The following is a 72,089-nucleotide window of genomic DNA, read 5'->3' on the forward strand; positions in this document are numbered from 1 at the left end:
CAAACTATTTCAATAATTACACGATTACTATGCTTCGTTTGCAATTAATTATAATTTTACCCTTAATTTTACAAATAAAAATTGTTCATAAATTGTTATTCATAACTCTCCAAAAATTGCAAAAATTGTGAACCACGTGCTACTATCTTCCTCCAAAAATCCTAAAATTATTCGACAAACCGTTTCAATAATTACACGATTACTATGCTTCGTTTGCAATTAATTATAATATTACCCTCAATTTAAGGGATGATTATTCCACCCCGTTTTTAAACCGCTTATAACGAATTACGAATCCCTGGAACCTCGTCTGGTCCCAAACAAGGCACAATAATATTCAAGGAGCTTTGCTCGAGGAATTCTTCGCGGTACATAGACAGCATCTTCAAGATGGCGGAAATGCTCGCAGGAAAAGTGAATTAATCAGGCGGATAGCGCACGGCGAGGGCCAGGACTCGATCATCCGAGTAAGAAATTTCACGTGCGCCGAAGCGCGAGAACCGCGTTTCCAGCGGGAATAATTGATGGAGGCGGGCTAAGGAGAACGACGAAGGCTGGATACGTGTTTTTCTTCCGGGAAAGTTAAACGATGGCGCGCACTCGTTACTCGGGCCAAAGAACGAGAGGAAGGAATACGTTGGTGGGATAAGAACGATTCGTTGTTCCCTCTTCCGCTAGTGCCTCGCGAGTAATTTCTTTGCCCGTTTCTTCCTCTCGTTTCCTCTCCGCTCGTCGTCGAATCCTATGCAGATCGCGGTGGGATCGCGGTCGGCCAAAAATTTCTGCACCCCAAACCGAGCAAATAGAAGCTCGAACGAAAGTCTGTGTTTGACCAAAAACGAGAACACGCTTGTCTGGATCGTCGATACGATTCGCTCGGGTTCAACTCGGCCTAGTCTCGAATGCGATTATCCAGGGTAACTTGGGGGTTTTGTTAAACCTGTTCGTTGTTTGGTCCGATTTTATTTTCATTTTTGCCTTGTTTTCATTTTTGGGTGTAGTTGATGGAGATACGTGATCGTTTGTTGGAAAGAGTACTAGCATTTTTCTTTTGGGTAGGATTTACAGTTTGTCAATAAATGTATCACGGTTTGGACCACCATTTTTAAAGTTCGATTTGAAGCTCTGGGTTTAGTATAATATTATCTATTTGGGTTTTTGATAATGTAATTTTTTAAATTATTTGTCAATTTCATTGATAATTATTCCATATTATTTTAAATATTTTCGTTAAAATTTACGTCACAGGGTAGAAGGTCCTCAACAGCTACTTATTTTAAAGAATTTTATTAGATAGCTTTTAAATATTGTTGTAATTTATATTTTGAATTTAAATAATTTACGTAGTGATTCATTTTCTGTTTTCTTGTTCAGTGAATAAAGGATCAAAAATCGTTGAGTGGAACCTGATAAAGTAGTGCAGAGGGTTGATATTAATTTCATATACAGGGTTAATATTATAGACCCTTTGCACTCGAGGGGCGAGTCTCAGACGCCATTTAATCGGATTCTGAAGATTGATGTTAATTAATATATGAAATTTAAAATCACCCAACCATGCGTGGAATATTGAAGTAAAATAATTGTGCGTCTTAATTTGCATACGATTTCTTATTAAAAATATCGTCAACTGTATGTGGCAGAAAATTTTAGAAATTTTTTCGTTACAGAAAAATAATAATTCGGAGTGTAAAGGATTAATATATGTGTAATAAATTTTTAATATTCTTTTCGTAGCAAGTGGTATATTTAGTAGTAATTTAATTTTAATTAATTCGAGACTCGATAGGATGTTTATGATAAAATTAGGTTTAGCGAATTGTTATTTTTCTAATTCTAATTAGAAATTTAATTGTTCTTTCTTTTATATTTTAATAGGATCGTGAGAACAGCAGAGAATTGTGTTAATTATATACATCGGTGTATATTCCTTAAAATCAGAATTGGCTGTGTGTTTGAATTTTTAAATTCTCTCGATCGAGTTATGCTTTCATACGTGAAAACGAGTGTCACTATATTTCCGATTCTAATTATAGATTTAATTACTCTTTCTCATAGGTTCGTTGGAACTAATTGCACTCGTCGTTTAGTCCAGTCTCATTCAAACGCAACGTCAAACGCAGTGTGTTTCGATTTTCAGTTATGAGGTTAATTTTCCACAAAAGAGTTTCATTATTCTTTCGATATTAATACTAACCGATACGTTAGTACATTTAATCAATTCTTTGATTAGAATGTTGGTAAGAAAATTCAATCAATTTTATTCCATGTTTGATATAATTCAATTTATACCTACACCGCTTCCACGTTTATTCTAATTTTTAGGTTATGACACTCGAGCCGTGCAATTATTTTCGCGAAATTATCTGTTCAATTGCAATTATAAACGAAATCCCACTTTTAAATAGAACGATCACAGGAAACACGATAAGTTCTATTAATTTTATTCGCAATTTCATCCAGTTTCATTTAAATTTAATCGAATATTTATTCTAACCTCTATATCACCACGATCAAATTGTACAGGTACTTTCGTCCACGCAAAACTGTTATCGAGAGGCCAATTTATTCCATTAATTTCATCTCGTAATTCATCAAAAGCGTTAGTTCAATTCCCTCAAAAAATCACGAAACCTGTTTACAACCCCACTCATCTGGTCCTCTCACACCTTTTCAACCGTTTACACCTCGAGTTTTTTACCCCATAGATGAACAGAAATCTAGAGCATTTCTATTTCAAGGTCGATGACACTTTTATCACATAAAATTGCTGACAGAAGATTACAAGTGTTTCGTTTCGATATTCACCAGTGACAATACAGTCATATCAATCACTTACACCTCCATTTAACACTAAACCTATCAAGGCTTGCCAAATTAAAATATAGTTAGAATCTTGGAAGAAAAGGAAACACTAAAAATAGGAAGAATCTTGGAAGAAGAGGAAACACTAAAAATAGGAAAATCTTGGAAGAAAAGGAAACACTAAAAATAGGAAAATCTTGGAAGAAAAGGAAACACTAAAAATAGGAAAATCTTGGAATATAAGAAAAGAAAATTTCTTGGTATAAAAGAAAATATTGAAAAATTGATTACACGTATAGATATCACGTGTAAAACTCAAACACTCCTATTCCAAGCACACCAGTGTCAATACAATCATATCAGTGTCACACACCTCCATTTAACACTAAACCTATCAAGGCTTGTCAAATTAAAATACAGTTAAAATCTTGGAAAATAAGAAAAGAAATTTTCTTGGTATAAAAGAAAATATTGAAAAATTGATAACATCACATGTATAGATAACACGTATAAAACGCAAACACTCCTATTCGAAGAACAGAAGACACATATGTACCAATTCATCCGTTTTTGGAATTAAAAATTTAATTGCCTGTTAACAAATTCGAGTCCCTTTCGATCACGATTCAATGTTGCGTGAAAAGCGGAATCCGCGGCAATCGTACGGGCAAGTATCACATTCGTCGGTCATATTCGTCCCGGGTCCCGCACCGTTTGTCAACGGAGAACCAATTTCTGCAGGGTCCGCGTTCCCGGGTGCATTGGCGGTAACGCAATCGGCGTGTCTTAACCCGCGAAGAGGTCTCCTCTCGTCTCGGCTTTGCACGTGCTCCGAGGCAATCTCGCGACGCGTGTAGCCCGGGGATGGCGACGCGAGGGATGCCGGTCGCAGACGCGAGATTCGTAAATTTCAGCGGCCGTGACGTCGTTGATATAACGAGGAGCGGTGCATTCCGGGCAGCGAGAGCTTGTTCGTGCGGAGGTGGACCGTCCATTTCTCCACTCTATTCCGCCGGAATATCCATTAGTTACAGCAGCTCTGTTGACGAAGCATGTTATTTCCCTTGTGTACAACGTCTGGCCGCTCCTTCTCCGACCCTGCTCCTCTCGTCCTCGTTCGATCTCGCTGGGTTTTCGCGTCCGCCATCCTGGCTCGTGCTCGGGCTGAGAATCGTTGCTGATCTCCTGGTCTGGAGCGATGGATGCCGATATTTTTCGATAAACGACGCAGTTTATGATGTAGCACGAGTGTCGTAGGGAGTTTTCAACCGAATTCATCTGCGACGGCGATGTGAAAAGGGTGTAAGTGTGCGAGAACGAGGTAGGAAGAGCAAGTCTATGCCTTAGACACGCGGGATGTCAATGGCAGGTCTGGAAATCCTATTTGTAGGAAGTAGAGGGCTCAATGAGGACTTTCGAGGGTCCTCGGATTCTTTCGAATCCCTCTGGTGAGCTTAGAGTGGTCGCCATAGATCGATAGATTGGCCTAACCACGTGCAGACGTGAGCACGAGTGCATATGAATTCCCCTGATTGGGTAAAGAGGTAGACGTTCTAACCGACTTCCTTTGAGCACCCTTTAGGGTTGAATTTGCTTCGAGAGACATGTCTAACTGACCAGAACGAAGGAAATTGCCTGATTTAACACACAGTTTCGATTGTAGTGATACTATTAATCAAAGTGGCCACACCACTGAGCACCCTTTAGGGTTGCATTTGCTTCGAGAGACATGTCTAACTGACCAGAACGAAAGAAATTGCCTGATTTAACACACAGTTTCGATTGTAGTGATACTATTAATCAAAGTGGCCACACCAATTGACTCGTGTGACCAAGACAGTCTGTAAAGTAGATAGGTGACACGATTGACAGACTCTTTTTGACACTATGCTGCGAGACGCTTCTTATGAGACATGGATGATATGATAAAGAAGATTCAGAAGAAGGTAATCGATTGAAGGCTAGTCTAATCACATGCAGACACGAATACGCGTACATAGGAATTTTCCTGATTGGGTAAAGAGGTAGACGTTCTAACTGACTTCTTCTGAGCACCCTTTAGGGTTGCGTTTGCTTCGAGAGACATGTCTAATTGACCAGAACGAAAGAAATTGCCTGATGTAACATACAGTTTCGATTGTAGAATACTATTAATCGAAATAATCATACCAATTGACTTATATGATGTCGATTGTCCGTAAGGTAGATGGGTGACACGATTGACTGACTCTTTTTGACACTGTACGGCGAGGTTGTGACACATGGACTGATATAGAAGGTTTAGAAGAAGGTAATCGATTGAAGGCTAGTCTAATCACATGCAGACTCGAAGTCGGATTCATAGGAATTCCCTTGATTGGATAAAGAGGTAGACGTCCTAACTGACTTCTTGTCAGCACCTCTTAGGGTTGCGTTTGCTTCAGGAGACATGTCTAACTGACCAGAACGAAAGAAATTACCTGATTTAACACACAGTTTCGATTGTAGTGATACTATTAATCAAAGTGGCCACACCAATTGACTCGTGTGACCAAGACAGTCTATAAAGTAGATAGGTGACACAATTGACAGACTCTTTGTGACACTCTGCTGCGAGACGCTTCTTGTGAGACATGGATGACATGGCATAGAAGGTTCGGAAGAAGGTAATCGATTGAAGGCTAGTCTAACGAGTACACAGGAATTTTCCTGATTGCGTAAAGAGATAGACGTTCTAACTGACATCTTCTGAGCTCCCCCTAGGCTTGCCTATGCTTCGAAAGACACGTCTAATTGACCAGAACGAAAGAAATCAGCCAAGTTAACGCACAGTTTCGATTGTAGAATACTATTAATCAAAGTAGTCATTCCAATTGACTTGTGTGATCAAGACTGTCTGTGAGGTAGATAGGTAACACGATTGATTGACACGAGACATGGACAGCGGTTCTGAGAGATCAGAAGAAAGCAGTTGACTGAAGGTTTGCCTGATCACCTGCAGGCATACAGGCGAATTTTCCTAATTGCGTCGAGCTCATGCTAGATACTTTTCCGATCTTCTTATCATTCTTATCGTTAGTTTATATACCAATATTATACTATTCGTAGAAATTCGCAACAAATTGCTACCAAAAGTTCCAGCAGATACCTATCGTAGTACTAACCTATTACAGCGATCCTTCAACCGAAGGTATATTCCCGTGTAATCCCCAGTTCCCAATTTTGTCAAAATCGAGGTTGCCTCGTGGACTGCGAAACGAAGATTGCTCATCAGCCTATTATAGTCTCCGATAATTCCCACGAGATACGGGGTACGAGAGATGCACGATTTCCGCGAAGCCCTTGTCGTATTTCAAAATTCCATTACAACAGACTCACATCCACAATCGCAATCCCTCTCTCTAAGAAAGCCAATTTGCTGGCAAGCGGTATCTGTAAAAATCAGCTAATCATCGGGTTTCTTCTGAAGGAAGTAATTCTTCTCTCTCGAGAAGCGTACGAAGGATCGTGTGTTGGCCAACACAGCTCGAAAGAACTGCAGGCACGCGTGTCGAGTTGCTACATAACGAGCAACACGCGACGAGGCACACAGCGAAATCATTAAGCGGAGCCGGTCCATTCGGTTGACTCATCGAATTCGCCTGGAAGGTGGTATAAATGCCAGGAAAGCACTGGAGGCAACGCGATACCGCGTCTTCTAGCGGTCGCCGCGGTATTTATGATTAATGCACGCGCAGCTAGAGCAACGACACTCGTGCCTGGGAGGCAACATAGCTATGGACATTTGTCTGCCACGTTCGCGCGAAATTAGATAAGATTCAACGCGGCACCGGATCTCATGGACCAACTTGGTCCACGCTGGCTTCCATGGCCGATTAAAATTCGCCGTTTGTAAAGTGTCTATCTCGCGGAGACTGGAATTAATAGTCGGGGCGAGTCGATAAACCCGCCGGTAAGAACACGATCAATCATCAACGGAACACGAATAGTTCGCAAACTCTTCGCTTAATATTTCATAACAACCACCGGGTTCCTCTCGCAAATCTGCGGAACTCGTTAATGGATTCTTTGCCAATTCTCTTGCGTCAGGAAAGAGAACGGAACGCGGTATCCTTGGGTCACTCTGGCAATTAAATAAAACTGTTCTCAGATAGCTCGGACAGAGTTATGCGACGATCGAAACGCTCGACGAGGGTCGTCGAGGAGTAGGAAGAGATCTCGCGAACCGTTTCCTGGTGGCGTCTTTGTTCGCGCTCGACCAGCGTGTAAACGGGAAAATGCGGAAACGAGGGAAAAGGGTTCCCGTTGTTTCCCCAGCTGCCGAATTCGCCGACCCTCTTCGGCGTGCTCTGCGCCAGGCCGACACGTGCGCGGCTCTGGCCCACGCAGCGTAATCGTTGCTCTCCATCTTTCACGATCCGTCGCTTGCCATCCGGTGCGCTTCGGCTTAGCCCGGAAGTTAAATAAATGATGGAAGTCGACGGGGACACGGAGCTGGGGGAAGGAAGCTAAATAAAAGACCTACACGATCATTCGAATGTCGGAAATTTGTTTCGCCATCCGATAGGGTGGCCCGGCTATGCTTTGACAGAGGTTTGCCCTCAAGAAGGATGTGCGGTGCTTTCCACGGCTATTTTGTTCGATCGATAGGATCCTGTGAAGGATATAGTTCAAGGATACTCGTTCGAAATTTGTTTTGCACAATTTTGAGAATATTTGTTAGTTGGGAAAGATGACAGAGAAAGTGTACTATGACGTGGATTTGATTACAGTATCGTAATTGACAGTATTATAGGTGAAGGAAGAATAGAATCCTAGATGGAGACACTGTAATGACTTCAAAAGGTCCAAAGAGTTCTATGACCAGTTACAAATGGCCGCGGGATACGTGTTGTGGATTTAGGAAGACCAGAACCATCGACGCGTGCCCCCTGTCAAGACAAAAGACTATCAGACGCTCAGATATAAGTGAGTTCTCGATCATTAGGGCAGTCAATCCTCCTAAAACACTTATCAATGATCGGTCCAAGTATCCCAGATCACTCTGGATTAGAATTACAACGATATCGAAACTGCTTGACCATTTGAGTCTGAAATCTCGTAATGGGCTTCTACTATTTAGATTTTCGGATGCAATGAAAATTGGATCTTAGGATTTCATTGACGAGTGCAACTGGAACAATTGACTGATAAGGAGAATATACAATACAATGTACTTTTAATAATTATATAGAAAGAATGTCCCATGCATAGCAAAATGCTGACACGAAATCCAGTTTTCAGTTCCGTTGACATAATGTTGCGACGTTTCTGATAAACCTGACACTTTGGAACGAACCTAGGCAGAATGAAATCATAATGCTGTCTATTCACAGAACCATCGACAGGTTACGATGTTTGTTGCTCCGATCCTGAACCCCTGATCATCGCGAAGAATATTGACAGGAAACAGGGGGACAACGGCGTTCTGTTGAAACGAAACCCGTTGAAGCCGTGCTCCTCTTGGCCACCGTCGTACAACACCGTCGTCAAAATCAACGGCACATTCTCATGGTAATACCGGCGCCCAAAATAATTTCCAGCTTACTGGGCGCGGCTGTTTCCGTTTTCAGAAGCGGCGGGGTTCGCGTACGCGTATAATGCACGTGCGCAACGTGGCATGGAGAGGAATCACTGACGGAAGAAATAAATTCGTCCAGCAATGGCGGACAAGTACGGCGCGGGGGGACACGGAGTGCACGAGAGAGAGAGAGAGAGAGAGAGAGAGAGAGAGAGGCAGAGAGACAGGGAGAGAGCGGCGTCGCGAATGGATCGGGGGCGACGTATCGGACGAAAATCCCGACAGTGTTAATTTTCCAGTGGACGGTTTCCCCTGGCGGAAGCTCCTGGATGCAGGCCCGCAGGGAGCAGGGAGAAAACGTAACGCGGACCTCGATCGTACACCACCCCTCGCCCCCTCGAAATCCCTCGTCGGGACCCTCCGCGTGCGTAGAATTATTGTTGATTAAAGGCATTGTCGAACGCCTCGTTGAAAGGCCTCGCTGTGCTCCAACGATGCACCCGATGAAATTGCATTTAGTGGTTTTCCCGCGCTCCACCACGCCACTCGATAGCACCCCGCTGCTTTTTCGCTATCCGCCTCCACTCTTCGATCCTTCCTCGATGCCATTCCAACTACTCCCGTCGCTCTTTCTGTTATCTTACAGCTAAAATGTGTCATATGTAGATAATCCTGAATACCAGTTGTTGCACGTGAAATATTTTTCGGAACGATTCGTGTTTGGCATACCAGTACCTCGAGAAGTGGTAGATAGTAAAGAAAATGGTGTCTCACGACTCGTGTCTCATAGGTATTTATATCTTTAGGTCTCGTGCCTCGCACGTTGCTTTGACAGCGGCGTTTGACAGTGTTTAGGTGCGCTAACGCGAGGAATTGCAATTTCCCAAAATGACAGACGAGTTTGACATCTTGGATGTAGTCAGAGAGGAGTAAGGAATATTAGTTGTACTTGGGAAACATTCGAAGAATTCTTCCAAATGCCTAACTCGTGTCAAATCCGCTCGAGGGTCACGGAACCGGCAGTGGCAATTTGGCTAATAAACATTCGTCATCGACACGCGATCGGCTGATTAGGGCTGCGATTCCGGCGGCATTCATGGCGGCCGGATGTTCTCCCCGGCGAACGGGCCGAAAATCATCCGCAATGGCGGCGCGCATTCCCGCGGCCAGACTTTTGCCGTTGTCGGTTGACCCGTGACGTTCCCCTGTGGCTATGACAGAGTCAGCCGCACGCATATAGAGGAGGGCGAGCGCCGGCCGGATAGATATTTTATTTCGGAGTCTGGCCGGCCATAAATCGCGTTAATGGGGCGATTCTTTAGGGTCGGTTCACAGCGTAGAACGGGACGTAGGGCAGCTCCGGATCGGGCTGCCGGAGGAAGAGGAGCGAGAGCGTTAGGTATGCGGGGGCTCGACTTATAAAGCCGCAACCCCCCGACGTAGCCCCGCACGTCGCTGTGCTATAATCGGGGGACCAGGCATTGGTGGGGGCAAGGTGAGCATGGCCGGGGCCAAGACGTCTGTATATCTCGGGAACGACGTCGTTACGACGCTGTTCGTTACCGCCGGGGCGCAAAAGAGTATCCTCATCGGCGCCGACCTCGACCTCGGCCATCGTCTATCCGTGACGCCTTCAAAAGAGAAAGTTTCCGGAGGAATGCGAACAACTCACAGTGCACACCGGCTTCGGGGATGAGCGGGGAACATAGGGGGTGGTTTCTCGGTTAAGGGTTGCTGTCAAATCGGTTTATCGCAAAATACGTTTATGTGTAATATTGAACAGGGGTGGTAAGCTTTATTTTATATGTATGTATGATTGACTATTTTTCTTAAAAATCTGCGATGAAGGTAGAATTGTCAACGTTCATTATGATACTAAAGGAGCTATGGCTAATTGTAAGTTGCGTTTGCGTGTTGAAATCGTTTACTGTCGACTATGATCGACCAAAAATCGTTTTACTATCGACTTGTTAGCTATTCCTAATAGATATGTAGTGAAAAATTAAAAGATAGGGAAGAAAAATTTATATCGTGGACACGAAGACGATGTCAAGTGTGCTCTGCGACTCGAGGGGAACTTAGGGGGTGGTTTCTCGGATAGAGTTTGCTGTAAATTCAGTTTATCGCAAAATACGATTATGTATAATATTCAGCAGATTTATACGATTGACTGATTTTTCTTAAAAATGTGTCGCGAAGGAAGAGTTGTCAACGTCCATTATGATACTATAGGAGTCATGATTAATTGTAAATTGCGTTTGCATATTGAAATCGACCAAAATCGTGTCACTATCGACTTGTTAGCTATTCCTAATAGATGTGTCGTGAAAAATAAAAAGATAGGAAAGAAAAATTTATGTTGTGGACACGAAGACGATGTCAAGTGTGCTCAGTTACATGGGGGTGGAACTGAACTAAGTAAGAGAAAGGGCCCTCGACCTAGACATGTCTACAAAATGACTGCCAAAAGTACCTAAACCAAAAGAAGATTGGCTATTGCCTGACACTGCTTGGCAAATCTAGCATCGTCGTTGTATTCTAACAAGGACGATGTTTAACAATGTTTAACATTATTTAACAATGTTTAACACTGTACATACCAAGGTCCAAGTGGTGGTTTTTAAATTTTGAATTCTAAGTTTGTCACTTAGGTCACATGTCTTAATTTTCTTAAAACTTTTTATCATTAAAAATATATATATATAATAATAAAAACGAATGTTATACGTTTAGAAAAATTACATAACTTGACCAATTGCTAACGAGAATAATCGATCTTCAGAAATTTTTCTCCCGAACCACAGAAGTTACTAAAGAGATTTCATTGCCACACCATATCAGGTGTAATTTCTCGTTATGCAAATATAGTAAATAAATATAGTAAGCGTGTGCAATGTAAATGCATAAAATTTCCTCCACACCTGGAAAAAATTATCTAAAAATGGCGATGAAAGTGTCGTCTAGAAACAATCTACAAAACCTATTTCCAAAAATTCCAAATTTGCACAAAGTGATTTCAGTTTAACACTGTACATACCAAGGTCCAAGTGGTGGTTTTTAAATTTTGAATTCTAAGTTTGTCACTTAGGTCACATGTCTTAATTTTCTTAAAACTTTTTATCATTAAAAATATATATATATAATAATAAAAACGAATGTTATACGTTTAGAAAAATTACATAACTTGACCAATTGCTAACGAGAATAATCGATCTTCAGAAATTTTTCTCCCGAACCACAGAAGTTACTAAAGAGATTTCATTGCCACACCATATCAGGTGTAATTTCTCGTTATGCAAATATAGTAAATAAATATAGTAAGCGTGTGCAATGTAAATGCATAAAATTTCCTCCACACCTGGAAAAAATTATCTAAAAATGGCGATGAAAGTGTCGTCTAGAAACAATCTACAAAACCTATTTCCAAAAATTCCAAATTTGCACAAAGTGATTTCTCACATAGGTAATTACGTAAAAATGAATCATTATGCAAAATATACGTCTCCAGTAAGCGTCTGCAATGTAAATGCATAAAATTTTCTCCACACCTGGAAAAAATTATCTAAAAATTGCGATAAAAGTGTCGTCTAGAAACAATCTACAAAACCTATTTCCAAAAATTCCAAATTTGCACAAAGTGATTTCTCACATAAGTAGTTACGTAAAGATGAATCATTATGCAAAATATACGTCTCCAGTAAGCGTGTGCAATGTAAATGCATAAAATTTCCTCCACACCTGGAAAAAATTATCTAAAAATGGCGATGAAAGTGTCGTCTAGAAACAATCTACAAAACCCATTTTCAAAAATTCCAAATTTGCACAAAGTGATTTCTCGCATAGGTAATTACATAAAAATGAATCATTATGCAAAATATACGTCTCCAGTAAGTGTCTGCAATGTAAGTGCATAAAATTTCCTCGACAGCTGGAAAAAAACTAAAAATTGCGATAAAAGTGTCGTCTAGAAACAATCTGCAAAACCTATTTCCAAAAATTCCAAATTTGCACAAAGTGATTTCTCGCATAGGTAATTACATAAAAATGAATCATTATGCAAAATATACGTCTCCAGTAAGTGTCTGCAATGTAAGTGCATAAAATTTCCTCGACAGCTGGAAAAAATTATATAAAAATGGCGATGAAAGTGTCGTCTAGAAACAATCTACAAAACCTATTTCCAAAAATTCCAAATTTGCACAAAGTGATTTCTCGCATAGGTAATTACGCAAAGATGAATCAATCTGTACATCTCGCGTCCGAAATCAAAATTCGATCTTCCTGACGGGTATCCAGACCAAGGCTAAAACCTGCCACGCGTGTGGTAGTACGTTGGTTAAATGCAGATGCAGGTGTGGGTGAATCAGAGGCGTTAAGAATTTTTATTTACAGGAACCCCGAGGTTGTGGCTTTTGAAAGCTAGCGCGATTCTCGCGGCTATTCTGCGCGGAAGGTAACCTTTTGTTTCATATGTGCTCGCGGTTATTCATAGTCCAAGTTCCACGCGTTTCAGCGTCTATAATCGTGATTCCGCCACGCGGCTCTCGGTCGTATAAATAGCCTGCACGCGCAAAACAACGCGATCTTTGAATATTCGATAAATTTCAAGCGCAGCCTTGGGCACGTGCATCGAATCTATTGAACGCCAGCTCATTGAAATCACGCGAGTTCATAAATATCGACGCGCGCGGGTAACTCGATCTGGAAAACGAAGCACAGTCGCAGCGAATTCGAAGGTAAATTCCAAGTTCCGCTCGTCCCCCGACATTGTTTCCGCGCGTTACGCTCGTCCCGACGACGCCCAGTAAATCTCCCGTCGAATTTACGAGCAGAAAGAAGCCTCTCGAGGTGGCAGCAGCCGGCAAGAAATTAACGATCCTGCCGCAAGAAGCGGTCACGATCGGGCAAAAATCTCCGCGCCGCCAACTTTTGTCCCACGCTTTTTCCTCGTCGCGCGTCCTCGCGGAGACGCGGCCTCTATTTAAAGATACCATCTGAAGCGAATTACCCACGAATACCCCCGAGAGACGCGACGCTGATAGCCCGGGCGAAAAGCAGAGGACTTCATTAGCCTGGTGGTCGGGACAACGATGTAACCGCGGGGGTAGAACCACCGCAGAAATTAGGGGCTACTTCCCTGATATCGTTCAAACGTTCCACTCTCTTCGACCTTGCCTCCTATCTCCACCCACGCAGATTTTCCGAACGTTCCTATCGTGATCCACGGATCCTCCGCTCCTAATTTTTCTTAGGGGTTGAAAGCAAATTCGGGGCTTAACGATCGAACTGCAGTATCGTAGATAAATGTACTAAATATGGGACGATAATGATCGCTTTGGTGTGACGAAGATGATGGAGAAGCCTAGTTTAGCTATTTTTTCGAAAAAATATTGCGTGGCGAGTGATGCTGTTAAAATGTGTCTTAACCCTTTGCATTCGAGGGGTGGGCCTAAGTCACCGTTTAACCAAATTCCGAAGATTAATATATCAAATCTAAAATAACCTAAGATTGCATGGAATGTGAAAATAAAATAATTTTAAGGCTTAATTTATACCCGATTCCTTATTTATCGTCCCAAAAATATCCTCGACGTTACAACAGAAATTCTTTGAAATTGCAATTGCGAAATTTGTGTAAAATACAAATAGGTTTTAGGGTTGATGTTGAACTTGTTGTACAGTACGTCCAACGAGGGGGTTAAGAAAATACGGACTATAATGATTGGGATGATGCTGAAATGTGTCTTAATTGCTAGGAATATTTGTCTACAAAAATTGCAATTACGAAATTGGTATAAAATACAGGGTTTGGGATTGATGTTGATTTTATTATACAGTACATCCAACGAGGAGTTTAAGATCTTACATTTGGGGGTTGATTTCACCCCCTGAATATGAACGATGATCAATAAAAAAGAATACGTGACAAATATTTTTTTGAGAACTATCCCTCGTATAAATTTCATCAAAATCGACGTGTACGGATTGAATATAGTCTCTTATTAGAAATATACTACATACTTGTTAATAAATATGTTGATATACTAATGGAAGATAAGGTTCTATGGACCTATTCTAAGCTCTCGACATGTAGGGGTTCAGTAATTTTAGGCTTCGTTCAGAACAGAGTTCCTGCAACTATTTCACCCATAATTTAATCATCCTGATGCTAGACATGTATGAAGTATCCAGTATTATTTTCCAAGTACAGTAGGCCCTCGATTTTCGCACGCAATTGATTCCTCAAGTATTTTTAAAGTATTTATTTATCAATATATATATACATAATGAAGTTAAAGATGCGTGTTTAAATGCTTTCGGCAGTGTTCTTTATAAACTTGTCAAAAATTAATTGAATACCACTCTTTCTTTTCTTTTCTTGAAAGAAAGGCTTAAAAATATGCAAAATAGCGAATTGTGCCAAAATAGAATATGCAAAAATCGAGGGTCTGTAAACAATTTATTTAAACATCGCTCATCTTTTGCTTCCTACTCTTGTCGAAAATTGGAATAAAACAAATCAATTCCCCACATTGTTATCTAAAATAATTCTATTTATTTATCATTAGCTCGGATTAAATTCGCCACGATTTGCGAGCCATTAAAGAACGCGCAATTTTTATTTATGAATCGACGAGTTGACCGGCGTTACTGAATCGTACGATTTTTCGCGTGATACGTATTTACTACGTAATAAACGTATTTCTCGTGGAATAATTTCTCGTGAAAGAGAGCCGATTGGAAGACGGGGCGAGGATCGATCCCCGCGATCGTTGGAGCTCGAGGGTAAATACGCGTGGAAATGGACGAGATTCGCGCGTAGCGTTGTAAACGCGCCCAGGTCGGATATGATTCCGGGGGTATCCAATTTTTTCCCCGCCGGTCTCGTTTTACATTTTTTTCCCCTCTCTTTCTCTTTATTTGTACGTTCTCGTTGTTCCCGCACGCGAGATGCGTGCTCGAATCGAGTATCGGCGCACTTGAAAAACGCATTGCATCGATACACCATTATTCGGATTGATGCGCGATAAACTCGGCCGTGCAGTGGCTCGCGCGCGCGCATACACGCTGCAGCACACGCACACCACGGCACGGGCACCCGTCGTCACCACCACCGTCAACAGCGGCCAAGCGGGGGTGAACTGCAATTTCTCTAATTGCACGCTTTTATCCTCTGTGTGCAATACTTTCCGCGACCCGTGACGCAGCCCGTGCCGAGGGTACTTGATTTCCATCGATTGAGTTTTATCGCCGCTGGAAATATTGAAAACATTTTCGTTTACCGCGCGCCACCGAAAACTCACCCCCTCTGCCGCCTGGGCCGCCGTTTTCGAGGGTCGGCTCGCGTTCTCCCGTTATATTTTAACGTTTTAACGTTCAGCTATTATTATTCCTCCTATTTTTCGTACTCACATAGGTGTCCCGATCGCTTCGCCGGGTTCTTTAACGAGACAGCTGGGTGTCGCACCTAGTGTCCGAAGGGTGCTCGCGGTGTCGCGTCGCTTCTCGTTTGGTAATTGTTGAATTACAGTTACGCTGACCTGAGAGAGGGGTAGTTTTGTCTCGTCGTTCTCGCATAGCGGTGGTCTCGGGGAATTTTATTTATTTCCTTTACTTCATCGTTTTCATCAAAATGGCGGGAATGCGTTTTGTTCGAGAAATAGAAAATAAGGTAGCACGTTGCGCAGTTTGTAAGCGAAAATCGGAGTTCCTGTTGCTGCTATCGTTAACCCATTTTCATCGTGGCTCTGCATAAGGTGCCGTGTTCAGGCATCAGTGACGTTCAACTGACGACTAGCCCGTGAAAGGATCAAACGTGATCTGTGGCATATGAAGAATATTCAGCAACTGGTAATGGAAAAGTTCGGCTCGCGGAATATTCCGCGCTCGGTGATAGGCGACAGTCGTGGCTCGCGGAATATTCCGCGCTCGGTGATAGCCGACAGTCGTGGCTCGCGGAATATTCCGCGCTCGGATGCAAATTGGTTAATTGTAAAGGGCAGGGGTGGGTTGGAAGGAGGCTCGTGCTATACTACGTCTACATACACTGTCAGCGACAGTATTCATTTTCTGAGAAACAAATGAAACTTGACTAGGGGTGGTGCGGGGTGCTTAACTAGTGCAGGCTAGACGCGATATAACGTAATGCGATATAATGCGATACGGTGCTGCGAATAATCTGACATTTCCGACGAAATAAGTGTAGTGTGCTTTTTATTATTTTGTAATGTGTTAATCCGTAAGGTTGGAAGGAATAAATCAGAGGGAAAAATTATAGTCCAAACAATTGCTCGTTGAAGCACGTTAAAATTAATCAAACCGGCATCAATCAGATTCGCAAAAAAATTCGCGTATAAATCTGTGCAAAAGTCATAAATCATAAATCTTTGCGCGATTAAAATGTTGAAAAATATTAACATTGTTGAAACCGGTTTCGGTCGGATGCCTGAAAAATCTTGTAGAATTTTATACGAACGGAAAAGAGTCATAAATCATTAATCATACGCATTTTTCTGGAAAAAATTGTAGTCCAAAACAAGAGATCTCTCGTTGTTCGTTAAATCATTATAATTGATCAAATCAATTCGATTTTATAGAATTTTATAGAGAAAGAAAAAAATCATAAATCATACTTATTTGTGTGAAGCAAATTATAGTTTAAACAAGAGATCTAACAGTGCTCGTTAAACCATATTAAAATTGATTAATCCTGTTCGATCTCGTAGAATTTTATATAAGAATGAACATAGATCGTACATATCCCCCCTCCTTCTCCCCAAAAATTATAGTCCAAACAAGAGATCTCTCTTTGCTCGTTAAATCACTTTAAAATTGATCAATCCTGTTCGATCTCGTAGAATTTTATACAATAAGAAACATAAATCGTACATATCCCCCTCCCCAAAAATTATAGTTCAAACTGTAAATTAAAATTAATTTAAACTAAAACTAATTAAAATTAACGATTCGATTAGACTCCAAATAATTGCATATAATTTTGCAAACACAGAAGAACACGAATCGTATATTTTTCCAAGACCAGGGGGTTGAACCTGGGAGGAGGGTGACTATTGTATGATGTTCACCCTTTATCTTCCTCGTGTATATAGGCACTGTACCCCCAAAAAGAAATTATAGCCCAAACAAAAGATATTTCGTTACTTGTTAAATCACCTTAAAATTGATCAAACCTGTTCGATCTTGTAGAATTTTATACAAGAACAAACATAAATCATACACATTCCCCCCCCTCCCAAAAAAAAAATTATAGTCCAAACAAGAGATATTTCGTTGCTCGTTAAATCACTTTAAAATTGATCAATCCTGTTCGATCTCGTAGAATTTTATACAATAAGAAACATAAATCGTATATATCCCCCTCCCAAAAAATTATAGTTCAAACTATAAATTAAAATTAATTTAAACTAAAACTAATTAAAATTAACGATTCGATTAGACTCCAAATAATTGCATATAATTTTGCAAACACAGAAAAATACGAATCGTATATTTTTCCAAGACCAGGGGGTTGAATCTGGGAGGAGGGTGACTATTGTACGATGTTCATCCTTTATCTTCCTCGTGTATATAGGCACTGTACCCCCAAAATAAATTATAGCCCAAACAAAAGATATTTCGTTACTTGTTAAATCACCTTAAAATTGATCAAACCTGTTCGATCTTGTAGAATTTTATACAATAAGAAACATAAATCGTACATATCCCCCCTCCCAAAAAATTATAGTCCAAACAAGGGATATTTCGTTGCTCGTTAAATCACTTTAAAATTGATCAATCCTGTTCGATCTCGTAGAATTTTATACAATAAGAAACATAAATCGTACATATCCCCCCTCCCAAAAAATTATAGTCCAAACTATAAATTAAAATTAATTCAAACTAAAACTAATTAAAATTAACGATTCGATTAGACTCCAAACAATTGCATATAATTTTACAAACACAGAAAAATACGAATCGTATATTTTTCCATGACCAGGGGGTTGAACCTGAGAGTGAGTGACTATTGTATGAAGTTCACCCTTTATCTCTCTCATGTATATAGCACTGGCCGACACGACTGGCTGCTCTTCCGCAAGAAGTCGCTTCTCCAGCCCCCGGAATCGGGAGTCGAATTCGAAGCGTAGCAACCCCCTTATCCGCCGGCTGATCGTGCGTGACACTGCTCCCTGGCACACGTCTGCGGATAAAACCGTGCCGCGAAAAATCGATCATTCCGTAATGTTTCCGTAATGCCGGCTGATGCGTATCTGCCGCGGTGTATACGGTTTCATCACGGCTGGAACGTGCTCGACGGATTTCGAAATAAAGCTTCCTCCGCTGTGGATCAATCGTGACGCGAGCGAGGGGGCGGAAGGAAGACAACCAGCGGCGGAGGAAACGGGGGGAGGGGGGTATAGTGGAAAGAGAGAAGGAACTCGGCACTCTTAATCTCGAAGGTTTATCGAGGCAGACGTAAATCTGTCCGAACGCCGGGCGTTCTCCTCTGCCTTATCGACCGAGCCTCGATAATCGACTTACCCACCCCCTGCGTGCCTTCGATCCTGACACTGCCGCTTCTCCTACGGGTCCTGGAGGAATCAATTACAATAATACAGCTAGAGCTTCTTCCGTTCGAGTAAACGTCAGGCGGGATAATGCGATTCCGTGTTCCAGAGGCTGCCGCGCGCGCCAGCACGCCATGGCTGAAAAAATCCTACTGGGTCTTGAGGAGTCTGGTCAACGGGAACGTCTCCGAAGAGTGCAGGATGCTAAGCAGGTGTCGGGTGTGCGAGTAATTAACGAAGCTACGCACTTGTGATATACGTATATAGATAGGAGACCCAGTTCGAAAAATAGGGGAAAAAATAAATCAGGGTGTGGGGTGGTGGAGGTTTGGTTAATTAAGTGGAAGCTTGAAATTTCTATGGCTGGAAGTCGCTTATGAGTGCAGGATGCTAAGCAGGTGTCGGGTGTGCGAGTAATTAACGAAGCTGCGCACTTGTGATATACGTATATAGATAGGAGACCCAGTTCGAAAAATAGGGGAAAAAATAAATCGAAAATTTGGAATAGAATCTTGTCGTCAATTTTTCGAGGCTTCTTTCGAGGGAAAATCGAGTTTGCAATTATTGTACGTAGTTATTTAGTTCGCGAGGACAATAAGAATTTAGGAGACAATATACGTTATGGGTAATAGAACGCTAGTGATAATAGTTTTATAGTAAGTCCCTAGATGGAGTCGCAATTAAGTGCACACCCAACCCACTGATATTCCGAGCCAATTTTTTCGGAAATGGTGCCTCGTACAAGAAAATGTTATTGCACGTTATCGACTTATATTTTCGTGTAGAATCATCTCGCAAATTGTGACACTAATAAGAAATTCGCGGTGTCGTCAATTCTCCAAATTTAAATTCCCCAAACTCGACAGAGGTCGGCGAGAAGCGAACAAAGCGTGCAGCCACGACGCAAAATGGCGGGACTTAACTTGCCAGAGGAAAGGGGGAGGGCGACACTCGGTGCAGCGTGGGTTCCCAGCGTTTCTTGGTAATTTTTGCTGCAACGTGTCCGAGCGGATATCCGGTCGGCGAGGGGTGGCCGGCGATAAACGTGGCGAATGAAACTAAGCGGCGTGACACGTTTCGCTGGAGACTTTCGGTGTTTAGCGTGGTTTCTCGTTCGTTTGGTATTCCGATCGAGCAACGGGAGCACGGAGACGTCGTGGGTATTAATCTCAGGGCGCGTTTCCAAACGCTGTCTCGCGATACTCCGCAGTCCGCGCGCGCACGGGAAGATACATGCATGCATTGGGTAAACGAGAGTCGGGCAACAATGGCGAACATAAATTAACGTTCGCAATATTAATAGGATGTTAAATTAATATTGTCAGCAGGAGACAAATAGAAGCCCGGCAAATAATATCGGGCCGTGTAACGATGAGCAACGACGTGGAAGTGTCATCGATCAGCGGCCGATATTGCTTATAAATTACCGCGGTTCGCATAACTCTTCATTACTCGAAAATCTCTCGTTCCTCTCGTTATTATTCTATGAAACGCGCGCGAGTGCGAGCTAGCCGGCCGCGGCCACGTAATCTCCGTAGAAATTGATTTTAAATACGTATTTTTTAACGCGAGCCAACCCCCTTCCTCCGGCCATCAGCGCCGCTCAGGCAACCCGGCCGATGTTTTCCAATTAAAATCGACGTTTTTCCAGTGGACGCGAGATTATTCGATTTCGCGTACCACGCGTGGAATAATTTCAATCCATTATTTCCGACTCGTAACTCGTTGATTCGTTTCTTCATCCCTTTCGAGAACGGTTCAACGAGATCCCATTAGCAGCGTCTGATAAAAGCCACTCGGTGTGCTCGCGCAGCCGAGGGACTCGATTTCGGATCAAATTCTGATCCCCTTTCCCTGCCCTCTTGCCAAGCGTGGCGCGATTCCCGATAAACTCCGGCTACTTAGGAATGCCAACGAAATAGAAAAAGGCTCCCCTATTTCCGACCAAGGACGCCGCCCGTCCGCCCCTGTCTCACGATCCCGTTAGTAGCAATCGTAAGATAGGAAAAAGTGACTTTCGGTGTCTCTGATCGCGATCCAGGTCAACCGGGGTCTGTCCTCGAGCCGTGACACCGTCCTCGTGGAGACGGTGCCCGTAAATAATTCAGAAGGAAAGGCGCCGAGAGGCTTTGCCCGCGTCGCCATGACGACAGATTACAGAGTCTGAGGATGTGCACGGCCTACTATGCTCCTCTTCTCTCGTCTACACCCGGGCCACGTTCGTTCCTCGAAGATACCTCGCTGGCTCCTCTCTTCTCCACCTGCGCCTCTCTCTGTGCGTTCTTCGTCGATAGTTGCGAGCTGGCTAACACCAAGGGGGATGTAATTTCGTTCGGACAGTTCTTACAATTTGTCCGACATCGTTTGCACGCCTTAGGTGCTGGCTCCGAGGGGTCGATGACGAATTGTCTAGCGTAACGAGCTGGGGAACCTAGCAGAATCCAATCCCGATCTCTTCCGAGCGAAAATCGGCAGTCCTGGACATTTTCCTTGTTCTCATTTCCTTCACTGTGATCTATGGTCCATTTATGTCCCATCTATTTGACTTTGAACAACTATAGCTGCATTAAAATTACCTATGTAGATGTGCCAGCTGGTTTCTAAGTTATGGTTTCCGCAATTACTGAAAATTTATTGAGATTAGATGCCTAGATCATAGCCTTACCAGTGTTCGTATTAAATTCGCAATAAAGTATTCGCATTATCTCTATCTCGTATCAAAAGGAGCCACTGCGTCTGACGTAGCGTTCGATGAACGTCTCGTCTGAACTCTACCGCAGCGCCGCCATAACCTCACCGATACTTAACTCGAACGGCGCGCCACCTGGCGTCCTCCGAACTAAACCGCACGCGAGTCGCGGCACTTCTCGATACAACTTTTCCAATGACTCCGGCCTCTCTCATACTCCACTGCCATTATCAGTTTATATATACCCAGACACGCATGGAGTGTGCCAGTAATCCTGCAATTAGCAGGAACAAACGCGCCCTCAGAAGGCACCGATATAATTAATTTTTTCGCGCAGCTGGATCGGCGTGGAGTATAAAAGTTAAGAAGATGGCGCGCTGGCGGAGGAGCGAGACGGCCACGGGGCCAAGGATGCCGTGTACGGCGCAACAAGCCGTTCTTTCTTCGACAGCCACCTAATCAAAGTAGGCTGGCGTGCATTCACGGCCTAATTCGAGAAAACACGCGGCCCCTTTCAAGCCTTTGATCGCGCGTTACCATCGCATTAGGTGCGTGTACACGGCCAGCGGCGGCCGGGCTTTTCACGGCCTTCCTTTTCACAGGGCACTCGTTATTTCTCCTCGTGAAAGGAGCTGCTCGAGAAAGAAGCTCGCCTGCCTCTGTCGTCTCCGTGCACCCTGCCCGACTCCCCGAGCGGAAATTATTTTCGTCGCTTTTTCCAGCGCCGCGGCGATCGACTAGGCCACGCCGCGATTAATAGACAGGCCGGTTCTACGTTAATTAATAATTAGAGGAAGCTCGGCTCGGCCCGTGATTGCGCCGCGAGGCTGATAAGCGGACCGGCTTCTGCTCCCGGTTTGCACCTCGGGCGAAACGAGAGATCGCGTCTCAAAGCAGCTGCGAGCCCCGTGTGTCTTCGAAGACGCGAGACGGGATAGAGTTTGCTTTTGTTTCCCCTCGCGAGCTATTAACGTGGTCCAGATGAGACGTCGCGCTCAGACGGGCTTCGATCAGAGATATTCGGCTAATTTATTATGCTAACCAGTGGCATAAATTTTGATTGCCTTGGATAACCTGGGTTTCAGTGCTGTCTAGCGCTGTCTAAGTTTTATACGTCTTTCGACTCGACTGCAACGCCATCTTGATCTTTCAATACTCCGCACTTTGCTCTTGCTATTTGAACGGTTAACTCTTGGATTATTTGTTGGATTGGTAGTCGTGTTTCTGTGCCTAGTGCGGTGTGTGAGTTGGTACTACGGATCTGGGTGACCACGTGCTCGTGCATACAGGGCCAACGTGACCTTTTTCGGGGCCAGGTTCAAAAATTTGGCGGAACCAGAATACGCATTTAAATCCGATATGGCATCGGTAAATGGTATGGTACCATCATTCTCTGAAATGTTAGTCAAAATCGGTGCTTTCTAATTGATTGATTACCTTAACATCTAATATCTTCCGCGTCCGTGTTACAGTCGTATCAAAGATGGAAGAGAATATCTTGCACACGTGTCAGATTAATGAATTATGCGATTGTATTTTCTACACACACCCGAATATTCAAAATATACTATACAGGGGGTCTTGCAAAATGTCTGACGAGTTTTCGTAGACCGCGGGGCCTTTCGATACGTGGGGTCGGGGTCCGGTGAACGCGCTGAACGGTCCTGGGTGCCCGCGTAGTGGAAGAAGTGCATTATAGGGGACCAAAGATTAGCGTTTCTCTTTATTTTTCTTTTGTTTAAGGTATTCTCACAGTTTTCCTTTCTTAAACAATAGTTTTGCATTAACAAATTGCGGCGTGTTGTTTTCTCACAAAAACCTAACCTCAAACCACCTAACTTAACCTCGAACCTGCGTGTGCTTAAATCTGATAATCGAAGCGATACGATAAAAAGAAAATGGCAGATTTAGCAATTTTTCTTTTCTAAATTTATTTGATCACGGTGTATAGATTTCATTTCGAGAATTTTTCCACTCGTTCAGTTTAACGCACTTTCGCACTTTCGCGATGGAAAGCTGGATCCAGGGTTCCATTTTCTCAGGAAGAAAATGTAAATTTATTCGCTCGGCAACCTTCCTCTATTTTCCACGTTTATCCATGCAAATAAGATAAACGGTATCGAGGATTAATTATATCGGTATCTCCGTCGCGACGTCGAAATGAAGCTGTAATTATGTTAATAGCCGCTGTCCGATACGTATAATTCTTCTGACATTGTCGTAGAAGCGAAAGCGGAAAAGGAACGACGGAACGAAATAGGCTGGACGTTTTAATTGATGTTTGGAGGGAAAATGTAGACCGTGGCCTACTGACCAGGCTGGGGCAACGAGAGATTCGTGCTCGCTAATGGTATTTCTAATTTTGCGAGGAAAGTCATGCGCGATTAGCGAGAGACGTAGAACGGCATCAGTCGGTTGGTCACGTCCGCTGCTCCATCAGCCATGTTTCAATCTCCAACGGGAAACCCGATAAACACACTCGCCGTTTCCTTCCTTCCACGCAATTCAATTTGCATTCTTTTCAGCGTGATTTCACCTGGTATAACGCAGTCGTAATACATAACGTATAAAACAGCGAGATTATACCGCGAATGTTTCTGACTGGAAACGTCACGTGATTTTCGCTGTCTCGTCGATTCGTATTAAAAAGCACGAGGAATATTCCGAGGAGTCGCGGTGGAAATATAGTTGCATGAATATCTCCATTCGCATTTTATTTTCTCTCATATTACGCATCGAATTTTTGCAAATTTTTATGATGCAAGAGGGTGGAAATAAATCGCGAAATTTTTCTATACTCTGTCATTTTCTTCTGGCGATCCAGTGTTGGAGAAATAATTATCAATGATACTAAATAAGTATCATTGATAGAGATGGCATCACTGATAATTCGAGTTAAGAGGGACGAACAATGTTCTACATCAAAATAAAAAATTAAGAGTAGAAATATAGTTATATGAATATTTCTATTTGCATTTTATTACAGTATTAAATTTTCGCAAATTTTTATAATGCAAGAGGATGGAAATAAATTGCAAAATATTTCTATACTCTGTCATTTTCTTTTGGCGATTCAGTGTTGGAGGAATAATTATCAATAATACTAAATAAGTATTCTAAATAAATAGCAGTTTTAGGATACCTCGATCCAGATTTTATTTCCAGCAAGTTTCCCAAATTTTCCAAAATTTTTACAAATTTTTGTCACGGTCCTGGGAGAGGGGAACGAAATTTATGCTAGTTTCAGAGAAACGCTCGTGGAATATCTCGTTGCTTCTTTGCCGGCTTTGTCTGACGATCCGTAGAAAAGAAATAATTTCTTGCAACGGTGAATACTAACACCAGAGAACCGACAACTCCTATTTTAATATCTTCCTTCGTATTTCCGTTTAATATTACACTCAGTCGAATTTTTGCAAATTTTTATCGCCTCGTGGGAATAGAACGATATTCGAATATTCGAATATTTCTTCTTTTCTCTGTGGGTTCCGTTTGAGTACCGATAACTCCTATCTTAATATCTTCCTTCGTATTTCTGTCTAACATTATACCCAGTCGAATTTCTGCAAGTTTTTACCAATTTTTGCTAATTTTTATCGTTTTGTGGTAATAGAACGATATTCAAATATTTCTTCTTTTCTCTGTGGGTTCCATTTGAGTACCGATAACTCCTATCTTAATATATTCGTTTACATTTCTGTCTAATATTACACCTAGTAGAATTTCTGCAAATTTTGTACCAATTTTTGTAAATTTTTATCGTCTCTTGGGAATAGAACGATATTCGAATATTTCTTCTTTAATTTGTGGGTTCTATCTGAGTACGGATAACTCTTATCTTAATATCTTCCTTCGTATTTCCGTCTAATATTACACTTAGACGAATTTCTGCGAATTTTCACAAATTTTTGCAAATTTTTATCGTTTTGTGGTAACAGAACGATATTCAAATATTTCTTCTTTTCTTTGTGGGTTCCATTTGAGTACCGATAACTCCTATCTTAATATATTCGTTTACATTACTGTCTAATATTACACCTAGTTGAATTTCTGCAAATTTTGTACCAATTTTTGTAAATTTTTATCGTCTCTTGGGAATAGAACGATATTCGAATATTTCTTCTTTTCTTTGTGGGTTCTATCTGAGTACGGATAACTCCTATCTTAATATCTTCCTTCGTATTTCTGTCTAACATTACACCCAGTCGAATTTTTGCAAATTTTTATCGTAGTAATCGTGGTAATATAACAATATTCGAATATTGGAATATTTCTTCTTTTCTCTGTGGGTTCCGTTTGAATACCGATAACTCCTGTCTTAATATCTTTCTTCGTATTTCCGTCTAATATTACACTCAGTCGAATCTTTGCAAATTTCTATTAATTTTGCAAATTTTTATCGTGTTATGGGAATAGAACGATATTCAAATATTTCTTCTTTTCTTTGTGGGTTCCGTCTCAGTACCGATAACTCTTATCTTAATATCTTCCTTCGTATTTCCGTCTAACATTACACTCAGTCGAATTTTTGCAAATTTTTACAAATTTTTATCATAGTAATCGTGGTAATAGAACGATATTCGAATATTGGAATATTTCTTCTTTTCTTTGTGGGTTCCGTCTGACGATACGTGGTATGGGAATAATTTCTAATAACCCTGGATGATAATAGAAAATATACCATTGACCCCGGACAATCAGACGGTGTATTCTGTATCGGGAATATCGTATTGATATTCCTCGGCTAGGAGAGACGACTGCGAGAAATGAAATTGTATTGTAAAGGAGAAGCCAGCGGCTCCCTTTTCACATTTGCATTAACTGTAAATGTATCACGAGACGCGGAAGACTGCGGGAAAGAATTGCGGGAAAAAGGAAAGTTATTCAGTTAGAGCGGCGAAATGTAAACGCGGGGGAGTGAAAAGAACAGGGTAATGCGGCGGAAAGTTTATTTTAATTCATACATTACGCTCGCCGGGTATCTCCCGTAGAAATCGATTATATCCTTTTGTAAAAACCACTACAATGCGAACCCCGTTGAGAAAGTGTTCGATAGTTGGAGTAATTTCTAAAGAGAATATTCTCTATTCGTTCGTTCCCCTGCATGATTTTTGATACGAATGTATTGTATTAGGCATCGAGGAATCGAGGAATTGAGAGTAATTCGAAAATAATTATACATCGAAGTAGAACAAAATTGTATTAACACCTTGACTGCCATGGTGGTCTTCAGTGACCAGTGTCATCAGTCTCCTCAGTGGAGCTATGGTGGTCACCAATGTTCGGTGATGCCAATTTTTAAAATTTATATTCTAATTATTTTTAAATTTATATTTAAAATTGTTTTATTCTAACCAATTTTTCAATATTTCAACAACGTAAATAAATAGGGGACTTTGAATAAGAAGCATTAATAATTTGCATCATTCTTCGTTTCCTTTGCTATATTATTTGATAATTCATCATTATATCCTAGGAATAATAGAAATTTTATTGGGGCCCCCTGAGTGTACTACGTGAAAGGTGCATAGCAGTCAAAGTGTTAATCGTGAAAATTATGGTAATTTTATTGTGAAAATATTTCATTCAGAAGAACTCTAATTTTGGAACACTGATGTCTCAGATGGTTCTTGAATATTTTCATCTAAACACGTTTTTATTTTTCTAGAAAGAAGTATTATAAATATAGTAAAATTTTGGAACATATTTCCAATCTTTTATAATTAGGTTATGAAATTTAAAATATTAATTTCGTGTATTTGGAAGATTCTTCAAATAAATTCGATTTTTAATTATTCTTAATCTTTTATCTATATTTTCAAGAATAGTTTTACTCATAAATTCGTTCATTTCGAATTTTTGAATAATTCTTCAGTTTCTTGTTCACCTATTGGAAATAAAATTTTCATTTGGAAGAATTATAATTTTGGAACACTGATGTCTCAGATGGTTCTTGGATATTTTCATCTAAACACGTTTTTATTTTTCTAGAAGCAAGTATTATAAATATAGTAAGATTCTGGTATATATTTCCAATCTTTTATAAATAGATTATGAAATTGAAAATATTTATTTCGTGTATTTTGAATATTTCTGTCCTTAATTCGATTTTTAATTCTTCTTAATCTTTCATCTATATTTTGCAGAATAGTTTTATTCATAAATTCATTCAATTCGAATTTTTGAATAATTCTTCAGTTTCTTGTTCACCTATTGGAAATAAAATTTTCATTTGGAAGAATTATAATTTTGGAACACTGGTGTCTCAGATGGTTCTTGGATATTTTCATCTAAACACGTTTTTATTTTTCTAGAAAGAGGTATTATAAATATAGTAATATTTTGGTACATATTTCCAATCTTTTATAATTAGGTTATGATATTTAAAATATTAATTTCGTGTATTTGGAAGATTCTTCAAATAAATTCGATTTTTAATTCTTCTTAATCTCTTATCTATATTTTCAAGAATAGTTTTACTCATAAATTCGTTCATTTCGAATTTTTGAATAATTCTTCAGTTTCTTGTTCACCTATTGGAAATAAAATTTTCATTTGGAAGAATTATAATTTTGGAACACTGGTGTCTCAGATGGTTCTTGGATATTTTCATCTAAACACTTTTTTATTTTTCTAGAAGCAAGTATTATAAATATAGTAAGATTCTGGTATATATTTCCAATCTTTTATAATTAGATTATGAAATTGAAAATATTTATTTCGTGTATTTGGAATATTTCTGTCCTTAATTCGATTTTTAATTCTTCTTAATCTTTCATCTATATTTTGCAGAATAGTTTTATTCATAAATTCATTCAATTCGAATTTTTGAATAATTCTTCAGTTTCTTGTTCACCTATTGGAAATAAAATTTTCATTTGGAAGAATTATAATTTTAGAACACTGGTGTCTCAGATGGTTCTTGGATATTTTCATGTAAACACGTTTTTATTTTTCTAGAAAGAGGTATTATAAATATAGTAATATTTTGGTACATATTTCCAATCTTTTATAATTAGGTTATGATATTTAAAATATTAATTTCGTGTATTTGGAAGATTCTTCAAATAAATTCGATTTTTAATTCTTCTTAATCTTTTATCTATATTTTCAAGAATAGTTTTACTCATAAATTCGTTCATTTCGAATTTTTGAATAATTTTTTTTTCCTGTTCACCTGTTGCAAAAAAAATCTTCCGCGTTTAAGAATCCAAATCCACTTTCGAATCCGTCTACATCGAAGATAAGATCGAATTTTTAATTCTTTTTAATTATCCATCTACGATGTTTCAACAACCCCTTCCATAGATCGGTGCATTTTTAATTTTTTAATAATTGCTTAGTTTCTTGCTCATCTGTCGAAAGCGGGATGCCGGTGTTGGAAAATGCATATCGAGGGACGAATGAAAAATTCTAACCAATAAATTCGCTTCAGTGTCAGCGTTTAAATCCGTCAGAGCTGAGCGAACGTGTCACCGCGAAATAAATAATTGCAACCGTTAGAATATCGGATTAATTTTATCGGCGTGCCCGGTTCGGCTCTAAAATTCGCAATTTCATTTATATCGCGCTGTTTCCACGAGCTTCGTTATCTCGTCGGATCGAAAAAGGAGCGAGCGTTCTGCGCGAGGGCCCTTGTGCCGGTGGCCTGGCAAAATGAAGTGTTAAATCGCGTCGTTTTCACCCGAAACGTCCACGCCCGCGCTGACAGTAATGACAGTAATGACAGTAATGATCGACACGCACGCCGGCGAGCTGCGTTTGTTCGATAATCGAGCGTCACCAGCTCGAAGCTTCGCGAAAGCCTGTCATTATTTCGTACCGTCGTCGCGACGCCCATGCGTACGCAATTTCTCCAGCTGCAGGAGCTTTCGAATCACCATACTCTTCGTGCCCAAATTCAGAATTTATATTCCGAAATAACCCTAACTATCACGCGAAAAATAATTGCAGTTGGCTTCCATATTTATGTAATTTATGTAATTATAAAAATATTTATGCATTTGTGTAATTAGGATGCAAAATTATGAAATTTAAACTCAGATTTGGATCTTTCTAAAGTGGTTATATTTAATAATTTTCTTGGACCCAAATTCAGAATTTATATTCCTGAATCACCCTAAGAATCACGAGAGAAATAATTGCACCTGGCTTTCATAATTGTGCAATTGTAATTTATGTATTTATGTAATTATACAAATATTTGTTATTTATTTAATTAGGATGCAAAATTATGAAATATAAATTCAGATTTGGTTCTTTCGAAAGTGGTTATATTTAATAATTTTCTCGGACCCAAATTCAGAATTTATATTTCAAAATAACTCTAACAATGACGCGAAAAATAATTGCACTTGACTGTAATTTATGTATTTATGTAATTATAAAAACATTTTTTATTTATTTAATTAGGGCACAAAATTATGAAATCTAAATTCAGATTTGGTTCTTTCGAAAGTGGTTATCTTTAATAATTATATTATTATATTTATGTATTTTCTCGGACCCAAATTCAGAATTTATATTCTAAAATAACTATAACAATGACGCGAGAAATAATTGCACTTGGCTTCCATACTTATGCAATTGTAATTTATATATTTATATAATTAGGATACAAAATTATGAGATCTAAATTCACATTTGGTTCTTTCGAAAGTGGTTATATTTAATAATTTTCTCGTACCCTAATTCAGAATTTATATCCCAAAATAATCCTAACATTCACGAGAAAAATAATTGCACTTGGCTTCCATATTTATGCAATTATAATTTATGTATTTATGTAATTAGGATTCAAAATTATGAAATCTGAATTCAGATTTGGTTGCTTCGAAATTGATTATATAGGGTGTCCCAGAAAAAGGTATACACACTTTGCGTGATAATAAAAACAGTATATATTTAGATGTATTACAGATTATGGTGATAGCACTTTAAAATATATTTACGTCTTTCAAAGTCTACTCTAAAATCAGCCAATATTTTAAATAGCTTGTATCTAGAAAAGAAAAAATAAGATATTAAAATGTGTATGCGTTTTTGGGGGGTACCCTGTATTTAATAATTTTCTCATTCACTTCGTACCGAGTATAAATTTAATACCTAAATGACGCTTTTGTGCTGGAAAATGTTATACAGGGCTTTATAACAGAAATTGTTTGTAATTTTTGCGTTCAATTCGCAGGGAATGAAAATTGAAAATCTAAACACACGGTACACGCGATTAACTCTCGTACCCCGAGCTTACAGTGATTAAAAATGCGAAATCCGCGTTTGCAATTTTGCGTTTGGAAATAGCTGGCGTGTGATTATGTGTGGTGCCGCTGCTTCTAAATTTTCCGCTCGACTCGCGACGATTAAAAATTAGAAATTTAACGCCGGTTTTTGTCTTTAGAAACGGCACGATTATGCGAAAATCGCTGCTTTTAATTTTCGCGTTCGGTACGCAGCGTTTAAGCGATTGTTATCCGAAAAGATTATACGGGAAATTTTTGCTCTTAACATTTACGCTCGCTCTCTTGCGATTATAAATTTCAAATCTGAATTTAGATTTGATATTTGAAAACGGTACACGGGATTATGCGAGCACCGCTGTTTTAATTCTCATGTTCCGTTTTCAGCACTTGAATATTTGAAATCTAAACGCGGTTTCTGCATATGGAAATTGCGCGTGAGCGCGGTTATGCGAAAATTGCACCGTTCAATTTTCGCATTCAATGTGGCCTGATTAAAAAGACATAATCGGCAGTTGTTACTGCTGTTTAATACGTAATTCGATAATAACATTGTAGCCACGACTGTGGTATAATAATACGTTTGATAATAGCGACTATTATTACCACATTTCTCAGTACTGATTGCGTAATTACACGTTTGACGATAAGAATTGCTAACTGTGGCTTACTCAATCATATTACTCGGTGATTACGTTAATTTCCTGCAGACATTCACGTTCTATCAATTCACCATCCCTTTTCTCGTGAATCCATTCTCGATATCATTAAAGATATCGCTTCTGCGTTCCATACTTTTCTCCGGGCATTAATCATTCATCGATAGCATGCTCGTATTTCCACGTGCAGTGTATCGTACAATTGCGCATTACGCGAGTACCGTGGATTTAATTCCGATGTTATTCGTTTGTATGAATTTTTAATTCCTGGATGACGCACTCACTCGGTGGATACCGTTGAATTTTATAAATCTTCTCGCGCCGCTTATTGATGATTCCCGATGCTTACCGCGATGATTCGAGAGACGTTGATGTAGCGGTGATGCATACTGGCATCGGTAAGGAAATAATCTGAATTTTATGTAAATAAATTACAGCGGAATCTCGATTATCCGAGACACCGTTATACGAACACATTTTGCATGTGCACATCATAGAGTGCGCGATCAGCTGTAGAAATGAGTAACGATTTAGAGTAGCATAGCACTAGGAAAATGTAGATCCATAAATCTTCCAGGAATCACATTTTGAATATATTATCTATGATTGCGTTTGCTAAATATGTAGATGCAGGAATATTTATGGTCTTTTCATTTTTTTAGATATTCTATGAAAATTAGAATCGGAATAGTACCTTCTTGCTGCAGAACTCGTAAATTTTTTGAACGTAATACGAGTTCTCAAATACGAAATTATTTATATTAATTTAAATAAACAAGATTCTAGTGTACATTGAATATTATATAATATTATTTACCTTTTGTACTCGACGATCATTTCGTTACAGAAACATAGTAATTCGAAGACCTTCTGCTCTAAAGTCGACGATATTTTCAAACCGGTAAATAAGAAATGCAAATTAATTGTAAGACGTAGAATTATTTTACCTCGATATTCAAAAATTATTTAAATTAATTTAAATAAACAAGATTCTACTGTACATGGAATATTATATAATATTATTAACCCTTTTCGTTACAGAAAAATAATAATTCAAAGATTTTGTGTCACATAAAGTCGACGATATTTTTAAAACTCTCTTTCCCACAAAGGAAAATACATCTCGTCCCAATTCGCTAAACCTAATTTTATCATAAACATCCTATCGAGTCTCAAATTAATTAAAATTAAATTACTACTAAACCTACCACTATTTGCAAAATGAATATTGAAAAATTTAGTACACATATATTAATCTTTTACACTCAGAAATTTTTTCGTTATAGAGAAATAATAATTCAAAGACTTTCTGCCATAAAGTCGACGATATTTTAAAACCGGTAAATAAGAAGGGTAAATTAATTGTAAGACGTAAAATTATTTTACCTCGATATTCCATGCGTTGTTGAGAAATTTTAAATTCGAGGTATTAATTAACAACGATCTTTAGAATCTGATTAAATAGCAACTGAGAGTCGTCTCTCTAGTGCAAAGGGTTAAAATTTACGTAAACCAAGAACTTTTTCATTTAATTGGGATGAAAACTATTAATACATTTATGTGAATACCTACGCCTCCAAAGCTAAAATCACTAGACAAAAATAACCAAGACTGTACAGTACATAGAATGCAGTATGACAGAAATTTACGTAAAGCTAAGAATTTTTGAATTTAAATACGAAAATAATTAATCCTTTACACTGGAGAGGTGCCTCTAGGTCACCATTTGATAAAATTTCGAAGCTCGATATTAATTAATATATCAAATTTAAAATAATGCAACAGTGTGCGAGGTATCGAAATTGAATAATTCTACGTGTTAATTATTATACGATTTCTTATTTAAAAAATATCATCAGCCTTATGGAAGAAAATTTTTCACCTCGTACCCCTCTTGAGCCAAAAAGTCGTCGAGCACAGAAGGTTAACACGCGATTTATTTAAATATTCGCTGCCTTAAATCCAAATTCTTTGACATTAATGCAAATAATCAAGATTCCATCTTACACAGGACACGATACGACTGAAATTTGCTGAAACCCAGAAATTTGATCGCGCGATCGCAAAAGTACTGTTCAACGCACCTAAGTAGATATTTCCCGAAAATAATCAGCCAGTACCGAGGCCACGGGGACGTGAAATTTGACGACGGAACCGGGCCGCGACTTTTCCCTGCCCCGTTGAAAAACGGATTCCACGGCGCGGATAGAAGCGGAGCCGTGCAAGAACAGCGCGCCACGCGAATGGAGCACGTCGTCGCCGACCCCTTTTGATCCCTCTTGGCCCTCTAACAAGCGAATTAAAATAAGCACGCGCATAACGCACGTTGCGCGCCGCGTATTCACCGTGGCCACGGGCTCGTGCTGCCTTTCATGCCTCGCCTCTTTTCTTCCTCCTTTTTTCACCCCTGTGCCTCCCAGCTGGAACAGCCGCAGCCGGTTCGCTGACCGCGTATCTCTCGCGTTTCCTTCAGAAATCGCGTCCTTCGTCTTCTATTTCAGCCACCCCGAATTATCGCCACGCGTTCGCCACTCGCCATCTTTATTTCTTTACTTCAATCCTCCAACATTCTGGTAACTATATTATCCCGAGTAGAAGCCGAATTGCGACGATTGTTCCAAAAATCGATTTCAGACAAATAATATTGCAATTTAATACATTATTTTTCTTACATTTCATTATAAATTTCCAGATAATTTTTCAGTACTTTGTATACTCTTTGGTATTTAAAAATTTGAAAATTTGGAAATTTGAAAATGAAATTAATTATTTCAGTATTTCATGCACCCCTTATATGGTATGAGTTCACGTGACTGGTATAATACACAGTGTCTCAGAAATTTTTTACTCGAGACTGTCATAATTCTCGATACTCAAAATTCGATACCATTTCCGTATTTTAAAAATCCACTGTAATACGATGCCCACATCGAGATATTCCGTCAAATCGTAATTATCAATTAAATTTGAACACGACGGACTGCGTTTTACCAGCAGTATGTTGAAATAAGAAAAATCCGTTCAGTGAAACACTATACGGAGACCAACTCGAAACAGGACTATAATCTAGCCCGATACTCTACCCCGACTGGTTCTGTTCGCTACTCAAAATTCCTTTCCATTTTCATACCTGAAAAATCCGGTTCGATAAAGTACCACCGTCGATATATCGCTGTCAGGTTACAATTAGCAATTAAATTACGAGTTTTGAACACCGGGACGAAAGAAACGAGCGAACGGGACAGTCCATGTAGACGAAATGGAAACAAAATGGTAAGGGGTTAATAAATCGCGACGTACCGGTTGCCATTCGCCAGGCGCGAATTCCAGCACGAGGAGGGCGCTGATGTGACAGTGTCAGTTAACAAACATACAGGGGCCTGAGACGTTGCCCCTGTGACACATCATGACTCACTAGAAGATAGGCGACCAGTAGACCCAGACCTTTGACACAGCTCGAATGAATCACTGTACTTATAGCCATCCCTTGGACCCCATGACACAATATATCAATAACCTCTGCTCCAGTCAAAACCATTATAAATATCCTAACCTACAGAAACATAAAGTTAGTACTATTCTGAAATTGAGCTCGTGAGTTACTTCTGTTCGTACCCTACCCGCGCACCATGACACTGGTTAGGTTAGGTGTGCCGTGCAACAAAGTAATTTTCCCTCGTTAAAGACATCCTCTCTCTTCTTGCGCCTAATTCTCGCGGTCATCTGCATCGCGTGTCTCTGATCCAACGATTTCAAAGCTGATAAATATGGGAGAGAGAAGCTCTCGCGAGCGCAACTGCCGAGCCGATTTCTTTCTTTCGTCTAACTGGTCGCAGCCTCGAGTTGGCTGAGCTGGAAACAGACAGCGGTGGCTGGGCAGTCGTAATTTCGCGTATTTCCTGCCGCTGGCAACGACATGAAAATGCAAACATGTCCTCTCACCTCGGCCCGCCGTTTGTTCTCGTTTATCCTCATTGTGCGCGATGACAACACGCCGCGCCGGTATCACATCCAGCTTCCGGCGCGCACAGTCACTGAATTAGATGTGTCACCTGCGAATATCATTAACGGCCCTTAGGATGCAGCTGCGTTCCAGGAGCTGCTCTGCCCTTTAATCCGGCCCGGTCGCCTGTTCAGTCGCTCTGTCGCGTGATGTTTGAACAGGCGCGGAAACGCGATAACGCGCGCCGACGACGATAATGGCCGGAAGGACGAACGATCGCGCAGCGTTCGCTGCTTTCCTCGCTGTTTTTCCCGCGAAACCGGAGATTACCCGCGGTGGGGGTTGAATGCGCGAAAACGTCACCGGAATCGCTGCCGCAACGCTCGCGCGGTTAATTCCGCAGGGGGTTGGCCTGTGATCACTCTATTGTTTCTTTCCGCGCTTCGCTACCATGGATTTATCAACTTCCAAATTTTCGAATTTTCCGCGAATCCGCTGGTATGGAGAGGAATAGGTGGAAGGGATGAATGGGAGGAATAAAGGGTTGGTTTATTGTTGGGAGACCTGTTAGGACGTTGTATTAACGCAGAGTGGGGGTTGGTTCATGATTGATTCTTGTTTCTTTTGAAATCTTGGCGACACGGATTTATTAATCTCCAAATTTTTAAATTTTTTGGGAATCCAGTGATCTGGAGAGGCGATGGGGTGAGAAAGGGGTGGAAGGGAAGGGATAAATGGGAGGCATAAAGGATTGGTTTATTATTTGACCTGTTAGGGCGTTGTATTGACACAGAGTGGGGGTTGGTCCATGATTGATTCTTGTTTCTTTTGAAATCTTGGCGACACGGATTTATTAATCTCCAAATTTTTAAATTTTTTGGGAATCAGTGATCTGGAGAGGTAATGGGGTGAGAAAGGGGTGGAAGGGATAAATGGGAGGCATAAAGGATTGGTTTATTATTTGACCTGTTAGAGTGTTGTATTAACTCAGAGTGGTGGGGGTTGGCTCATGATTGATTCTTGTTTCTTATAACAACTTGGCGACACGGATTTATTAATTTCCAAATTTTAGAATATTTTGGGAATCGGGTAGTGTGGAGAGGTGAGAGGGTGAGAAATAAATGGAAGGGATGAATGGGGAGAAGAAAGGGTTGGTTTGTTAGGAGACCTGTTGGAGGAGGTTGTTGGGTTAATGCAGAGTGGGGGTTGGTCCATGATTGATTCTTCCTTTTTCCAACATCTTGGTGACATGGATAAATATTCAAATTTTAGAATTTTCTGATGGTCGGGTGTTAGGAAAGGGTGAGATTAAAAGGAAGATACCTTTGATAGAGAACTTACCAGTGGGATCTGCGATATTTCATTGATTCTAATAATTAATTTTTCTTTCTTTTTTAATAATTAATTCACAATGGAGGTATTATTAAATAAGCTCCGTTTAACACTAGGTTTACGGACGCTATCTGTATACCTATTTCTAAAGGCACCTGTCAAATTGGTTCAAAAGGTAAAGGAAACAACGTGCCTTTTTTTAACGATTAGTTTAATTTAAAAACAATTATATATTATATTAACAGTCTTAATATAGGTTAACTAAATCTGTTACCATGGTATAATTGAAGCAACCCTTCTGTCAAATTGTAGGATTCCGTAAATCTAGTGTTAATAATACCTATACCTCTACACTTTCTAATCTACCCTGTATTCATCACTAATACCTCATTCTAATCTTCCATTAGAAACGCAATTCTATCTAAAACAGTGTTAGTGATGGATGAAATTTAACAACAACAAGAACAATTCTTTATTTAATTAGAAAAATTATTAAACACAAATATAGCTTTTAAATATAATTAATTTCTCACAATTACTCAATGACACGACTTCTTCATACATTACATTGATACACACAATTCACACACACCTCAATCATTACAAGCATACTCATTTATCACAATAACCTGAATTCATTACATATTGTAATCCCATTCATACTTGTTCCACTCATCCCAACACACATATACCCAAAAATCTATGTAACCACTACCGCAAACAGAAGCATAATTTCAAAAACATTTTCATTTAAAAAAATCAAGGAATATCATCGTCATTTCTGATCGTTAACAATCTGACCCACAGATTCGAAGAAATACAAGACCCTAATCTAACGGCGAGCAGAAACTCGCGTAGGCACTCCTCTATCCGCTCCAAATAGATACGGCGAATAATCTCTACATCTCTACGAATGCAGCTCGATTTCTCGAATAAAAAGATCGCGAGATATGGGTATCTCGCGTGAGAGATTTGTGGAAATCGATAATCCGGACGCGAGTAATTTCTTAGGGGTAAAAACGTGGCGAAAGTGGTCGGTAACGCGTGGTCGCAATTTCCCTCGGTAGATAGAGGTGATACGTCGCACTTATCGGGAGCGAGGTTCGTCACGGGTCTGTCAGGTCGTCGTCGACGTCGATGTCGGGTGGAAACGATCGTGTGCACACTTTGTTTCGACCCCGCGTGTACGAGGCTTTCCAAGTAACGCAGTCGATGCCTGCCGCGAGAATTACTGACGCGCTCGCTGCACCAGGCAGATTAATCACGCGATAGCGCCTTAACGACTCCCGGGCGACGCGTTCTGTCCCCCGACCAGGCTTTTTCTTCCCGTCGCCAACCCCCCACGCGGGCGTCCAACCTCCAACGCACCCTCCACGAGCCCCGACAGTTTCCAGCTGTCACCCCGACATCGCTATTACGATCTTCCACGGCAACCTTCGAGTTCGACTGTCATATAGATCGTCGCGTAACGACGAAGAAGTCATTTTTAGGGGGCTTCGGTGTCTTGGGGGTTTCTACGAATACTCGATTGTGAGGGAAACGTACTCGCTGATGATTTTGTGGGATCAGTGACGAGTAGAGTGGCAGATACTCTGCACTCCGAGCAATTTTCAACCCTTTGCACTCGAAGACTTTCTGTCATACAGTCGACGATATTTTCAAAATGGTAAATGAGGAATCGTATGCAAATTAAGACGTAGAATTATTTTTCTTCGACATTCCACGCATCGTTAGGTAATTTTAAATTTGATATATTAATTAATATCCATCTTTAGAATCCGATTAAATGGTGACCGAGAGTCACCCCCCGAGTGCAAAGGGTTAATATGACCTACCAGCAACTTCGAATTATTTTACCTTCCTTGTTAGATTTTATAGTACAATATTTACCAATCAAGTAGTATTTCATTTTTCTCCGTTCTTCTGCCAAAGGTATATTGGTATATCTGTCAGTAAATATACGGTAACCCTGTGTTTCGGGAATTTTATGTAACAATATTTGATATAAATCTAGCGGAATTCTGCGGAGTTGCAGGCTATCTTATAATGTCACTATAGCGATTGCAACAGAGTGTAAAGGGTTAATAGTGGAACTATCAATCCAGTCGAAAGCTTAACCCTTAACCGACTTTTAATTATGAATATCGACCAGCAACTCCAACTTATTCTCATCATACTTCGACTTGCAAGTTTTCAAGTGTCAGATTTGAAATGCTACAATGACGTGTAAATAATAATATCAGAGCCATTCAAAACGATCTTTAATCATCTCAGAAGTAATATAATTTTGATTACGATATTTATATTAATTATAATTCAGGCACCATCGGTGGTTAAGGGTTAAACTATCTTATGGCTAATATATATCCTAGGTACAGCCTTTCTGTTCCTCCTATTCTTTACATTCTTCCATTTGTTTCCTAATGTTTTGCTACCAGGAAGAAAAGGAATTTGGAAATTGACATATTTTCAGCAAAATGTTGATGAGGTCCACGCGGGTTTGGGTAGGAGTATGATAATGCTGCTACCCTCTTCTCAATGTGTCGCGTCACTTACCAGCCATTGAGCACTTCGGTGGTGTAATAAAGCGCAGTTTCTGGTGTATTTACACTTTATTACACGTTTTGTGAGTTGTACGATGATTGTGTGCAGTGTATCGTCTCAGCCTTTGCCGTTTCGTCTTGCTTCGTCTTCCGTTTTGTCTTCTCGTTTTATGTGTTTCACTGAGTTTCGATACCGTTTTGATGTTTTGTGTTTTACGTCTTACCACCGTCTTGTTCGTGGTACTCACTGTCGTCTGTTCTGTGTTTTCTCCTCACTGTTGTCTGATACTCTTTTGGCTACTGCCTGTCGTCTCGTTTTGTCTAGTCTTGATTTGCGGTGATTGGAGGAAAATGAGTGTAGGAAGAGTAAAATTAGAGTGTTTTCATTGGACAAGGAGTTTGGCAGGCTCTTGGGTTAGGACAGGGAATATGCCAGGGAAGTTTCTCTTTTTGGTATTGTTTTGTTTTGATTTATACGTACGTCTGGTTAGCATTTTCGTGAGTCAGTCGATCGTGCGTCCTGTCTGTTGGGTCCTGTCTCAAGTATTACCGTCCCTAGTCCTTGTCTCGATTTATGATTGTCGATTCTAAAGAGAAACGACTAGGCGCGCCTTCCAGCTATTACTGCCATCGCAACAACACACATAGAGCGGCCATATTGACCCCCTATATTTCTCCAAGTAATCACGTACTCGTTCATATTATAAACGAAAAATTCCGGTAATTATTATCTAAATATCTCGTAGAAGTAGCGGATTTATCAGTTCACGTGTTTCGAAATAAAACAGCAGGGAGCATAAGTGTGAAGAATGTAGCCGAGTACCGTAGAGGCTGGTCCCGTTCGCTGGCCACCTAATAGCTGCATACCTGAAACTCGCGGCAGCCTGTAACCTCGGACATGATTCGGTTATCATCGACGTAACGAAAGGTGGCTGACGAGAGGCCGGTCCCAGAAATCGAGCAACAGGGCTCGGCAACGTGTCCGCGTGACAGGTGGGTCCCGGTCTCACGGTCGAAAACACGCATCCCGGGACCATGGTCTACCGATCGCTTGGTCCCGTTAGCCGATAATAGTTTTATGCCGCTACCTTGATTGAATCGTAGCCGTGATAGAGGCCACCGGTGGAGAGAAGTTTGCGTGCAATTACGTCTGTTTGCTCGGACCAGAGAGGCGGACCGGCTCCCCTCGCGTGGACCCGCTAATCCTCCGACTCCATTAAGATTCCTGGGGTCCAGGCTCGACCTCTCCGTGTATGGTTATAACGTCCACCCTCCTCGACACCCGACGCTGCTTTTTTCACCCCGGTTCTTCCTCGTCTTCTCGTTGTACTTTGTCAACCGCGTGAATCGGTTTTAATACCGCAGAGTTCGATGTTCCGCTGGAGGAAGCGCGTTCACGCGCGGCTAATCCGAGCTCTTCGCATTTTACAGGGGTCACGGGGATCCGGTGGTGGCTGGTTCACTGGGTTAATTAATCCCATTTTTGACCGGGGTTGTAACTGTGTTTCGTAATGGAGGGTTTATGTTTGTCCGGAGCTAGAGTTTCTTCGTCATGCTTCCCAGCAGCGTTTTCTCTCTGCCTTTTTCGTCGAGGAGTTAGAGTGCGATGTTACTGGTTCTTTTGTACGCAGAAATGGGAGGTCGAGGATGTTTCTGAGAAAGGGATTTGTAAGTCGAACTACGGTAAATCGCGTTAGAAGTTTCAGTTTTAATGGAGATCAAGCGTATAAGGGTAAACAGGTGGCTCCATCTATCTTGGCTGTTGGAAAATCGAGTTCAGGTTTTAGGAGAATATTATCGTCAGTTTTGTTATTCATGGCTGATATTGCAGATGTGACATCGTACTAACATTAAAGATACTTTACCCCTATGTCATTATCGTGTTAATAGTAATTATATGATTATTTGTACATCGATACATGTGTCGTTGTCTTAATTTGGCAACTATTTGTAATTCATGACTGATATTGCAGATTTCAGATCATACTAACATTGAACGTACTTTACTCCTATGTCATTATCGTATTAATAGTAATTATATGATTATTTGTACATCGATACATGTGTCGTTGTCTTAATTTGGCAACTATTTGTAATTCATGACTGATATTGCAGATTTCAGATCATACTAACATTGAACATACTTTACTCCTATGTCATTATCGTATTAATAGTAATTATATGATTATTTGTACATCGATACATGTGTCGTTGTCTTAATTTGGCAACTATTTGTAATTCATGACTGATATTGCAAATTTGAGATCATATTGACATTGAAAATACTTTATCCCTATGTCATTATCATGTTAATAATAATCGTATGATTATTTGTACATGGATACATAAGTTTTCTGTCTTAATTTGGCAACTATACAGAGGATAAGCAGACATGTCTGTAAAGAGAGCTGAGAATTACTTAATTAGTCAGCCCACAAATAATTCTTCAAACTTCAATTTTGCCAATATTTTATTTCTTCATTTACTTTATTCCAGAACTATTCAGTTAGTCGGAATGAACATAATTGTTTTTTATTTAATATGTTATAACAAATGTCAGTATCACAAATAATTGTTCAAACTAAAATTTTTGTTTTATACTAACTGGTATATACCAATGAGACGTGTCTCAAGGAAGAGTTAACTAATAACACAGCCCCCCTAATACGTATAACTGGAAGTTTGCAAATGTAATTAACTGTCATGGAGTATAAAGACGAGACAGAAGAGAGACAGACTCCGATACTCCTGCTTTTAACATTTTTCCAGCACGTGTACTTTCTCCTGCGAAGCCACCATTCCCCACCGCGTGACACCAGGCCGTCATACTCGTCATCCTCGATCCTTCGATTTCGCAGTCTCCCTCTGACACATCTATAATTAGTTATCTTCCTTTCCATTCGTCTAAACGGCGTTTCCGAATGGTTAAACCAACACGCGTCGTTTCCTGTTTACCCAAGCAAAATATCCATCCTCTGCCATGTCTCGGTGTTATTTCAAAATGCCCGATAATCGTTCGCATCCGTGCGAATTGCGTGGATTACGAAAAGTCAGGAAGCAGAGCCAGTGGAGGTTCCCGAGCCATTAATTGTCTGAGTCATCCAGCGAACAGGGAACTCATTGTTCCGCGATCGACGCAGCCGGCCTACAAATGGCCATTGTTTTTCACCGCGTAATCAACAAATCGGCCGTCTTCGGTGCTGCATAATTCAAACGGGACGCCCGGATTTATTCGCTCGGGGATCGCGATACAGCGGTGCGCGCCGGTCAATTAACGATCATTATAATCGTGCTCGGCTCGAAATAGTCGCGATGGCCGAAGGTGAAACGCGACTCTAGCCGCGTATCGATTTTATCGTCTCTCGTTTCGGTCCGGGGATAGGAAGTCGGGTAGCACACGGCACAATATGCTATAAAATTTTCTAGTTAACCCACAGCCGCGCCGAGATAACCGGTTGTCCATCGGGGTAGCTGGCATAACGAACGGAGATAAGACGCTGATCTCTTATCGCGTGGAGTCATCGTTGATCCCTCAACCTCGCCACTACATATCCTCTGTCGCCATTTCAACTTTACCGTTGTCTCCTTCGTAGAGCTACCAAGGTAGTCAAAGTGGCTCGGTCCGGTCAGTTTACTTACGCGATTAACGACGGTACGTTGACTGTGATCGAGATGAAAACATAGGGGATGATTCTACGCGAAAAACTGAATCGAAAACGTAGAATAACATTTTTTCGTACGAGGCTTGGTTTTGGAGGAAATCGACTCGAAACATTCACGTGGCGCAAACTGTTAAACGTACGCCTAACGACGACTCCATCTAGCGGATCTCGCCGTAAGCAGTTACTGCACTGGCATTTGTCTTTATAAATATTTTCAACGTAATAAATCGTTTTGCATCGGTCACACCGCATTATTCCCCCCACCACGATCAACAAACATCGATCTGTCAATATGGCTACGCACACGTGGCGCAAACCGTCAAATATTTGAGCTGAATTTCCCCGGAAACGAAGCTTCGTACGTAAAAATGTTGTTCCACCTTTTCGACTTATTTTTTCGCGTAGAATCGATTGCACCACCTGAAACGCGTCTTATCTTGCATTATACCTCCATTTACCTATTTTACCATAGCTAGCACGAGTTAGTCGTAGCGTAAATAAAGCTCCCAGCAATCTTCCGATTACCGACGTCGGATTTATCGCGTGCCGAGGATCTGTCCGTGCCAAAGGAATCCTCGATTCACGCGGAAAGCAATCATAATCCGCTGCGCGATTCACCATGCGCGCGGTTACGCGCGTAATCAGCTCCTTGGGTTGCAGTATCGCCGACTCTTTCAACACCAGCTGCACGCAATCGATCGGACAATTAAACACGAGTATCGGCTTGTTGACACGTCCTACTCGAAATTTACAGCGAACGATCGAAGCCGGTATCGATCCTCGAAGCGTGTACAACATCATCGGTCGAGTCATGCTCCTCGGAGCGCCGCGTGCTGGTTACACACAGGCGTACATAGCGAAACGACCAATTCCTTTGCACCGATCGGCTCTTAATACATCGATAGTCTAATAGCACGGCTAGCCATGATGGACCTTTGCACCTTCGTCTTCATTATCCATCAACCACGCCTCGGTTCCGCTAGATCGTTGATCCCTGCAAAGGCCACGGACGATTCTATCTCGGATGGTTAGGTAACTGTATTTAATGTGCCCCGGCCAAGGTACGCGATGCGTCTTCCAGGGGATTTACTGGCTCGATGGATTTAATTTGTTGCGGTTCTACGCGGGATTAATGCGTATGCCGCGGCGGAAGCACTCGATAATGTATCGTTCGTAACGTTAGAAAGTCGAATGACCCACGTGGACCCAGGGCAGACCAATTATTTTCGATTTAATTGCCTCGGCCGGCTAGTATGTCGTCGTTTGTAATCGAATTTCTCGATCCGTGTGATCGTGAAAAATGCAGCCGGTACCGCGAGGGTCGTTCAGCGGCAATCACGCCGGCAATTACCACCGTTGTTCGAGTAGCTCGTAAACCGCCTGTACGGTAAATTTTCTTGCATAATCGCGCTATCCCCGCCGCGTAGCCCGTTATCCGTCGATCGATAAATAATTCAACATATTCAGAAACGATTTTCACGCTCCGGCGAAGGTCTCCTGCGCGGAGAGCGCGGCGATTAAAGCGTCCATCGAATATCTTCGATATTTCAATCGGCCGAGGAGAATCGAATTTATCGTCGTTCCATTACAAGGGCCGCGGACCAGGTCGCTCGATGGAAGAACAAACGAATTACACCGGCGAAACGAAATATCGAAAAGGGCGAAGCCCGAGAAGCAATAACGTCGAGCGATGACCGATCGCCGATTACCCGGCGGGACGAGGGAAGAAAAGTAACCCGTTCGTTACAGGATCGAGGATTCAATTACGATCGGGGAAAATTAGAGCCGGCGGTGGTTGTGTGTGCCTTTTATCGAACGAGTCGGGACGAAAGCGACGGACGGGACACGATCCAGGCAACTTTCAGCCTCGCACGCCGACGTCCCCGTCCTCGTCGTCGAGTCGCGCGGAAACTTTTGACGGCCGTCGTCTCAGGCAGAGGGAATTAATGAGATTCCTTTCTCCACCGTCGTCCCGGTGGTTGGAAAAATATTCCAGACGCTGCTCCAGCAGCGGGGCACCTAACGTCCCTCTCGGCCAGGCCACCGTCCAGAGCAAAGAAACTTCCCCGCAGCTGACTTCACTGCTCGCTGGTCCTGTGGATTACGCGGCAATTTTAAACTTATTTCGACGTCGGATTTATGTTTACCCAGAAAACAACCTACCTCCTGTTCTCCGACTCCTCGAATCTTTCTTTCCCGTCTCCGCCGCTTTGCCACCCCATTGCTACCCTCGGCTGTGCTCCTTTCCACGGCCAGCAAACTTTTTACATATTTTACCTTCGATGCACGGCCGTTGTTACACGCTCCAGCTTCCGGGGATTAACCGGGCATCAACCTCTCTTCGCGGGGATCAGAATTCCCCGGATTCTACTACCCTCGTCGAAACGTGGTCCTCGCGTTTTCTTTGACAGTGTTTAGGGGGGACCGGGTCGAAAGAACGGGCCCGTAAATTTCGTAGTAAATTCGTTATTTATTTCGTGTCCCTGGGAGACGTTTCGCAGCCACGTCGACCATCGCGTGGCTCATCGGATTACGTACCTTAGTTGGCTGACGTCTTTGTGCCTTTGTCGATATGGCCCCGTGTATCCGGCCATTTTTCCTCCATGTGGCTAACAGTCGCGGGAATAATGGTCCTCCGAGATGAATCAGGAATCAACTTTCGGCAAGGATCTCGCTCCTCTTTGAAGGAAACACGTGGCCAGGCAGGAAAAAACCGCTACTCCGAAACGAGATTCCGACGAGTGCGCGGGAACACAGCAGGAGGGAAGCGGAGTTTAACGAGGTTACCGAATTGAACCCGTGGAACGGAAAGGGGGCAAGAATTTCGCGTTATTTTTACTGAATTTCCCGAGATTTGTGAACGTTTGCTCGGTCATTTTCGAGGATTAAATATCGTTGTTGGAAGAAATTTTTTGGCCATTGAGGTTTAGAGGAATTGTGACGATATTTTGATCGAAAATTGAAATTTCGTTGAAAACTCGCAAACGTGTTTCTTTCGTTGGGATAGCGGAATAGAGTGGGAAATGAATTTTAGAATTTTTAGAGGAAGCCAAAATATTTCATGCGGTCGTGAATCAAATTTTCCTAACAAAGAAGTGAATTTTCCAAAATTCTATTCGTCAGTTCTAAAAATTAAATTTCCCACGTCGCTCAGAATTTTCAGGAACAAAGAAAGCGAGGTTTAATTAGAAAATAAATTTTCATGTTTCTATAATTTATTCTTTACGTTTATCTCAAAGATGATATTGCAATATTAATTATACGGACTGTTTATCTGTATAAGATTCTTCTTACAAATAGCTTCACAATTTATTTTCACCGAATTTAAAAAATTTAGGAACATCTATACCTTGATTTCCAAAAATTAAGCGAAACTTTCCTTAATTTTGTAAATTCGATTAAGGTATTAAGTGAGCTAAATAATATTAATAATAAGGTAAATAAATTAAATAAGGTAAATTCGATTAAGGTAATTCTACATCGTCAAAAACGCAAATACCACGTATATTACCTTCTCACTGGCCAAATAACCGAGATATTTCTTTCGATCGTCATAGACTCGACAAAATGGCGGAATTTTTCAAAGATTCGGAGGACTATATCGCATCAATGATCCCCCGAAGACAGGATTACGTTAATCAATGCTGTTAGTACAGCTAACTATAAACAAGATATGATGGGAAATGATATTTGGATAATTAGGATTAATGATTAGATGACACACGAAATCTGTGTAGAATTATCATGACTATTGTTATTATTCTAAAATGTTCTCTTCTAGGAGCCAACAGCTTATGCTAGCTCCACAAGTCAGTCATGTAAGAGATACTAATGTAACCAGATTTATTTTACAAATATATATTAAAATTGAATTTTTCAGTCAAATCCTATTGAATCGAAATGGCTATAGCAATTCAATAGAATTTTTCTCTTTATTTATGTAAAAAAATTAGCTCACCACGATATTAGTAAAAAATATCAATAAAATTGAATTTTCTAATATATATACATATATACATCCATATTCATACAAATCCACTGCCCAGTTATTTTAGCACAATTATAGCAAATGCGAAATGCCAATTCCCTGACAACGGGAGATCGTGTGCTGTCATTGGTCAAAACCTAATTATGCGCTATATTCGTGGACCTAACTGTGGTCGATCACTCAGCATCCTGAACTGTCTTGTGTTCGAAATGGATGAGAGAACACTTGGTCCACCTTTGCAAATTCCTTGAGAACGAAGAATCCCATGCTGTCATTGGTCAAAATCCAATTATGCGCTATTCGTGGGCCTAACTGTGGTCATAATCACCCAGCACCCTGTGCTCTCAGCATCCTTAACTGTCCTCTGTGTTCGAAATGGATGAGAGAACGCTGGGTCCACCTTTGCGAATTCCCTGACAACGAAGAATCCCAAGCTGTCATTGGTCAAAACCTAATTATGCGCTATTCGTGAGCCTAACTGTGGTCATAATCACCCAGCACCCTGTGTTTCCAGCGTACTTAACTGCCCTCTGCGTTCGAGATGAATGAGAGAACGCTGGGTCCACCTTTGCGAATTCCCTGACAACGAAGAATCCCAAGCTGTCATTGGTCAAAACCTAATTATGCGCTATATTCGTGGGTCTAACTGTGGTCATGATCACTCAGCATCCTGAACTGTCTTGTGTTCGAAATGGATGAGAGAACACTTGGTCCACCTTTGCAAATTCCTTGAGAACGAAGAATCCCATGCTGTCATTGGTCAAAACCCAATTATGCGCTATTCGTGGGCCTAACTGTAGTCATGATCAATCAGCACCCTGTGCTCTCAGCATCCTTAACTGTCCTCTGTGTTCGAAATGGATGAGAAAACGCTGGGTCCACCTTTGCGAATTCCCTGACAACGAAGAATCCCAAGCTGTCATTGGTCAAAACCTAATTATGCGCTATTCGTGTCCCTAACTGTGGTCATGATCACCCAGCATCCTTAAGTGTCTTCTGCGTTCGAAATGGATGAGAGAACGCTTGGTCCACCTTTGCGAATTCCCTGAGAACGAAGAATCCCAAGCTGTCATTGGTCAAGACCTAATTATGCGCTATTCGTAGGTCTAACTGTGGTCATGATCACCCAGCACCCTGTGCTCGCTCTATAGTGACAGCGATTTTACTCAGACCTCAAAGTTTCGCGTTCGTTTAGGATTACACACTCTGCACCGTGACAGAGTATTCGCGAGCAAAGTTAGCGACGTTAGAACGTTAAGAAAGGATGACGCTGTGCAACGAGAGTTCAATGAGATCTAGTTTCAAACGCGTGCACGAGTATCTCGAGTCTAAAGTCTGCCAAGGATCACGCTGTTCTCAAAAATATTCGCGTTACCGGCGAACACAATTTTGTTAAGTATTCACGAGCAGTTTCTAAGCTTTCGCTCGGGTTCTTCGGAGTTTTCGGTGACACTTAAATTTTCATCGCGATAGTCTAACATTGATGTAGAGAGACTGACAAAGAGATTTCGCGATGACACTCGATGACAGTTCGTTAGAGGTCTCGCGTATCGAGGTATAATGAAGTATTCGAGTTTGAACTAAGTCGAATTATTTAAATAACAAAAGGAGTCGAAATATTAAATGCTCGTACCTGTTGAACAGCAGTACCAATAGGTCTTGACAGCGAGTAGCACAATTATAATGTACCCTAGCAATATACAACTAGTAAACTAGTGAAAATTGAAGAAAATGTACTCTGTATATTGCTCGAAGAAATCCTTAACACTGTTTTATTTTTTACCCTTTCTTTCTTTAAATATTCTTCTTTTCTTTAACACTTAACCTACCATGGTCAAATAACCGGTGAACGGAAAACAAGCAGAAGCTTTAAAAATGGAATAACAGAGACACTGAGAAAATGATTATACGAATATTGAAAGAAAAACCTCAAAAACGAGTGGTTTAGGTGAAAACATTGAACATGGAATTTTTAATAAAATTTTGGAAAACGATGATGTAGACCATGTCAAGCTTAGTGTTTATTATTCTTTAGTTGTACGTAAGATTTTGGATAATTTGTGGTTCATGAGACTTGTGGGAAAAGTTAGTTTTCGAAGTTAAGGTACTATATCTGATTTTGAATGTGGTGTAGGAAATCGAGATGGAGTCTTTACGAAGGATTAGTTTTAGGATAATACATCTAATTTTAGGTATGGTGTAAAAGAACAAGGTAAGTTGTTCCAAAGGAAAAATTAGTTATTTAGGATAGTATATCTAGTTTTTGACTATGACAGGAGAACCTTGCAGGATGTTGATGATTTTCGGATAGGTTTGACGTTTGAGGTTAGGATTCTTGGGTGCTATCACAGCCAGATGGTCCATCTGGCAAAAGGGGAGCATCGGGTTGGAGGACGAAAGGCAATTGTCGAGCTGGCAGTGGCTACTAGTTAATAGGCCGATAATTAGCGGCGGGATCGTCGGGCGACGTATTATGAAGCGATTGTAATATTGATTGATACGAAAGTACACCGAGAAAACAAATACCTGGTCGGGTGGTACACGAACGTTATTACCTGGACATTTATCGTCCGCGCAAACATCGATCTGCCGCAATCCCGGCAAGTTTGCCCATATTTTTAACGTTAATCGCGGCGGCGCCACCGTCGAAAACCAATTTCGGCTAGGAAAATAATTTCCCGGCCAATTCACCGGGCTATCGAGCACAGCCCTCCGAGGCAACGCTGCCCCATCCGCGTGTACACTTTTCGCGATCGCGAAACAATGGGACTTGTCTAATCTGCGAGGCCGGATCTCCCGCCGCGACAGCACCCATCCGTGCACTAGCTGTACCGCGCAGATAACGCGCTCTTTTTCCGTCCTCGTGTCATTATCGAACGATTTTGGATGCTGTTCAGCCGAAAGCGCCGGCTGCGTGGCACGAGCCGGGGACATGGCGCTGCGTGGATCGAACGCGACCATGGACGATGGTAAATTTATTTATCAACCGACGTGTTTCGCTCGTGCAACGTTTAATTTACCAACTAACGAGATCCACGATTATATTTTCGACGTTCATCGAATGTTACTCGGGATTTACAGGCATCGTAATTGCGATCGTTTGGACATTGGTCCTGGCTAAAGGTTTTTGTCCCAACTCGATTATTTTCTCCTCGATAATAAATGGAAGATTAAATTATTCCTTTCCTCTTTTTACCTCGTTTCATATTGGTTTGACACCACTGTTTTGTGCTTATGTCGTATCAGTTGTGTATTTAAACAGTTAATTTTAGATAATTTCGTGTTATTGGAGTTCACTGATCACTCGTTGTTAGGGGTTGCATGCTTTGGTTTTATAGTGAAGAAAATCGAGGCTTCTTTTGGTATCGTGTTTCAAAAGGTGGATTAGGGTACTTGGTGATACTGACTTTCTGTGAGACTAGGTTTATTGTTATTATTGTTAATAAGCTTCATTTGACATCGTTTTGCCTTCCGAGGGGTGCAACTGGTACGCACTGTGGTAGAGGAGCAACATGCCCCACGCAAAGTTTACGAATTTTCCCATAAATCCTAGGATGGTTTAGACACTCAGCTTTACCATGAAGACCAGGCTTTCTCTTCATGTTCGAAATATGGTAGGTTCAGCGTTGACCCATTCGCTGCCAAGCAAATTTGATCGCCAAGATTCTGTTACAGAAAACGTGCAATTTTACAATATTATATAATTATACACTATTTTATAATAACACAATATTCCACAATATTTAATCGCAGATACAGTACTAAAATGGCACTTGGTACTTTGAAAATTAAAAAATCCTACTGACCTATTCACTGTCAAGTAAATTTGATCAAGATTTTATTACAGAAAACGTGGAATTTTACAATATTATACAATAATATGCTATTTTACAATGATACAATATTTAACAATATTTAATCGCAGATGCAGTATTAAAATGGCACTTAGTAATTTGAAAATGGAAAAATCCTCCTGATCCATTCGCTGCCAAGTAAATTTGGTCGCCAAGACATATTACAGAAAACGTGGAATTTTACAATATTAGACAATAATACAATATTTTACAATATTATACAATAATACACTATTTTACAATAATACAATATTTTACAATATTTAATTACAGATACAGTACATATAATACAGTACAATTTTTAATTACAGATACAGTACAGACACAGTACATATAATACAGTACAATATTTAATTACAGACACAGTACTAAAATGGCACATAGTAATTTAAAAATGAAAAGATCCTCCTGTCTCGAACGTGTATAAACTTATTCGGCGAGCAATTGCGATGAGTCTAAACTTGCAGCGCGAGCTACGACAAGATCTCCCGTATTCGGCAATGAATGGGCCCTATCAGAGACGACAAAGAGCGACGATATAGGTGGCGAAAGAAAATAGTAAAAATGTTCGCGGATCCGCCACACGCGGCAGGTCGGATAAAGAGACGAACGAAAACAAGCAAACGAGAAACGGCGGCGTGTTACCTGTACTTTCGCACGGCGATTCCATTCATCCTGGTAGCACCGACCGCCGCCACCACTATTAACCCCAACCCCCTCTGGTCTAGCAATTAACCCAAGTGCGGGATTCGCAAAAACGGATTTCCCGAAAGCGTGGCGTTAAATTAACGTTTGCCGGCTCTGATTGTCGGACCGTGGCTCGTGTCGCTCGACCGGAAATCGCAGCTCGAAAGGGTCGATTAAACGACCGCTCGTTGATGACGCCGGCCATCTCGCGTCCTCGCCCGATTCTTCTTACGTGTTCAACGGGACTCGCGTTTCAGAGTATTGCATTTGAATGGCAAAGTGCCCGGGATAATTTAAATTTTAAATAATCGGCTATTTATTAACTTTCGCTTTAATCATAGTGCAAAAGTTAGATATTAAGAATAAATTTGAAGAACATAGTGCTGCAAATATGAATAATTGACAGGAAATATCGTTTTAGGTGTTACAAATATTTATTTATTTATTTATTTGGTAATTTTGGGAACTATATATTCGATTTCGACCCTTGTATCGAAGAGTAATGGAAATTGGTGATTATTCGGGGTGCGTTGTAATTAACAGTGTAATGAGGAAGGGGGTGGAAAAATGTACAGTAAATTTTGTTCATGCTAGGTTCTGTTTTTGAGAAAATTGGCTTCGAAATTTTAGAAATAATATATTTAGGGAATTAATATATTTAACTCTTATAGTAAAGAATAATAGAAATTGGTAATTATTAAGAATAAATTCGGATTAATGAACACAGAGTCGAACATAATGCTGCGAATATGAATAATTGACAGGAAATATCGTTTTAGGTGTTGCAAATATTTATTTATTTATTTATATGGTAATTTTGGGAACTATATATTCGATTTCGACCCTTGTATCGAAGAGTAATGGAAATTGGTGATTATTCGGGGTGCGTTGTAATTAACGGTATAATGAAGAAGAGGGTGGAAAAATGAGTGGAAAATGTACAGTAAATTTTGTTTATGCTAGACTCCGTTTTTGAGAAAATTGGCTTCGAAATTTAGAGAATAATATATTTAGATTTAACCCTTAAATCAAAGAGTAATAAAAATTGGTAATTATTAGGAGGGTGATTATAAAGAGGGTGAAGAAATGAGTCGAAAATGTACAATAATTCTTCTTCGTGTGAGGTTTCTTTTTCGATGAAATTGGCTTCGAAGTTTCAGGAATAATATGTAATATTTAGATTCAACTCTTATATCCTCATAATCCTTAAATAAAAAATTGGTGATTATAAAGATGGTGAAGAAATGAGTCGAAAATGTACAATAATTCTTTTTCGTGTGAGGCTTCGTTTCTGAGACAATTGGCTTCGAATATTCCTTGGGGTGCGTGTATCGTATTTAAATATATCTAAACTTGTCACGTAGTGCAATTACTTATTGCCCTATGAATGAATCCAATTACTCAACACAATAAACACAGCCACAACGATATATAATAAAACAAAAATATAAAATATTTTATTCTATATATTTACCATATTCTTTCACGAATAACAATATTTACATATGTATATGCACTTATGCACACAAAACCTGATTATTTAACGCACACACGCTCCACAATAATTTCAAGTCAATTTCCCCAATCCTCACCTTATATACGAAAAAATTTCATTCCACAATTCCGACTTATTTTTCATCGCAAAATCACCCTCTCCTCAACTCGACTCAGTAGCACACCATTTGCAGAGCACCCAGTATATCTGGATACAAATCTCCCTTGAAATCGTTGCTGTAATAACAACATTTACCCAAATAAAGGCAGAAGCATGGAAATTCGGAAGGAAGGAGGAAGGAACCCCGTGGAATCGATCGTGGCGGAACGATCCCTTACGGGGGTGAGCCACGAGCACTCGCGTGTCCGTGAGCGCGTGGACGGGCACGCACACAGGTCCCTGGCGCACGTGCGTAGATGGAAAAAGCAGAAGGGTGTCGTACTATAATGGTTGATTCGATAACGAGCTTCTTCCCCGTGCGCGGAGTGCCTGCGTCCGAATTGGTCGGATTTGTTTCGGAATGGGACCGGTCTCGAGAGCCGGCGGACGAAAAAGGAGAAAATAGCGAGGGTGGATGGCCGAAACGGAGGGGTGGACGAAGAAAGAGAAGGATTTGGTATCGCGCCGCCGCACAAGGCAAGAGAAATGCTCGAATACGACGGCCGATGCAAAAATAAATCCTTTTTATTCAAGTGCCCTTTTTCATCCCTCTCCGCCCCCCCTGCACTCCATATCGTCGGGCCGTGCACGATCCTGTGAGAAGACCCAGCCCGTGACACCCCTCGAGTCGGAGGCCGTGAATGTACGACAGTCGGGTAAATTTTCAACTCGTTAGAACCTGTATAATATCGATTAAACGACGCGATTATGTACAGTGTGTCGCAGAAGTATTTTTCAGACATCCGCAAATTTTACAATAATTTTAACAGCGAGGGTGTTTATTATATCGAAGTGAAAGGTTAAAAAAGTATAGTAATTTCGCGAATATTTTAATTTTAACTTTAATTTTTTTATTATTTCTTTTTAAATTCCTTGACTCTTTGCACTCGACGATTTTTTCGTTACAGGAAAATAGTAATTTGAAGACTTTCTGCCATAAGGTCGACGATATTTTTAAAATAAATAAGAAATCGTGTGCAATTTAAGACGTAGAATTATTTTACGTCGATATTCCACGCATCGTTGGGTAATTATAAATTTGATATATTAATTAACATCCATCTTTAGAATCTGATTAAATGGCGACTGAGAGGTGCCTCTCGAGTGCAAAAGGTTAATATGTAATTTTTCTACTATGGTTACTATGAATAATTCTTGTTTATAGTTTATCGAGATTGTAAGAATAATGATTGTCAAACATCTTTCATATTTTAATTTTAATTTTAATTTCTTTAATATTATTATTCTTTTTTCTTAATATGTAATTTTTCTGCTATAGTTACTGTAAATAATTTTTGTTCGTAGTTTATCGAGATTGCAAGAATAATGATTGGTAAACATCTTTCAAAAATTTTGCTACCCTTTGTAGGATAATAACAAGCCTGAGTCATCACTAATCTCGCGATTATAAGTTACATAATTACACAGCTATAATTACATTTGACACGTCCTAATGTGCAAAAGATTCTAAGGATTTCAAAAATTGTTATCTAATTTTATCCGGTATGGAATTAGGTATATAGTGGTTAATTAAAATTAAATGCAACATCGATGCATAATATTGTATAATTAAATCACAGTGCAAGGGGTCAATTTCTGAGCATGTTATAGGATGCTTACTGGATTTTATTTTACCTAGCTTGGAATCCTATTAAGTATTTATTTTACACTATAAATACTATAATCCAATTAGTCGAAGGTTTAATTATGAATTGAGCACAAGCCTGGTCGATATCGGTTTAGAGAACACGTTCTTAATTAAGTATAAATATAATTATGCTATTTTCTACAGCAATGAGCGTTAATAGGATAACTGTCAATCTCTGTGTCAGATGTATATACACGTGTATGTGTTATCGACAACATGGGTACCGATGTGTAAGGTGTACAATGAGTAATGTGATGATCTTAACGACACCTAGTGACTAATTAGGTATCCATAACAGTCTTCAGTCTGAACAAAGCAATTTAACAGCAGGCATTGCTGTATTTACTACTGCAAGTATATAATACCAATGCCATTAGTACTAATACCTGTTGCAATTTCTGGAAGCAAATCAAAGCTTTTAGCGTGCAGGAAAATAACTGTATTCAGATGTACAGTAATAGATATATAAAGTTTAATCTAAGTAAAATATATACACGTGTGCGAATGTGAAAAATAAGAGTTTTAAACAGGTCCTTATGGGTTACAATACTTTAACACTTTGCCACGTTGGTAATATATGACCGATCACAGTTTCTCCTGTGACACAACGATAGTCATTGGTGAAAATTGACAGTTAGTGCATTTTGAATATAACCAATAATTAGAAGATACTTTGGAATAAAAAGTGCCACGTTGAACGATTAAAAATTTTTATTAGAACATCGATCAAAAAAATAGAACAAATAGCACTCCCATGGTGTCCTGGGGGAAACACGTGATTTCGGCGTGGCAGTCAAAGGGTTGAAAGCGTTCTACACTGTTCCGGATTTGAGACTGACTGTTGCAAGAGACAGCGGGCCCTTTTAACACTAGGACTACCAACCCAGTGAAAATCACTGGTCCCAGAATTTTCCTTTTTGCAATCACCGAACTCATACACCTGCTTTAACCGTTTGAGTCCCAAGCAGCGCGATCGCATTCAACTTTGCTGATGTATGTACGTCACATATTATCAACAAGCGCTATTGCGACGATTGGGATTGTTCGACATAAAATTAAACAAGCGCTATCGCGCTGTTCAGGGTTTTTCGATCGTGTTCTTCCGAAAGCCTCAAGCGCTGCTTGGGTCTCAAACGGTTAAGAATAAAATTGGTATCAACTCGTATTAAGAAAGAACTGTAATCAATATATTCACTCATATTCATCGTACCGCTGAAATTACTATAATCTCTGCACGTTGTAGTTAGGTACCCATTAAAGATTAGTGTTAAACCCAAAAACCAACCCCTTGATGCTTGCATAGTATCGAAGGTCCTTGAAATCCTAAGCTCGGTAATTGCCTGCAATCTCTAATAGACCTGTCACCATTGTTGCATGACCGTAGTTATTATAATTTACAACAATACCAATATATATATAATACTAATACCAATTGCCTATACCATATAAATTTGTTTGTAATTACAACGGTGCTGCCTCTGGTGGAAGATCCGTACCTAACCTCAATATTTACTAGAAGCAACTGAAATTACTTTTACGAGGAAAATAATAAAGCTATTATTATGTGAAATATTTACAAAATGAAATGAAGTACGAAAATTATTATTCTAACATTCATTTTCTGCAATGAAGAAAAGAAAATTTCTTACTATTCCGATATTGTACATCCACTTTCAGATACTTGAGTGAAAGTCTGCAATCTGTGATGGCTACGCGATAGCAAGCGTTGCGTAGGTCACATCGACTGTTACTTTCGATATATCAACCTCATATATCGATTACTCGAATTACTGTCAAATGTAATATGATAACAAATATAATATTACAACCAACTTTAGTACAAATCGTGTGTAAGGTAAAAATGGTCACAATGCGAGAGTCCAGCATTGATATACATAACACAACCTACCCTCAACCTCTCCCTACACTCATCTGTCTGTTACCCAGTCTCCCTCTATCGGCTTCTCAAGTCCCCGCTTTTTTTCAAATATTTATATTGGCAGCCTCAAACTTTTCGAAGCATAGAAAAATGAATAAGTATAATAATATACATAAGCTTTATTTATTTATATTAATTCCGTGAGTCTGTAATTTTGTATGTTTAATAGCGTATTTATTCGATAACGTGGGTTCGGTTCATTCCACAGCGCCAGTTCTGCTTTCCTATTTATCATAAAAGAACACGAATCATCCTAAACTCATAACTCACGCCGTTACGAAACAGTTTTACCTATGCACGCATAAAAATTCTCCAACGATCATTCCACGTACTATATAACACTCTCAAGTCCTTGGCTAACTATGCCACACGCGTTTGCATTCCAGCAGCGAGCCCGATCTTGGCACTCGTTCCACGCGATGCAGCAGTCTAGATCTCGATTCCTCGAGTTCTCGAATCCAAAGGAACCGGTCGATCAGAGCTCGTTAACATTCACCGTGGCCTCTGTCCGATTTAAGAATCCGCCGGTGACGTTCGACACCTCGCGCTATTTCCACACACCGGCGCGTGTGTCGACGATGTTATCTGCGAGTGTCGTGTCTCACCTGGCCGCGACGAGGCAAATGGCCGCCAGGAACCGAAAGGAGAACGCGTCGTGACTGCGGACAGGCTGCCTCCAAACGCGTCCCGATCGATCACGTCGGACACGCGGATCTTTTCATTGTTCGTCCGCTGCTTGATCCCGTTCGTCAGCCAAGGGTGTCGCGCATGATCAATGCGGGTCGATCGAGATCACGCCGACCCGACTCGACCCGTCGCGGGCATTCTTTTCCCGGGAACGACCGCGTTCGATCGCGCGCAAATTGCGAATCCCGTGCCGACTATTTTTCCCTTTGGACATTTGCATGGATCCGGACGACGACCAAGGGACGATTGTTTAGCCTGACACCGCGATGATCTATGGAGGGACGTGGCAGTACACTTTGTTTCGTTGCTCGATCTCTTCCTCGACAAACGGGGTCGTGGGTTAATAGCTTTGTTGACTTGCCAGGGGACTGATTCTTTCCGAGGGTGGGGGTTCGAGGTGTTTATGGCGATTGATTTTCTCTTACGATAGCTTGTCGCGAGTGTATGCGTGCTGGGAAACTGGAATATAGAGTATCAACGTTTCTGAGTGAATCGCGTGATGACAATTGGTAAAGTTTGAGCTATGTAATATTCTACTTCCACTGTCAACAGATTTTGGAATGAACGTTTAAATAATACGAATTGCCTAAGCTTAACTTTTTGGATGATACAAGAATATTATATAAAAATATATAGAATAGAGGCATAGAAAATAATTTAGACTTGGGAGAAAATAATTGAGATTGACAGGAAACATTTTGACAGGGGTAATAGTATTTCAGAAATGAATATGTACAAATTTCGTGTTCAGCCTTCATTTAATAATTTCTTGTGTTTAACTATTAATTAATTTTTCGTAGATTCTGGAATATAGAATGTCAACGTTGTTAACAACGTCTGTTGACGTGTCAGCGTGATGACAATTCTACTTTCACTGTCAACAGATTTTGGAATGAACGTTTAAATAATACGAATTGCCTAAGCTTAAGTTTTTGGATGATACAAGAATGATATTATATAAAAATATATTGAATAAAGGCATAGAAAATAATTTAGACTTGGGAGAAAATAATTGAGATTGGCAGGAAACATTTTTACAGAGGTAATAATATTCGGAAATGAATATATACAAATATCGTGTTCAACCTTCTTTTAATAATTTCTAGTGTTTGCCTATTAATTAATTTTTCGTAGATTCTGGAATATAGAATGTCAACGTTGTTAACAACGTCTGTTGACGTGTCAGCGTGATGACAATTCTACTTCCACTGTCAACAGATTTTGGAATGAACGTTTAAATAATACGAATTGCCTAAGCTTAAGTTTTTGGATGATACAAAAATGATATTATATAAAAATATATAGAATAAAGGAAATAATAGAAAATAATTTGGACTTGGGAGAAAATAAATGAGATTGACAGGAAACATTTTGACAGGGGTAATAGTATTTCAGAAATGAATATGTACAAATTTCGTGTTCAGCCTTCATTTAATAATTTCTAGAGTTTAACTATTAATTAATTTTTCGTTGATTCTGGAATATAGAATGTCAACGTTGTTAACAACGTCTGTTGACGTGTCAGCGTGATGACAATTCTACTTCCACTGTCAACAGATTTTGGAATGAACGTTTAAATAATACGAATTGCCTAAGCTTAAGTTTTTGGATGATACAAAAATGATATTATATACAAATATATAGAATAAAGGAAATAATAGAAAATAATTTAGACTTGGGAGAAAATAAATGAGATTGACAGGAAACATTTTGACAGGGGTAATAGTATTTGGGAAATGAATATATACAAATTTCGTGTTCAACCTTCTTTCAGTAATTTCTAATATTTGACTATTAATTAATTTTTCGTAGTTTCTGGAATATAGAACATCAAAGTTTCCGGGCGAATCGCATGATGACAATTGGTAAAGTTCGTGTTATGTAATATTCTACAATATTATTTCAACAATAATAACATATCATAACAATTCCATCACCTTCCCTTTAACCTCTCTATCCCCTATGATCATAGATCTCTCCCTCCTAACCCCACTTTCGGACCCAGCAAACACCCCCATGAGGATCGATGAAACTATCGAAATGACTGAAAATACTCTCTAGCCTGACGGCTTTTTCGCACGAAAGTCTTCGACAGTCATCCTCGAACGACATCGACCGGCATTGTATTCCAATTCCAGCGGAACTCGACGAGGCAGCGCGAGCGTTCTGCTGCGGGCTCGGCGCGCACGGCGGAGCTGCTCGCAGAACGCTCGCGATGCCGGCAATGCGGCCATATAGAACGTACACGCACGTGGGACGCGCGAGCCGCTCCGCGATGCAGCATGAAGCGCGCGCGTTGCACACATGCCTCGTGCTCATGGGATGCCCAAGATGCTGGGGCGAGGGACACGACTGGCCGCTCGCCGATATCGAGCGTGCACGCGTGCAGCTTCTTTCCGGCCGGAGTGTAACTGAGGGATGAGCGCGGGGGTTGTACGGAGGCATCCGTGCATGGAATTTTATGGGGTCGCAGGAGGAAGGGTTCGGTCGTGAGGTAGGTAATGGCGCGTCCGGGTTAGGTTCGGGGTTCAAGCTGCGCAGGAATTAGGGATGGGGTGTTGTCGGGCAAGTATGCTTCTTTCGGAGGTTATGCTTGTTGCAGGGTACCGTTACTCCTGTGTGTTGGTATTGTCGTGGAGTTAGGAACCAGTGCGCTTGGGTAAAAGTGCGTGCATGTAGTAAGAGAGATACGAGATGAAAAATTTTCTGCTATAAATATGATGATATTTTTTTAGCAGTAAGTAAGAAATCGTATAATAATTGACACGTAGAATTATTTAATTTCGATACCTTGCGTACTGTTATATTATTTTAAATTTGATATATTAATTAATATCGAGCTTTGAAATTTTATCCAATGGCGACTGAAGAGCCCCTCTCGAGTGCAAAGGGTTGAACATCCTAAATCAGCACTGCCAGGTCAGAAAAGTTTTACGAGCAGTAGTGCAATCACGAAAGATTCTAGATGTAGAAAATCTAGTCATTTCTCATATAGGAATGCCTAAATACGACTTTCCTTTGCTACCTAATATTCTTAACTTGCAATGGATGTATATCCAAATATACAGAGAATTGTTAATCCCTTGCACTACTTTATCGAGTTATTTACTGTTGTTTTACTGAACGAGAAAACAGAAAATAAGTAGCTACTTGAATTACTTAAATTAGAACAATATTTGGGAATTATATTTAATATAATCGGTAAACAAAGTTGTTTAAAATATGTACCAGTCGAGTACCTGCTCTGTGAAGTAAATTTCAAACAAAATAATAGGGAAATAAAATAATAGGGAGTTCTTGAGAATTAAATTGAAAAATAATTCGAAGTGCAAAGGGTTAAATTATTTTTAACCTGGGAATGAGTAAAATTCACTGTCCCAATTTTTGTCTGATAATAATTCTGTTTATGAGGTTGTTTGTAAAATCGAAGAATTTATGTAATTTAGATATGTGGGTAGTTACATATCCGCCATGTTATTATTATTCCTGATTTGCGATTTAGCATCCCATTAATACATTATTACAGGGACAATTGTAATATGATAATTGCAATATTATAATGTGCCGTTGTTGACACGTCGACTCTCGTGTGAATCAATTATGATTCACACCACTATTTGCTCAACGCATTGCGTGAATCGTGTTTCCTTTGCCCGACAATTTTTCTTTCGGTCTAATTTACTTAGTCCTTTGAAATACATACAAAATCGTAATATAAATATTATTATTTTATGTTATTTGCAGATGGGGATTGAAATTATGTTAACATTACGACGTTAGAGGTGTTAAATAACCGCATATAAATAAATAACACCTAAAATTACGTTATTAATAATAACACGTGGTTGATAGAATTTAAGAGAAAATAAAATTATGAAATAAATTCGATCCCCCAATTTATTGTTTTATTTATTCAATTGAGATATAGAAACAGAAAAATTCTTGGAAGAAGGTGCAGGTGAATAAATCTGCTTTCCAATTTGTTATTTTATTCGTTCATCTGCGAGGTAGGTGGTATTGCAGAAATTCAAGAGAAATAAAAATTCTTAAATAGCGTCTCGATAAATCCGTTCATATTATTATTTATCAATTTGTATTTTAATTTTCCTCAATCATGACGTAACATAAAATATATCTATATATCTAATTTATTACTGTGGAAGTGGAGCGTACTAACATTAAATGACAATATGGTAATTGGTAAAAATGCAGAGAAAAATATCGGAAAGCCACGTGTAATTTATGTGAAATAAATAAAGACGATTGTACAATGGACAAAGGAAATATGCAAGTAACAGTATACATGTAACCATGTCGTAAACACCGCTTTCCACCGACACCAGATATAATCGATAAAAAATTATGCAAGACCGAGGAAAATTCCTGCATTATGCTGGTTGTATGCTCGTCGTAAAAGATAACTGTGCGATCGATAATGTCGTCGATAATTCCATTGTTCAACCCTCCGACCGTGTCTCGATAACCGATATACGTATTACCGGGACGTAAAGATCGTAATTCAGCCGTTTCCACGATTCGTAGTCACGATAGTCGAGAGGACTGTTCGTTGACAGTCTAGTCGTGGTTCGAGCGGAACGCGTCCCTGACGCGCGGATTTATCCGCGACAGAGCCGGGATTCATGGAACGTCTGTCCGTCCTCGTAAATTTGCCAGATAAAACTCGCGCGTCTCGAGTGAGAATTGCGCTCCTTCGACCGCAGTATTTCACCGGGGCTCGCTCCACCGGACCGATAGTCGTCGATTTAAAGGGAACAGGAACGTCGAATTTGGTACCTTCGCTGATGGTCATTTGCGATATTAGATTTTTCCGCAAATCTATCGAGAACGATCTCGGTACGTTCACTCTGGCACCAGTTTCCTAGAAATTATACACGACTCTGGAATTTTATTCCATGAGCAAATATCGCAATACGTGTACACAAATATATAGGAATAATTCAATCATAAAAGTATATTAAAAGAAAAATCCAAAAGGCGATAATTGGGTATAATTATTTAGGCTGTGGTGCAGTTAGTCAGTAAATATTTTTACTATCCTTTACTATCCCTGCCATCGCGGCAAGGTAATCGGTATATTAACTAAAAATTAAACTAGTATAGTCTAATAGAAAGGTTCACTCGCGAGGAAACAGAAAATCATCATCTTCCCCATCACTCTTGTTCCTATCAGCGAGTTTCAAGTCTCCGATTCCGTGAATCGAGCCGAGAGCGATGTTTCTCGGGCGCCATTTTTTCCCGCTTGTCTCGCAAAGGACGTCGGGTAACGGTAACGACATTACGCGGAGAGATAGGTCACGTCGAGAGTTTCGAACGGTTCGTGAGAAGGTTGGATTATACGGTGGTTGTATACTCCACCTCCCCCTCGTCGGAGAACAGTTCCCGATGGCTGGAGCGGGACGGAAGAGGACAGGCGGAGTCTTATCGGAGTTTGTTCTTCGCGATTTTCACCTCCCGCGCCGACTATAAAACCAAACGCTGTAACGAATTACGACGCGATTCCCCGGCTCGCTTTTTTCCATTTTATTCCCTCCACTTCTCGCCTCCTGTCCCCCGGAGAGCTAGTCCGCTTTAAAAAATCCGCCGCTGCTCGAGTCTCTCGAGCGTGCTCGAGTTACGGCCGAGGCTGCGAGCTTTTTCACAGCGGATGGCCTGAGAAACGGGTCGCTCGTGCGACGTGCTTGTCAGCGCTGGTAAATCGTTGTAAATCGGTCGAAATAAAATTCCACCCGGCCGCTTGAATATCTATTTACACGGATTAATTGGGAGAACGTTTTAACGCTAATTTCAATATCGGCGGAACACTACAATTAATGGTAATTGGTCGACGCTTCCGGCACACTTTGTAGTGGCGTTAACGATTAGTTTATGTAGGCCAGGTGATAGCAATAACCTCGCAAATTGAACGAAATTTCGGTATTCCTAATTGGACAGGAGTTTCGGAAAATATAGCGAGGAACAGGTTAACTGGAATAGGTTATGCGAGCGATGGCGCCATCTGACAGAGGAAATTAGTACTACTATGTAAGATGTAACAGAAGATGGACGACAAACATATTTTCACTGTCCTACAAAATTATTTCTACGAATTGGTTAACAATTTTCATTGCTATAGTGAATCATAAGCTATCCTTATCACGCAAACATAATTTAACGCGTTTCAACATACACATAGGTCGAAGAATTTCTAAAATTTTTATTTAATTTCATCGTAAATAGAATAGACTGTAGTGGGTTACTAAAATTAAATGCTACGTCGGTATTTTCATATTTTCATAACAAAATGGCGGTGCAAGGGGTTGATACCTTGAAGCTTATTAGGAGTAACTACACATGAAATATGATTTCAGATCAATCAAATACACGTGATTTTATTTTCCTATTTTTGAATAAATCAGTTTACTTCAGCATACACCGAATTTAAAGAAATATAAGAGAATCTTTGAATCATTATATCTTTATGACAAAGAAATCTTGCAGAAAGAGTACAAAGGGTGAATATATAATAAATTATTCGAAGACCCCTTTTCGATTTAGGAAAATAATTATTACCTTAAACTGAAAGTACCGATGTTAGTCACTGATCAGACCGATCTAGTGTATGGTGTACCAAGCACTATGGTAACTAGGAGATTCAAAGATGGCGTACCTAGTGCGGGGTTAGGGTTGTTTGCCGTGTCGCGGTAAATTATTATCCCGTATTAATATCCAAGCGTGTGCGGCTATCGACGAGTGATTCGGCCAGCCGGTCCGTGAATTAATCTTTTATCGGACACGGCGTTTTAATTGGTGCGGATTTGTGTGTCAGATTAATCGCGCGATCGCTATCGCTAGAAGGGATGGGGTCGCGTTACGCCGGAAATACGCCGCGACCCGTGCGATACCAAATGAAGATAAATGGTCCCCGGCCACGGAAGGCGACGTGTAATTGAAACGTATAACGAGATTCTTTGCACCGTCGCGATTGTTTCCTCCAGACATCGCGAAACCGAGCTAAAAAGGAGCTGAAATAATTTAACACCTGAATTATCCGAGCCTCGTTGAATTTTTGCTGTCAAAAATTTTTCGACACGTTATATACTAGTCCTGTGACGTTACGAGATTTTTAGGTTAGGTCTGTCTCTTTGAAATTTAGTACAGATAAAAATTTCGAGGAATTCGGTTCTGCGTGAAAAAAATAAGTCGACAATGTGGAATAAAATTTGTTCGTACTAGGCTTGGTTTTCGAAAAAATTCAGGCGAAATATTTGATGGGGCTACATGTTATGCAGCCATGTTGGTAGATTGATAGATACTGACTGTTCGTGACAAGAGGAATAAAGTGGCAGCACTGATGCGAAGCAATTTATCACATTGGAAATATTTATAAAGACAAGTGGAGGTTGTAGTTCATAGCGGGATCCGCTAGGTGGTGTCGCAGTGTACCGAACGCTCGCCCCACAAACATTTGGGAGCAATTTACTCGGGAACAAAGCCTCGTATCAGAAAATTCCATTCCGCATTTTCGACTTATTTTTTCATGTAGAATCAATCTACTCGCTTGCAAACTACCCTGTGCATATTGCACTGTTTCACAGCAAGATATTTCGTCGCTTAATTCGTTGGAACCCTGATTTTTATATACAATATGGGTTCTAGCAACAAGGCTACGTCGGAGAAATACAAGTTGATGGAAAGGAAGAAACAAATTGGCATTTCGCAAATTTTGTAGGTGCTTATATAATATTAGTTTTTGATGGGGTGAAGATGATCATTGGTCCTTAGTGAAAGTACTATGCGTAGCTGAAAAAAAGTCATCTAAGAAACTCGTAGGACCGAATCCCCACCAATCCAATCATTCTAACGTTATGGCAGAAGTATAGTAAAGCGCTTCCCTTATTGGCAGAACTGATCCCTTCCTATTAGCCCGGTCATAGAACACCATGTGACAAAGAAAGCAAACGAAGCAACGAGACAAAGCGAGACAGACGCAACAAATAGATGCAAGAGCGTAGACTCGTCCCAAAAGCATATTAACTTCAGATTCTTCCGATGAACGCGTGATTATTTGCAATTACTAATTACTAATTAGCATCTTGATCAATTTTTCATTGCATTTCGCAGCAAACGTGCTGTACTGTACACATATTTTTGATATTTATGTTGAGTCGTATGATTTTCTTAAACGGTTATCTAGTACGATGCAATTACATAATTAATTTATCATAAAAAATACATCTTAAATTTTAAACCAATTTTCATAAATGATGTTAATTAATACTACTTTCGTACTTCTTTGCTTTATAAATTTTCGAGCTATTGTCATCTGATTCCTTATCCGACTCAATATTACTTTCGTACTTCTTTGCTTTATAAATTTTCGAGCTATTGTCATCTGATTCCTTATCCGACTCGCTGCTTTGTATTTCCAATCCTGGGTCTTCAATTGCGTCTTCTATCATTCGAGTGTAAGAATTTTACGGATATCTTACGCCTATGTTAACGTATCACGTTATCGAACTTGGTGGTAGTAGTTTTGGGAGTGCCATAGAAGAATGGGTATTACTAGTGGAATACCCCTCTTGCCCCGCAACCGAACGAGATGACTTCTTTTCAGCCACGCACAGTAGGAACGAGTCACTTGTTTTTGGACTCTGAAATTGGTCTGCGTTTACTAAGATTAATGTGATGATGGCTGTACTCGGTATTGTATTGTCGATTGTCAATATCTCTAGCGAAATTTGATCTATCCATTGATCATTTCAGTATTGTCGTAGAACCTAGATGACTAGGCCCTTCTAATGACTAAGGACCAACGAATCGTTAGTCATCCAAGTCTCTGAATTCCCGAATTCTAGTTACTATTCTAACAATTATTATTCAAACTTAAATATTATCCTTTATTATTCGAATTTCCATAAAACCTAGAGAAAAGGACATTCTCTAAACGAAGCGTATTCTTCTGCAGAAGATTTCGCGATCGGCTAAAAACCCCGGTGGCTGGATCGAACACATAGATAAGGTGATCGAACGGCTCTTATTCCAGCTTCAGTTACAGCCCGTTAGCCCGGGGAAAGCGTCTTTTGAAGCGGCACTTGGGTTCTCGGAGCGCAGCTGCTCGACAGTTTCTACATTCCATCGGCCGTCAATGACTTCGGTCTGCCACGCGGACTGATTGGTCATTCAGAGCCATTCGACGTACGTTTTTAACGAACTCATTCAGTCTCCGCGAGGCGACGCGTCCCGTCGCGCTGCCAACCTTTATTTTTCATCCGCCAACTTTCCAGAATTCCTTTCGACACTCCTCCAGCCCCGATACGCCGCAATCAGCCGCCATTATCCTCCACGAAATCCTTCGATTCTTCGGCCGCTCGCCCGTAACGACGGCTGTTTTCGCCGAAAGGTTAATGCCACGGAGGTCCTTTCGCCCACGATCGAAATCGGCGAATTCGATTACCGGACCCTCGGATTCGCCAAATTTCGCGTCTCCGCGCTTCGGAACGACCCGGGATCCTGCGAGACTGCTCGTAAAAACGACGGTCAAGGGAAAAACATGGCGGGTGCTCGGAGACAGGGGGGCGTAACGTCGTTTACGAAGTTGTCGGTGGATCGTCGTCGATTGACAGCGGGGCGGCAAAAACCACCGACTGCCCTTCCAGTTTTTCCTCTTCTTCATCCCCGGCACGTTTTCCAGAGAAGGGAAGATCGGGAAATGTGAAGGGACGATTCGAGAGGGACAGGAAGTTAAAGGGAACGCGTTGCGACAGTCATACTGATCGCGAAGAAACGGCGGCCTTGGTCCAGGGGGTTGCTTCTTTCCAAGGACGAAGGAATAAATCGGCGTTTCTTTATGCAAACTTGCGTTTAATTCGGGGCGAAATAGAAAGGCATTAATTTCGCATGCAAATACCGGCGGGGGTTGCATGAGGGTTTGGGGTTGAATCGGGGGAACGAGGGTGAGAAGGACGCGCGGGAACGAGTATAGGACTGGTGGAGACATCTACGTAGACCGGGATAAGGGACCGGTGTGGCAGAGTGGGGGTAAACGCGAGGGGGTTGCCGAGGAGAGACGGAGACAAATATAGCGAAAGTGGAAGAGAGGCGTGTAACGAATGGAAATAGAAGAAAGGTGTAAAACAGAGAGAACGAAGCTGGATAAACGCGTGGATGGATTGGTGGAGGGGAGACTCCATGGTGAACGGAGATGGATAGACAGGAGCGAGGGTTGCGGAACGAGGACAGTACTAGGAAACGTGGAAAGCTTGAAGGAGAGAGATGAAGATAGGGAGAGAAGATGAGGAAGAGAGAGAAGGGAAAAGCAAAGTCGAGCTCCCAGTCAGGATTCGAAGTAGAGGCGGCTTTCACGGTATAATCAAGATGTTTGTTGACGTCGACAGCGTGGGGGTTGGTCGGGGGAGGGTGAGCGAAATAAACGTAAGAACCAAAGCGGGAAAACGAAGGGTGAGATGCTGGGAGAGGACACGGACGTAGGCAGGACTCGGTGGAGAAAGTAAGCGTCGCCTGAGAGAAGGGATGGGGTGGAAACGGAAATGCGATTCGAAAGAAACGCGGACGTGCGAAAAGTTCATAAACAATGAGACGTGATGAACGAGGGTGAACAGGATACGATGGTGGGATAGGGGAAATTGCTATTGTTGTCACCGCGAATCGACCACCCTTAACATCACCGAAGACGATTAACCCCTCGAGCGTTCGTTATGGCAAGTTTATTCCACGGTGACACCAATTTCCCGGGCCACTGCAAATATGCCATCACTGGCATACTTTATCCGAGATGAGGAAGAATCTAACGTTGACAGTTGACAGCAGGATGGCTACTCGAGAAGTTAAAATTAATTTTCAAATTTGTGGCGAAGGGTCGGGATTTATAGAGATTTAACTTTAAACTTTCATTTGATTTTATTCTGGACAAATGCGCGGAGGCTTGAGTCTTGCGCGATGCGTGATGCAGACGCTGGATTGTCGAGAGAGTGTGTGTGTCCTCGAACTCTTCAGCCAGGTTCTTATAGTCCCTATGACGACCCATCGCGTCACTCAGTCCTGCTTCGAAAATTGATAATATTGATGGTCCCTCGAAGCAAACACAGATCCCGATGCAGGGTGACGCCATTCAAATAAAGACTCCTCTCACAAATTGCACGTTAACACGTTGACATGGGGGTCACCGGTGACTGGCACTCGACTTCGCTACAGCGCCGTGGGGGCCACCGGTGACCGGCAACGCGACCATTAGTAAAAATACGTAATTAGAGTAAATATCGATACTGATGAATTTTTAAATAGTACCATTGTTACTATAATGGTTCGAAGAAATTAATGCCACACAGAACATGCGAAAATAATTTTATTTATACAAAGAAAAGGTGAACCAAAACAGTCGGCACAATATGTCGCCACTTTTTTAGTGCAATTCTTTGCTCTCATTCTTCCTAGCTGATTTGAATTATTTTCATAGCACGCTTTGCAAAATCGCCTTACATTTCGCACACTTCCAGGTTTCTTTTTAAATTCGCGACGACGTTTTTCCTGTACGTAATTGCTCGATGAAATGCAATCTTCGTCATCGGAACATTTCGCTAAATACATCGCTAATTTCATCCTAAGATCGGGAATTGAAATTTTTTTCGAGTTGCTTTTCAAACAATTGATAATGGCAAAAATGGTCTACAGCGCCGCGGGGGTCACCGGTGACCCCCGCCACGAAAAATACATTAAACGCGATTATACAACTCACCTTATCTGTTGTAAATAATATTTCAACATAATATGCATTGCATAATAAAATGTTCACGTTGGCGCCATGGACAAAGCACGTAAAATACGCGTGGCAGTCAACGTATTAAATCCTTTATTTCTTACCCTGATATATCGATGCTGTAGGGATTGACAGAGGTGGTAATTTATTAATAAATTATAACTATGTGACGATTAAATATATTAATTATCTCTTTACAAGAATCTAGATCTTAGAATCTAGATTCTTAACTTAATACAGTATTCAACTTCAAGACTCAATGACAACGCAGTTTGCAACAATTAATCATCTACAACTAAAACTGTCCTCTGATCACTCTTATTCCACGGTGACACGAATTTCCCGTGCCACTGTAAATACGCCATAACTGGCATACTTTATCCAAGAATCGAAGTATGACCAGTTGATAGCGGAATGGTTACTCGAGAATCCAAAAATAATTTTTAAATTAAGGCAACACGAGTGAGAGTGGTGTGAAATAAAAAGCGAAATTAGAAGGTAGGAGTAGTATTTGGTGGGTGTTAATTAGGTATTAAAGGGAATAGTCAACGAAGATCAAGTCAATCTCAATACGAAGTGGCGGTCTGTTTGATCTTCGCGACGGATTGACAAAGAAGGCCCACTGTTGAAAGGGCAGCTCGAAGAGCGGACGAGAGAGTTTAACGCGAGAGACGAGAGCGGCGTGTGGTAGGAACGAAAGAATATTATATCCAATGGTACAGTCGAAATGACAACGGTACAGTAGAAAGAATATTGCATCCAAAGTACAAGTATTGTTTCTTAAGCTTATATATATGCGCAATGCGCGCTGCTTTGCCGTTCCGACTCCGCTAAGGATATATCGGCAGGTGTTGGATACGAATTTATATATTTCTTACCAATTAAACGCGCATGGTCCAAGTTGACCCTCGCTTGACCCTGTGTTGGCTTAAGGAGTACACCCGGGGAGGAACCCGATATTGGCGTATTACTCTTGGGCCACTGCAGGCCTAGCTTGGATATGAGATCCAACCGATGCTCTCCATGGTCCGTGCATCCAAAGTACAATCGGCCATCGAGTAAGAGACTGATTTAACACGTTAACCGTTTGAGTGCCAAGCGGCGCGATCGCGCTTCTTCTATTTTGTGTCCAAAAGTGCCAGCGCTCTGAGCTGCGAAGCTGACAATCAGCGCGCTCGGTTGGTGAACGCGGAATATGAGAAGCGCTATCGCGCCGCTTGGCAAATATCGATTGGGAAACAATAATGACCCGTGGCACTCAAACGGTTAAACGCCACGCTGGTTCCACGCTGGAGCCCTAGACTTTCCGTTCAGGCCTCGGCAGTCCGTAGGACCCATGACGGTTAACTATGGCTAACTATGAACGGAACAGTACGTAAGATGGTTCGCTGCCCCCTCTTCTCCTCACCTTACAATTGCACGTTAAATTCTTTATTTCCTTCGTTGATATATCGACATATTAACACGATCAAGCTTCCCTAAACTCGGGAAAGATTATATGCTCTCGAGGAAGCTCTGATTAGAACTTGGCGAGACGACTAAAAGCTCAGGTTTGGCTTAGGATTTCCAGGCTTAATACCAGATACACCCCCGTCAGGTAACGTTTACCGTAAACTCTGAAATCCGGAAGACTCTTAATTAATCCGCGCTCCTCTTTTCTGTTCCAGGTAAGACCCGCGAGCACCGAAATTCTCATCTCGAAGACAGCTCCTAGCTCCTAGCGGGAACACCGGCAGCATCCATCGCGATGCACAGCCGTGAGCGGAACCGCCGTCTCACCTGGATGGTAATCGTTTCATCCCATTTTCCGAGTAGTACAAATTCATCTCGCTGTAAAAAGGCGGCGCGTCGAGCCCGCTTAATTAAAACGCGATCTCTAGTTCGTATTCCGGCCGCGTGCCGGTGGAAAACTTTCCAGCCAGCTCACGGATGCCCGGCGAATCCCGACGGGGCCACGGGGAGGAAGGCTTCACGGGGTCTTAAAGATGCTTCGCCGGAACAGAGAGGAGTGGTTTACGGTATTTTCAGCCAGCGTTCCGGGATAGTAGGTATCCCGGCGGTGGCGGTTTGTGTTCCGGAAGACGGTTTACGGCCCAGCCAGCTGGGAAGCTCTTTACGTGCCAGGTGTTAGATCGCGGCCGACCGCGGAAGGGTCGAATAAAACGCGTATGATTTACGATCGGCCGCCGCGGCTTCGATTAATTTCTCCTCGAACCCGGTTCAAGGTCGTTCGCGACCAAACAGAGTCCCACAGAGCCCCGCGATGGTGGATACGATCAAGTGTGTTTCCGTTTCATTGCCTCGATATCGAACTGTTTATAACTGGGCCGTAAAACCGGGACTGGCAATTCGTTTGTTTACAGCCGGCGCGGATTGAACGCGCGAGGGGTCATCCCTCGGATATCGAATACCTACCCCCGAGGAGCATCGATACGTCCTCCAAGACGTATTAGATTGACGTTCATCTCGTAAAAATCCATATATTCCTGTTGTAGCACCCTATGTATCGAGTCTCTTCGATTTCACGTTCGCCAAATTAACCCTTTGCACTCGAGGCCCTTTTTCGCGCCGACGAACCAGCGACTCGAGATGTTTTGTAGCATTTTTGAGGAATCTTTTACCTTTAACTTCAAAATGATTGTACGTACAAATTAATGTATAAGACTTTTATATTTTAACATTTTATGTATCGTTACACCTTTGCGAAAATAATTTCTTAAACATTAATTTTTGCAATTTTGCTCTGCATGATATTTCGTATAACAATTGCCAAGATGCATGCTCGGTTTGTCGGGATAAGTATCGTAACAGTATAGAGATGGGATTGGTGGTGGTATATATATCTATTTATTTATTAATAATAATAAATTAACAATGTGTTAC

This window comes from Eufriesea mexicana, unplaced genomic scaffold (assembly GCF_001483705.2).
Source record: "Eufriesea mexicana isolate 0111107269 unplaced genomic scaffold, ASM148370v2 scaffold6395, whole genome shotgun sequence".
Taxonomy (NCBI): Eukaryota; Metazoa; Arthropoda; class Insecta; order Hymenoptera; family Apidae; genus Eufriesea; species Eufriesea mexicana.